Source organism: Amphibalanus amphitrite, unplaced genomic scaffold (genome assembly GCF_019059575.1).
Source record: "Amphibalanus amphitrite isolate SeventyFive unplaced genomic scaffold, NRLGWU_Aamphi_draft 000004F_arrow, whole genome shotgun sequence".
NCBI lineage: Eukaryota > Metazoa > Arthropoda > Thecostraca > Balanomorpha > Balanidae > Amphibalanus > Amphibalanus amphitrite.
Genome location: NW_024881501.1, coordinates 1,596,745 through 1,667,482, shown reverse-complemented (window position 1 = coordinate 1,667,482; position 70,738 = coordinate 1,596,745). Strand labels below are relative to the sequence as shown.

The 70,738-nt window shown below is 53.2% G+C and overlaps 2 protein-coding genes across 3 annotated transcripts; one reads left to right on the top strand and one right to left on the bottom strand.

Annotated features, from left to right (window-relative positions):
• The first annotated feature begins 13,367 nt into the window (after nt 1-13,367).
• On the top strand, nt 13,368-41,429 carry LOC122377237 (WW domain-containing oxidoreductase-like). Of its 2 annotated transcripts, none has more exons than XM_043357269.1 (9): nt 13,368-13,556; nt 26,705-26,826; nt 27,569-27,677; nt 30,535-30,730; nt 31,802-31,997; nt 32,202-32,387; nt 37,477-37,622; nt 38,177-38,289; nt 38,707-41,429. In XM_043357269.1, the coding sequence occupies exons 2-9, from the start codon at nt 26,732-26,734 to the stop codon at nt 38,959-38,961; spliced, it is 1,296 nt and encodes a 431-aa protein (XP_043213204.1). In that variant the 5' UTR covers nt 13,368-13,556; nt 26,705-26,731; the 3' UTR covers nt 38,962-41,429. The 2 variants fall into 2 exon arrangements, with proteins under 2 accessions (XP_043213204.1, XP_043213157.1); XM_043357222.1 differs by having other exon boundaries at nt 13,431-13,556; nt 38,675-41,429.
• A 4,306-nt stretch (nt 41,430-45,735) lies between these two features.
• LOC122377141 (cysteine-rich secretory protein 3-like) lies at nt 45,736-62,023 on the bottom strand. The gene is made up of 5 exons (XM_043357128.1): nt 61,537-62,023; nt 52,862-52,998; nt 50,280-50,425; nt 49,900-50,094; nt 45,736-49,410 (listed from the first exon to the last, which is right to left on the bottom strand). The coding sequence occupies exons 1-5, from the start codon at nt 61,685-61,687 to the stop codon at nt 49,176-49,178; spliced, it is 864 nt and encodes a 287-aa protein (XP_043213063.1). The 5' UTR covers nt 61,688-62,023; the 3' UTR covers nt 45,736-49,175.
• Nucleotides 62,024-70,738: the final 8,715 nt, after the last annotated feature.

The following is a 70,738-nucleotide window of genomic DNA, read 5'->3' as shown; positions in this document are numbered from 1 at the left end:
GCGTCCACATTGACCGCTGAGGACCCACATTGACCTCTGAGGGCCCTCCACTGGCCTTTGAGGGCCCCTAAACCGGCCTCAGGGGCCCAACCGGCCTCTGGTGGCCTCATTTCTGTCTCTCGAGTCCCAAGACTAACCTTTAAGTGTCTCTGAGGGCCCCGCACTGGATTCTGAAGACCCGATGTCGGCCTCTGAGAGCCCGCATCGGCCTCTGGGGCCCATCTTGGCCGTTGAGGGCCCTCCGCTGGTCTCTGGGGTCCAACGCCGGCCCATGCCGGCCTTTTAGGGCCCCACACAGACCTATAAGGGCCCCATGTTGGTCTGTAAGGACCCACATTAGCCTCTAAGGGCCCCCCGCACTGGATTCTGAAGACCCAATGCCGGCCGCTCAGGGCCCGCATCGGCGTCTGAGGGCCCATCTTGGCCTTTGAGGGCCCTCCCCTGGCCTCTGGGGTCCAACGCCGGCCCGTACCGGTCTTTTAGGCCCCACATTGACCTGAGGGCCCCATGCTGGCCTGTAAGGACACACATTAGCCTCTATGGGCCCCACACTGGATTCTGAAGACCCGATGCGGGCCTCTAAGGGTTCGCATCGGACTCTGAGGGCCCATCTTGGCCTTTGAGGGCCCTCTGCTGGCCTCTGGGGTCCAACGCCGGCCAATGCCAGTCTTTTAGGGTCCCATTCTAACCTTTGAGGGCCCCATGCTGGCTGTAAAGGCCCACATTAGCCTCTGAGGGCCCCCCGTACTGGAATCTGAAGACCCGATGCCGGCCTCTAAGGGTCAGCATCGGCTTCTGAGGGCCCATATTGGCCTTTGAGGGCCTTCTGTTGGCCTCTGGAGTCCAACGCCGGCCCATGCCGATCTTTTTGGGCCCCACACTGACTTCTGAGGGCCCGTGCTGTCCTGTAAGGACCCACCTTAGCCTCTGAGGGCCCCGCACGGGCTTCTGAAGACCTGATGCCGGCCTCTAAGGGCCCGCATCGGCCTCTGAGGGCCCATCTTGGCCTTTGAGGGCCCTCTACTGGCCTCTGGGGTCCAACGCCGGCCCATGTCGGTCTTTTATGGCCCCACGCTAACCTCTGAGGGCTCCATGCTGGCCTGTAAGGACCCACATTAGATTAGCCTCTGAGTGCCCAATTCGGTCTCTGATGGTCTCAAACTGCCCTTTGGAGGCCCTGTACTGGTCTCTGAGGGCCCTAAACTGGCCCCTAAGGGCCCAAACCAACCAGCCTCTAAAGGTCCCACACCGGCCTCTGTTGGTCCTATTTCTGTCTCTGGGACCCAAACTGACCCTTATGTGCCTCTGAGGGCCCCGTACTGGCTTCTGAAGGATTGATGCCGGTTTCTGAGGACCCATAACGGTCTTTAAGTGCCTCATACCGACACCTGAGGCCCCACACTAGCCTCTGAGGGGGCCCAAAACTGGCCTATGAGGTCTCTACACCGGCCACTGATGGCCCTATTATGGTCTCTGGGGGCTCAAGCCTTACCTTTGGACGTCACGCACTTGCCTCTGAAGGCCCACATCAGCCTCTGGGGCCCTACCTGGGCCCTTTGAGGCCCTTCGCTGACCCTTGGATCCAACGCCGGCCTCTGGGGGTCTGACACCGTACTATAAGGGCCCCATTGCAGCATCTAGGCGATAGGTATCGCCGAAGCGCTATCGATGGGCCCATAAGTGTAGGAACCATGGGTGCAGTGGGCGTAGTTGCACCAACAATAATTCTGCATAGGGTGCAGACAATGTATTCTGCATCCACAATAATCTGGAACAAACCCCCTTTTCTCAGCAACACTACTTTCCATGCAGCACGACAAATTTAGGATATTTTGCCCACTATCCATCTTTCGAAGCATTTGCTACTGTAATGGTCTTCAAAACTTACATTTGTGCTCAAGTAGGTTAAGGTACCTAAAAAACAAAAATGAAACGGAACACGTGTGATTGAACAGTGAACAGATCCCGATGACCCACTGTCAAAAGTTTTAGCACGATGATCTCAGAAAATGGCAAAGTTAGCCGTCTTTACTTTTGCGGTAGTCCATTCACATTTGCGTGAGTTATTGGCATTATCAATGCTTTAAAATGCACTTATCGGTACCTTTTCGACATGGAACATCCTCAAAGCTCGCAATGAGCCTTCGCTCGGGTGCCGCTCCCTACCCCCCCCCCCCCCGCTTCACCGGCCATGGCCTGGATTTCTGCACCCGTGCACTACGCCCGTGGGCCCCTTTAAGCTAGCACCGGGCCCCCCGGGTCAGCGCAGGGGCCCCTTTGCCAAGTTGGCCCCCCCCCAAACTCCAAGTCTGCGACCGCCCCTGTAAGCTACATTCAAAGTTTCATTGTAGTCTGGCTAATCGTTCCTAAGCTTCATAAGCAGAACGTGCCCATGACTGAAACCCCACATTACTTCTGCTGTGGACTGTACACCCACCAAAGGCTGAAGTTCGGTCCTCTGGGTGGGGTGACAGCTGCATAAGCCTTACATTCGAATATTCACAATACTCGAGCAAGGCCCCCACTTCTAAACGGCCATCCTCCCGTGCTAGGCAAAACGACAGCCGAAGGGGCTCACCAGTTCACCATGACCTTAGAGTACCTGATGCTGGTATGCGAGGTCAGAGGACTTCGCCACGGTCTGGGATTTTTTTTTATTGGGTTAGGACTTTTCGGTCTGACGAGACCATTTCAGAGCCGGAAGGAGATGGGAATTAGGGGGAGGGCGAGGGGGGACATTTGGTCTGGGCGAGCACCCTGATGAGTCGACGAGGCTGAGCCCGTCCAGAGGGCAGGCCGACCAGCACCCCAAGCACACACCAGTCACCGCACCCAGTTACGGTCGTGCTCTTATCGGGGGTTCCCGCATGGGATAAAGTTGCCCGTCCAGCCTGGAACAAGGAGTTGAGGCGTGGAGGAGAGGGATTTGACTGTCCTGAGGATAGAAATATATAGGGCTCGTGTTAAAATGCCAAAATCAAAAGGGGACACGGTGCCCCGGTGCCCTCCCCGTTCCGCCGCCTATGGCTCAAGCGGCCACAATAAGCGGCTGGATTTATTATGCGAGGATTTATTAAGCAGATTCCACTGTACAGCATTAAAAAATAAGTCCACTGCAGGCCTGCGTTGCTAATGGGTAGGTACATCGAATAGTGACTATTTGCTTAGTTTTGATATGGCCCGAGTTTTGATATGGCCGTGAGGAAAACAGTGGGTTCTCATACCGCCCGGTCGGTATTAGAACTGCCCTACCGGCCGATTACCTACTGACCGGCCCGAATTTATACGGGCCGGCCTTAACGGTCATTATTGATACGGGCCGGGCAGTATTAATACGGGCCGAGTTTTCAAACGGACCGTAACGTTAAACATACCAAGTGTTTAGTGTTCTACAAAAAGCAAGACTGTAGAGCTTTTGCGTGTAGATGTAGCCTGTCCCGTAGCTCAGTTGGTAGAGCATCGGACTCCCGGTAGTGAGAGCCCGGGTTCGAGACGCTCCGGCGCTCGATATATGAGACTCCTGACGGGGATGGTCTGCGGTTGGTGGGAGCAGCCGCAGCCAGTTGAAGTCAGTTGAGTGGGACAGGCCGTGTCCGGCTTTGAAGGGCACGTTAAACTTTGGATCTAAATTCTCCCGTTACCCGGAATTGCGCGATCGGACGGTAGGGGTCGGGGTCTACGCAACAAGCTCTGCTTAGCGTGGACTCCGGCTCTGTCAATCCGTCCATTCAAACATTCGAGCTAAATTTATAAAAAAAAGATCTTTTGCGCTGATGTTGATATTTTATCATACAGAATAATTATATTTTTTAAAACACTTTGGATTATGGGGCTGCGGATTCCGGCGAGGGGGGGGGGAGGCAGGGCATGTGCAATTGCAGACGTTGAAAGTCCCAAGGTGTGCAAACTGCAAACACTAATTTTTGCACATCCACATTTCATTGCGGGCTCATGCGGGCTAATAAGGGCTCTCGCAGGCGCTTGCTTGTCTCAGCCCGATGCTCGAGGGCCCCAGCCCGAGCCTGATGGCCCCGCACCGGAACTTTAAGTCCTAAACAGGTACAGTCCACAGCAGAAGTAATGTGTGGTTTCAGTCATGGGTATGTTCTGCTTCTGAAGCCTAGGAACGATTAGCCAGACTGCAACGAGACTTTAAATGTAGCTTACATGTATCTTCACCCTTGCAGCTACAACTTTGTCTATTGACGTTTTCTTTTCAATCAGTCCGCATTTAAAAATCGTCGGTCAAAGCCATCCGTTGAGATTGGTAAAACCACACATTACTTTAGCGGTGGGCTGTACGTGCGGGTGTTATCTTGCAGGTTATCTCAGGGCCCCATGGGCCAGTATCGAAAGGCTCTCGCCGGCTCTAGTTAAGGGCCCCAGCCCCCTTAGGTCTCTTGGGGCCGAAGTCTGAGGGCCCCGCACCGGTACCTAAAAGCCATTTATCCCAGCTGGCCCCGCCAATTTCTAAGGGCCTACTGAAATGGATAGGTCATCTGAGGTCAAATATGGTAAAAAGTAGTTTTTCCACGATATAATGGTGCTTAAAACTAGTAAATAGTGTGGTACCAAACTGTCATGACATGTCGATCGCTAGGTGCAAAAAGACCTGCTTGGGTCAAGACAAGACCTGACCTTGACGTGGGTCAAATAGTGAAAGTGACCTACCGACTACCGAGGTCTATCAAATACATATTTCGAACCATCTCGACGGAAAAAGGATGGTACAAATTTTATGTCTAACGAGTTCAAAACGATTAAGCTAAAACGGTTGGAGCTTGGGCGGGGAAGCTACCCCGCCTGCCCCCCCCCCCCCATCCCCGTGGCGACGATAATGATTGAAGCCCAGAGGCTTTGCCTGTAACCGTACTAAGTTGAATTATCGGGCTGCAAATGTAGGTACAGGTAATCGGTCGGCTGCCATTAACCCGCGCTGGGGTTGGGGGGGGGGGGACTCTACAGAGAACTCCCCTCGCTTTTCTGCAACATCTTCTAAACGACTGGGCGTATCCATGCACACGAAATTTGCAGTACCTACTACCTTGAACCTTCGGCTCCATCACTTTGACACCTCGTGTTCCAATGAAAATTTATTCGCTTCTCATAGGTCAACCGGAAATAACGTCAGGGTGACGTCATGTTCGGCCAATTTCGATGCAAAACATTCAGCTGCGGTAATCGCTCCCAAGAGCTTAGTTTCTTAACTAAATCATTTTTCTTAGATGAGAGAACTCAGAATACATACGGATCTGTAGGGTAAGGTGCCTAATTAGCGACCCCCTTAATTTGAACCGTCATTGCTCACGCTCTATGGGTGCCACTGTATTACTGGCTTGATCTTCGAAGAGATCGTACATTTTGCTATTAAAATCCATTCATTTTCTGCACCAATATCCACTAATTTATTTGCACTAAGCATTTTGGCAAACCATTGCAAAAACGTTAATAGGGAACTCGTCCCGATTAGCGACCACGGTGAGGGTCGCTATTAAGTCTATGGGTTTTCCCATAATAAAAATGGCAAAAAAATGCGACGCCTGCAAATTTGCAATATGGTTCCAAACAGGCAACTTATACGCAAAGCACTCAATCATTGGAACAGGAGCGTTTGTCCAACACCTTTATGAAGGTGAAAACTGATCACGTGATGCACCAAAGGCAAAAATAAGGCGAAAACCCATATATCGCGGGCTATCTCGCATGATATTCGAGGCCCGCCCTGGATTCGGCATCGGCACCCCTGCAGTCGGTGACGACAGTTGGTATCACCCGCCACACATCGCAAACTTCAGCAACACCTCATTTTAATTTCTGTCTGTTTCCTTTCTTTCCCTTCTTGAGCTATTTGCGACCGTGTTGGGCGCAAATAGGAAATATGGGTTGCGACACATTTTTGACTACCATGCAGTGCACAGTAGATTAGATTAGATTAGATTAGATTAGGGATAGTGGGCTGATTTAGGCAGGCTATTCAGTGCCCACATCGTAAGTACTTGGAGACTAGGTAATGATCAGGAATCAGACAGATAGGATAGCGTCACTGGTACCCATATTTCAACTTATCGAGCCGGTTCTTGAAAGCGTTTGTTGTTTCTGCCTCTACCACTTCTGATGGGAGGCTGTTCCAGAGAGGGACCACTCTGTTTGAGAAGAATTTTGCCCTTACTTTGGTCTTTACTCGGTTCACTTTGAGCTTCAAACAGTGCCCTCTAGTCATGTGACCTTGCTCCTTGACAAAGAATTGATTCGGATCCACATTGGTTTTTCCTGTCAACATCTTGTAGGTTTCTATCATATCTCCACGCCTGTACCTTTCCTCAATACTGATGAGCTGCAAAATTTTCAACCTTTCTTCATATGTTTTGTCCCGTAGTCCTTGCACAAGCTTTGTAGCCCTTCTTTGCGTCTTTTCCAGCATCTTTAGGTCTCTCTTCATGTATGGCCCTGTTGCTTGTAAACAATGTTCCAAGTGAGGTCTGATATACCTAAGTTGTGAATAATGGCTTGAAATTTTCAACTGTTAATCTGTCAAATGATATCCGCAGCAGCCTCAAGGCTCCCATAGCCTTGTTAGCCACCCTTGCGCAGTTGACAGAGGCCGTTAAAGTATTGGACACGAAAACTCCCAGGTCCTTCTCCAATTCAGTTGCTTCAATCTCCATGTTACCACCATTTGTTTGCTTCATGTAATACTTTACCATTGGATTTTGCCGGCCGCAGTGCATAACTTTGCACTTACTTACATTAAATTTGAGCAACCATTTCTCCGACCATTTTGACAAAACATCCAAGTCTTCTTGTATTTGCAATGCGTCTGCTTCAGTTGATGCCTTTCCAAACAGCTTCGAGTCATCCGCATACATTTTCATTGTGCTTTTCACCAGGTCGGGGAGCTCATTTACATACAGGGCAAACAAAACAGGCCCCAGCACCGAACCTTGGGGAACGCCACTTGTAATTTCAGCCCATTCGGAATAACAATTCTGGACAAAAACCCTTTGCGTTCTGTTATGAAGGAACTCACTTATCCACTTCAAGACATTTCCGGATATGTTGTAACCAGCCAGCTTCTTGATAAGCCGTTTGTGTGGTACAGTATCGAAGGCTTTACTGTAATCCAAATAAATCACATCCATTCCTTCGCCCTCATCTTGCATCTTAGTCCACTCCTCAAAAGTTTCGAGTAGATTGGTCTGGCAGGATCGCCTGGGTACAAAACCATGCTGGTGTACTGATAGCGATCCAGCTTCCACTATATGCTGCATGATGCGTTTCTTGATTATCCTCTCCATAACCTTTCCTGTTTGGCTCGTCAAACTAATAGGCCTGTAGTTAGGGGAGAGTGGGGTGGGTTGTATCAGTTTTTACTCCGAGACCCATAACCTCGTAACTATCCGTGATAAACTCATTATTTCCATACTATCCCCTTCCTTGATTCTTCTGCTTTTTTGTGCAAAGTAACTTTTCCGCTACCTCTACCAGTTTTTCTTCTACGGTCTCCCGAATAGAACAATGTTTTTGATACAACTTGCCCCATGGCTTGGGTGAGTTGTATCACATGGTGGGGTAATTTGTATCACTATTTCACGTTTCAGGGAGTGTGCTTGCTACTGGTTTTGAACATAACAACAACATTAAATGGGGTTAATGCAATGTATAGGTATGCTCAAAGGCTTCACTTTATCAGACCAAACTTAGGTCAATGCAATCCGAACGAAACATCAACAGACTAGACGCAAAAGTGGCCCGTTAAGAGCAAAGAAGCTAACACATTGTGCCGAAATGGAACGAGTATTGACTAGCTACCTACAAACGCGAGCCAGGGCTTAGCTTTCGCGATCAAAAGCAACATACCCATACATACATACATACATACATGTTACAACATACCCCACCCGGCTCTGATACAACATGTACCTAGCCGCCATCTTGGAAAAAACATCCTCGTGCTAAAAAAACAGCGGACAGCTGGAGAAATCCGTTTTCACTCACGCAGCCTTAGAACCTACCCTCACCACCGCTACGGAGATCTTTCAAATTCGTGCACATCTAAATGCCCAGAACACACATTTTCTTGCAACTTATTTTTTTAGAATGACATTAAAAAAACATAAAATCGGCTCTCACCTAGAGACGCGTCCACTCAGCCACAAGACAGAACAGGGAAAGATGGCGCCCGGAAAACCTCGTCGGCTGGTCGTGTCGCGAGCGCCATCCATTGGATAAGTTTGGCACAATTCGCCCTGATACAACTTGGACATGATACAACTCTCCCCGCTCTCCCCTACTGGGAGATGACTTTTTACCCTTCTTGAAAAGTGGTATCACTGTAGCACTCTTCCAGTCATGCGGTATCTCCCCTGCACTGAGGGACTTCTTAAACAGAATTGTTAACGGCCATGCCAGAGCATCTGAACAACATTTAAGAATGTTTGTTGGGATTCCATCAGGGCCTTGTGCTTTGTCCATTTGAAGTATATCAAGTTCCTTCTTCACATCCATGACATCAATATCAATATCCTGCAGTACTGGCATATTATCTGTTTCCCTGGTAAAGTCGGGCACATTACTTGCATCCTCTGAGACGAACACTGACTTGAAAAAACTGTTAAGCTCTTCAGCAACTTCACTGTCATTGGAGGTCAGCTTACCTGAGCTAGTCATCAGCGGACCCACTCTAGCTTTCACTCTCTGCTGCGATCTAATGTACCTGTACAGCTTCCGTGGATCGGATTTCAGGTTTCTCGCCAGATTGTTCTCATAGGCATGTCGTGCATCACGGATAGCCTTAGTTGTCCTATTTCTTTGTTGAGCATACTTTGCATGGTCTTCTGCTGATCTAGTCTGTACATATTTCTTCCACAATCTATGTTTATTCCTTACTTCTTTAGTAAGTGTTCTATTCCACCATCTTGTTTTTGTACGCCTCTCTTTAGTTTTGATGCATGGCACATACATCAAAATGCTCTCATTGATTTTCTCCTTTATGCAGCTCCAGGTCTCTTCAACGCTCATTATTTCCAGCGCGTTCCAGTCGACATTTCTGAGGCTACCCAGCATTCCAGCATAGTCGGCTCTCCTGTAGTCGCGCCTTTCAGCTGCCTTTGTTTGCTTGAGCTTTTCTTTTTTATCTTCATTGTACATACAATTCCATGTCAGGACCACATGATCGCTTTTCCCGAGAGGCTGACCAGCCTCCAACTCATCAACCAGATGCTCTCTGTTGGTGAATATCAGGTCAAGTCTCGATGCCACACATCCTTCTCTAAATCTGGTCTCAACATCAACATGCTGGCTCAAAAAGGCATTTTGTGTGGCTTCGAAGAAGTGTGTTGCCTCTGACTCCTCTGCACCTTCAACATACCCATTCTGCCACTGGATCTGCGGGAAGTTAAAATCTCCCATGATAAGCACGTTCCTAGCTCCAGTTCCAATGGATTTCTCAATAAGCATATTGAGTTTTGCATTGTTCTCCATAGAGCTAGAAGGAGACCTGTAACATACACCTACCAGCAGTTCCTCAGTTCTGCCCAGGTGAATTTTGCACCAAATTGCCTCCTCGAATCCTTCATTCAGTAACAAGATTCAGTAACAAGATTCACTACGGGAAAACGGCAATCAATTGGAAAAGGATTGTCGATTTAGAATAAAAAAGGTGCATTATCTTAGTGTGCATCGCTTTTCATCAGATAGGGTCCAAATGCACACGTTTTGGATAAGAAACTGGCCATTTTTATCGCAACTCCCCTAAAACGTTCCACCAGAAGCACCAACAACCGGAAAATAATTTAGTTTGATAACCAAAGTATGGCAGACCTTTTGACATTGTTTTTACCCCGATTTATCTTCCCAGCTTTTCTGTAGGGAGGTAGGTCGCAACTCGCAAATAGGAAAGGGTCGCTAATTAGGCACCTTACCCTACAGTGGGGAAGCCGGGGGAAGCCCGGCATAATAAGCTCTTTTTTATTTTTATGACATACCTTGCGTGATGTATAAAATGTTGATACCCTGTTAGCTTGATAAGTTAACTGGCCGTCTTGTCCCAAACACGGTTGCCTGGCCGTGTTGTTTATGTTTTTTAAGATTTCACCTCTGTCGATCGTCCCCCCCCCCCCCCAGTCAAAAATCCGTGGCGACGCCCCTGCCTGCAGCCTCAACGAATAACTTCTAGTAAAGTTATCCATCAAACCAAATTCCATCGACCTCCTAACCTTTCGGTAATGCCACCAGGCGCCAACAGCTAACAGCTCTGTCCGCAATTCATTGCTTTGTTAAGTGCATCTGTACCGGCCGAGCAACGAGTTGCCATGCGGCGCGCAGCCGGCGCCAAGTGCAGCTGCACCTAGCGAGCGAAGAGCTAGCACGCGGCGCGCCGATTTGGCGCGCTTTTGGTTCCCGCGCTTTCCTGCTATTTGGCGGGAGACAGAGTGGCGGCGGCGGCGGCGGCGGCGGGAGCACAGAGCAGCCACCGGCAGTCGGCTCTGGTTGTTAATAAATATAAGCGGGATCCACTGTATAATATCTAGTGGCGTCATATTACCTAGTGACGTCACATCGTGAAGATGTGCCGCTAAACACGACGCATTCGCCACCTGTCAAGCGAGCCTAAAACTAATAGTTTATAACAAATATGCCAGGTGGCGCTACTGAGTCTCTTGAGTGGATCCATCTTTTCTGTATTGTTTTGGATGATACGATTCTGGATGTTGCATGCTTGGATGTTTCGCTCTTGGATGAACCGTCTTTGGATGATACGATTCTCAGATATTCTCGTGCTGGCATTTTGGATGATACGGTTTTGGATTCTGCATCCTTGGATGTTTCGCTCTTGGATGCTCTGAATGCTCCCAAAACACGGACGTATAAATAAACTGGACTGACAATCCCAATGGACCTCCTATGGAAGATACTGAAGCCGACAAGGCGCCATTTTACGTTGCCAAAAAACCGTGCCGTGAAAGGTAATCGAGCCAATACAAGTGGAATTGTGTCCAAACGGATGATCGGATCGAGATGCTGGTGGTACCGTTCGACGGGTAATGCCTTGAGGCAGGTGATGATGCATGTCACAGGTCACCCGGTGTCACATGGCGCGTGCCACGTGCCGACAAACTTACAAAGGGCAAAAACCTTTAAGCGACGCTTCAAATCAAACGAAGGGCGGCACAGGTGCCAAACTCACAGGTCACATGTCCCAGTGTTCGACCACTAACATTTGGTATGCTCGGCATCAGGGGGTGCGGAATGCACGCGCTAGTGGCGAAAAACATGTTTTGAGGAGGCATCCTCCGATTCCGGAAAACCTTGACCTAGGCACACCAAATTTGGCTCACTGACACTACTGGACATGCGCTTTAAGGTGCTGTACAAATAGGCGTGCTGGGGTACACGGTGCACGTGCTGTGCACGTGCAAACCTTTTGATGTTGCACTCTGTGTCACATATGCGGGTAGGGCGGGTAGCGCTGGCAAGCTCAAAGTGCCAAATTTACACAGGCCACCCAGAATGCATCCCAGCATAGTTATTGAGCATATCCATCTCCTTGGTGGCCCCCAAAGGTGCGCTCTGCACGTGCAAAAAATTATCCGCGCCGGGCGGTGGGTATGCTTGGACACTATGTGGATTTATGTAAATATCTCGAGAACGGCGTTGTGTAGCGCCGCCGTTTTTGGCACACCTTTTCATGCATCTTTTCCACACATGCTGCGTAATTTTCAGACTTAGGTCACTCAAGGTTAGGTCATCAGGTTACGTCCAAGTGACCTTACCTTAGGAAAAGTTATAGTGCCCGTCATAGCTACACAGACTGAACAATCGGTTTAAAACGTGCAGCGATTGATAAGAGCAACAGTATATGCGTAGAGTACCTCTACCTCGTAATTTCAATATCACTTGCTTGCTCAATGCTCAGCTCGTATGGTAAGAGACTGCGGCACAGCATAGATGCAGGCGCTTTGCTACTGCCATCTATGGGTGAAAGATGAAGATAATGGTTATTGCGGTACAGTATTACTGCAGGCGCAAACAACGTAGATAACAAAGATGCCTATGCTATGCTGCGCTGGCCAGCGATTGAGGCGCAAATTTGCGTTGCTGGGTAGCAAAAAGTTTAGAAGCCCAAATTTGACAAAATAAATGATTTGCCGTGCTGGTGGTCTGAGGTCGCAAAATCAACAGAACCCTAGGTCAGTGATATTGAAATTTCGAGGTAGAGGTAGGTACTCTAAGTATATACTGTTGATCTTATCAATCGCTGCACGTTTTAAACCGATTGTTTAGTCTATGTAGCTATGACGGGTATTATAACTTTTCCTAAGGTAAGGCCACTTGGACGTAACCTGGTGACCTAACCTTGAGTGACCTGTCTGAAAGTTACGCAGCATGTGTGAAAAAGATGTATGAAAAGGTGTGCCAAAAACGGCGGCGCTACACAACGCCGTTTTCGAGATATTTACGTAAATCCACATGGGATGTCCAAGCATCCCCACCGCCCGGCGCGGACAATTTTTTGCACGTGCAGAGCGCACCTTTGGGGTCCACCAGGAGATGGATATGCTCAATAATTATGCTGGAATGCATTCTGGGATGGCCTGTGTAAATTTGGCACTTTGAGCTTGCCAGCGCTACCCGCCCTACCCGCATATGTGACACAGAGTGCAACATCAAAAGGTTTGCACGTGCACAGCACGTGCACCGTGTACCCCAGCACGCCTATTTGTACAGCACCTTAAAGCGCATGTCCAGTAGTGTCAGTGTGCCAAATTTGGTGTGCCTAGGTCAAGGTTTTCCGGAATCGGAGGATGCCTCCTCAAAACATGTTTTTCGCCACTAGCGCGTGCATTCCGCACCCCCTGATGCCGAGCATACCATATGTTAGTGGTCGAACACTGGGACATGTGACCTGTGAGTTTGGCACCTGTGCCACGCTTCGTTTGATTTGAAGCGTCGCTTAAAGATTTTTGCCCTTTGTAAGTTTGTCGGCACGTGGCACGCGCCATGTGACACCGGGTGACCTGTGACATGCATCATCACCTGCCTCAAGGTATTACCTGTCGAACGGTACCACCAGCATCTCGATCCGATCATCCGTTTAGACACAATTCCAATTGTATTGGCTCGATGACCTTCCAGAGCACGGTTTTTTGGCAACGTAAAATGGCGCCTTGTCGCTTCACCTGAATGGAGGTGGTTGCGGGTCCAGTTTATTTATACGTCCGTGTCCCAAAAGGGCCGATTTTGGATGTTATTTGGAGGTTTTGATCACTGGATGCTGCGGTTTTGGTTGTTGCGTATTTTGGATGCTGCGCTCTTGGATGCTTTAATAGTCCCCCGGCCGAATAGTGTTGTCCTTCGATGTCTGCGTTGCTTGGTCTGCGTCTGCGTTTTAGCTTCAATTTGCAGCCAGATATGACGCATCTGTTTCAAAATATCCGCAAGTTCTTTCCGGCCAAAAAAACCTCAAACTCCAGGGTGAACTCTGGGTCCACTGAAAGTTTTTACATTTCAATTTAGGGCTTTGGTTTTCGCTATCAGGGAGTAATCTGGTTTTAAGGGTAAGTACTTTCACAAGGGACTGATTTCGGAACTAAAATTGATATATCTTTGGATAGTGTCAACTGTCAAGTGTGATCGTTGCCCGTCGCGTTGGGGTGTTAAAACTTCAGAATTGTGCTGGTCTCGGCTCCAAACTGGTGTTTGATTCACCCGTGATTAAATCAATTGGATTAAATCAAACACAATTTGTTGAATCAAAAAGCTTTGATTCAGCGTCAGGATGGTTCGATGCACAAGCCATGATTGAATCAAAGGCATTGGAAATAAGGGTTGATTGAATAAAAAAAGATTTATGAACTTTAAAAAATGAGGTTACTCAACAAATGCTAACACTACTGTCACTACTGACCATACAAGCTCTGCTTAGCGTGAGTTCCAGCTCTGTCAATCCGTCCATTCAAACATTCGAGCTCAAGTTATAAAAAAATGTGATGATAATTGCATGACAACAGAACAGTCGGGGAAACTATGGTAAAATCTGCTATCTTAAGCAGTCTGCTAATTTTAACAGAAATCTGCTAAAAATGGGTACGCATGTGACGTCAACGTACCCAAATATAGCAGATTTGGGTACGGCCCCATACAAAAGCAGTTCTGCACCCTAATTGAAGCAAATGCGCATCAAATGCCTGGCAGATTCATGATAAGAATAGTGCTGAGAATATCCTCTGATATTTTTGTTCAGATCCGACTATTTTCAAATAATGAATTTGAAAATAGTTGGATCTGAACAAAAATAGCAGAGATCACTCTCAGCTCAGCACTATTCTCATCATGAATCTGCCAGGCAGTTGATGCGCATTTGCTTCAATTAGGGTGTAGATCTGCTTTTGTATGGGGCCGTACCTAAATCTGCTATATTTGGGTATGATGACGTCACATGCGTACCCATTTTTGGCAGATTTCTGTCAAAAATAGCAGACTGCTAAAAATAGCAGATTTTGCCATAGTTTCCCCGACTGAGAAAGAGCACAACAAATTCAATAGGTGCTGTCCCTGAATCAGGGAATTTAAAAAAGAAAAATTGTTCAATAACTTTTTGGCTGAATCAAACATGATTTATTCCTTTTTTGGATTTTGATTGTCTTTTTGATTCTTTGATTCTTGATTTCGATTCTCTGAATCAAAAGGAATCGATTCACCAATTTTTTGAAGGACTCAAACTGTGATTGAATCAAAAGAAAATCAAATGAATCAATGATTGAATCAATCCAAAAAGGTGAATCAATCAATCACCAGTCTGCTCAGCTAAGGTGACAAAACCTCTATTACAGTTCGAAACCTCATGCTTGAAGTGGTATTTTGCTTTAACATACAAAATTCCATCAATAATAACATTTCAACTCGCATTGTATTGTTGCTGCTGTTCAGTTCATCCTTCTACCAAGTATTGGACAGTGGACTACCGTAAAACAGGGTGTTAACTGTTAAGGGACAGCGGGGTGCTAAGGGACAGTTGCGTGAGAAAAACTTTGAGTCATATTAAGTTCCTTCGGGCGGGCTTCCTAATTTGATAAGCTTGAATAAAAACTTGAGTGTGGTAGACTAGCTGACACTGTTTTGTTCTTGACTGTAGGACAAAATGACATGTTTTTTTCAGGCAAATAAGTTGGTTCAAAAATGGTTTTGAAAATCATGTACATTTTCACAAAATTTAAACATCTCCGAAACCCTGTGTGTACCACAGAAACTAGTGGGTGTACAGGGAAAATGAATGCATTGGTGTATTGTCACATGTATTGCACATGTTTCCTGAAAAATTTATACAAATCCAACCATTCATTCATCACCCTCTTCCTCTTATGTCCATAAAGTTAGCGTCATATTCATATTCAGATTCAAAATCGAGTAATGATTTCGCTCAGAAATGGTATACAGATAGCCCGGAGTTAGAAAATGGTGACCTTTTTTTCCTAGGTCAAACCGTTTGACCTTGACAGGTCAAAGCACTGTAGACTCTTTGTTTATGGTCCGATTGGAAAAATTCGCCCCCAGTGTGTTCGTCTCATCAAGAAGAAGAAGCACATTAAAAAACCCGAGGTCAAGGTCATAGGTCAAGGTCAAGGTCACTTTAAAAGACGCCGTACCCTATAAAATCTTCATTTTTTTTAGATATTGGAAAATTTCGGCCACCACTGTGTTCGTCTCATCGAGGAGCAGTAGCACATTCAAAAACTCTGAGGTCGAGGTCAAAGGTCAAGGTCACTTTAAACGTAAATATTTGGATTCCAATTGGAGTAATGATTTCGCTCAAAATTGGTATACAGATAGCCATGGCACGCTGAGTTCGAAAATGGTGACTTTTTCCCTGGGTCAAACCGTATTGACCTTGAGAGGTCAAAACAGTGCGTACCCTGTAGAATCTTTGTTTATGGTCCGATTTGAGAAAACAATTCGCCCACCAGTGTGTTCGTTTCATCGAGAGGAAGTATAGCACATTAAAAAACCCGATGTCAAGGTCATAGGTGAAGGTCAAGGTCACTTGAAAAGTCGCCGTACCCTATAAGATGTTCATTTTTGGAGATATGTGAAAATTTCGGTCACCACTGTATTCGTCTCATCGAGAAGCAATAGCACGTAAAAAATGAGGTCAATGGGGCAATAGGGTACGGCGACTTTTAAAAAGACCTTGTTTGGTGTTTGAACAACCCCCCCCCCCTGCGGTTTTTGTGCCGTTTTTGGCGCACCTGTTCATGCATCTTTTCCACACATGTTGTGAAAATTTCAGACCCAGGGCTCTCAAGGTCAGGTCACCAGGTCAGGTCAAGGGACCTCACCTCAGAAAAAAAGTTTCAATCCTCGTCATAGCTACACCGACTTAACGATCGCCTTGAAACTTTCAGCGATTGATAAGAGTAACAGTATGTGCCTACAAAATGTATATCTCAGAATTTCGATATCGGTGACCTAAGGTCAGGTCAATTTTGCGACCTCTCCTTTATAAGTCAATGGGAGAAAATTGAAATGCGCCTATTTTGGACGAATGGTGTTCAAAACCCTCTCAAACATTGGTTCATAGGTAAACATGACACACTGAATCGGAAAAATGCACCTGTGACCCCTCTGTGTGCCCCTGAGGTCATCTCAGGTCATGAACGGTCACCAGCAGTTTGTTGGCTATAACTTTTGATAAAGACGTGCTAGAGCGATGAAAAAACGTCAGATGTATTCAGCTCGACGATACGGATCGACTGATATGGAACATGACGCTTTCCGGTCAGGTCATGACCTTGAACTGAGCTGAGGTCAAATTTTCAAAATGACCTTTCAAGGTCTACAAATACGTCATTCGACGCGTCTCGACGATATGAACAAGATGCTGCCAAAAGTAATGGCCACGGCAATGTTGGAATTGTCGTTTTCGGTCCTGGTCCCGGATAATAAAATCGATTCAGAGAACCGGCCAGCGTTTACAATAGCCAACAGGAAAATCAAATGTTTGACCTGCTAAATGTAATAGCCGTTAAAATGTGTTCCTCTCGATGCTATTTCTGCATATTTAGGTGTAATAATAGCAGTTTTTATCACAAAGGCTGAGAAATTTAGAAGATTTCAGGTGCCGGGGATTATACATTTGTAGAGGAGAACAAAATCTTTTGAACCCGACGGGGACCAGCAAAGGGTCTTATTTCCAACATTGGTCGTGGCTCTCTTGAGTGAAAAGTTATTGACGAAAAACCATTTTCGTGAAAACTGCTTTTTTACAGTTTTTGCCCTCTGGAGGCTAAACCGTTGACCTGAGGTCAAATCTGAGAACAATACTCAGAAAGGTCTGTAAAAGGGCTAGGTATCGAATGCGCTTTTCCGCGGCGCTGTAGCGCTATCGGTTCCCGAGATAGCCGTTGGCAGTTTCCAAAATGTTGAAATAGTCATTATTTTACCTTTGATGACCTCTGGAGACCTGACCTTTGACCTGACCAAAAAAATGACCGAAGTGTTTCCGTCATTATTTTTGACGCTCTTTCGAATGCCGCTCACTGCGTGTCGCTACGTGGCCCAGGAGCTGAGTTAGACGAGGGGGTGTTCAGACACCCCCCCCCCCCCGGCCCGGCGCGGATGTCGCGGAGCACCGACCCGGCGCGTGACCTTGACCTTGACCTATTACCTTGACCTCGGATTTTTTTTTAAATATGCTATTGCTTCTCGATTAGACGAACACAGTGGTGGCCGAAATTTTCCAATATCTCCAATAAATGGAGATTTTGTAGGGTACGGCGTTTTAAAGTGACCTTGGCCTTAACCTATGTTGCGAACGAATTGATTCCGGTCCGATCGACCGGTAAAGTTACGAATAAGCAAAATCCGAATAATACGGAAGTCGAATTAAACTTGTTCCGAATCGATCAATCTACATATATTGTCCGCCATTTTCTCATTCTAATTTCAACCAATTCATTCACACGACAACAATAGCACCGACGAAATTCCGACTGCGTGAAAATATGCAAAATGGCGCGTGCCATAACACACTGGAGCCGCTACGGCGGCGACATCCTCCCCCCCCCCAAGAGTGACCCGCCGTCACCCTTGGCACCATGCCCATCGATACACACACTGGGCAGAGCGCAGTTGCACCACTAATCACCATCATCATCACTCCCCTCGAGGAGACACACTTTGCTAGCAGGACGGCGGAGACGTCCTCTAGCGGTCACTATATCCACAGAACGGACACGACCATCGGGTCCAGGGTACACCTGAGCGACTCGAGCCAGCGGCCACAATCCCTTTGGCGTGTCGTCGCCGGCTAGCAGCACCAAGTCTCCGGCGCGCAGGTTCCGAACGTCTGACGTCCATTTGGTGCGCTGAACGAGGTTGGGGACGTATTCCCTGAGCCATCTTCGCCAGAACTGTGTGGCTATGGCTTGTGCTTGCCACCAGTGACTCCTGACATTCATTCGTGATGAGTCACTGAGCTGAGACGGCAGGAGACACGCCGGTCTGCCGAGAAGGATGCGACTGGGAGTGAGCGCTTCAAAGTCACTGGCCTCTGAGCTGACGTGCGTCAAAGGTCGACTGTTGATGACTGCCTCTACTTCTGCGGTAGCGGTCAGTAGAGCTTCTTCATGAACGATGAAGTTTCCAAGGACTACTCGGAGTGCTCGTTTCACGGTTGCTACCATTCGCTCCCAAATACCTCCCATATGGCATGCGGTGGGAGGATTGAAAAACCAGCGGATGTTGTCTTGGGCGAGCCGATCACTGATGCAGCCTTGATTTAGGTCGGTTAGAAGACGTCGGAGTTCAGCTTCCCCTCGGCGGAAGTTGGTTCCGTTATCCGAGTACACCGATGCTGGCCTACCGCGACGAGCGACGAAACGCTGGAAGGCCATGAGGAACGATTCGGTGCTTAAAGATGTCGATATTTCGAGGTGGACTGCTCTGGTAGACATACATGTCACCAGCAGACAGTATCGCTTCTCCGTCTTCCTGCCTACTTTGGTGAGTATCGGGCCGAAGTAATCGATCCCGACGTTGCAGAATGGGTGTGTCACAGCTAAGCGCGCTTTCGGAAGCGCAGCCATTCTTGTCGTTTGAGGCTGGGCTCGTCTTCGTCGACAGAGCGGGCAGGCTGACAGGATCTTCCGCACTGTCGCCCGTGCCCTGGGGATCCAGTACAGCTGTCTGGCTTCATTGATGACGTGTTCGGCGCCAGCGTGCAGAAGCTGGCTGTGGAAGTGCATGACTACTAATCGAGTCACCTCACTGCTGCGAGACAGGATCACTGGATGGCGAGCCGTGGCTGGGAGTGGTGCGTTGAGGAGCCGACCACCGACCCGAATGACACCGTCTTCATCCAGCCAGGGTGAGAGTCCCAGCAGACTACTCTTGCTAGAGACCGATCTGCCGTTCTTCAGGTCGATCAGTTCCTGATGATACTGATCATTTTGCATCTTGCGCAGAATAAGGTTTTCTGCATCGTTCAACTCTGTCACCGAGAGCGTGCCAGCACGGCGCCATTCTTGCTCTTCTTGAGAGCCGTGTCTGGCCACGAAGTTGCAGAGAAACCGCATCAGCCAGGCGACGGAGCGTTTGTAGCGAGTCCAGCTTGAGAATCTGCTGGGGTCAGGGAGAACAATCCCTGTGCTGAGATCAGTGGAGGTGAGATTCACGACCCTGACCTCGGGATCACCATCGTTTATGGCCTTTTGGCGAACCTCTGAAGGCCATTGATCCGGCGGCTGGCGAAGGAAGGCAGGTCCTTGAATCCAGCGGCTATCCGGTGTCAACTGAGAAGCCGGCAGACCCCGCGAGCAGTCGTCCGCCGGGTTTAGGTATCCTGGGACATGCCGCCACCGCGATGGTTCTGAGCCTTGGCGAATCTCCGCTATTCGGTTGGCGATGAACGTGTGGAAGCGTCTGCTTTCGTTGTTGATGTATTGGAGAACCACCATACTGTCGCTCCAAAAGTTGACTCCATCAATTGCGAGCTTCAGTTCTCTTCTGATGGCGTCTGCCAGTCGAACGGCTAGCACAGCCGCTTGAGTTTCAAGCCGAACGATAGTCATCTTCTTTAATGGAGCGACTCGAGTCTTGCTCATGACGAAAGAGACAGACACAGTGCCGTCAGCCGATGTCTCTCTGAGGTAGGCCACGGCCCCGAAGGCGAGCTCGGAAGCATCACAAAATATGTGAAGCTGCCGATCACGTGCAGGTGAGTCGCATGCTTTGAAGCTCCGAGGAACTGTGAGTGCTTCTAGGCACGCCAGTTCTCCCGTCCAACGAGTCCATTCCTCCGCCGTCGTTCCTGTGAGCTCACAGTCCCAGTCGAGTTTCAGTGCCCACAGCTTCTGCATCACGATTCTTGCGAGAAGAGTGAATGGAGAGGCGAATCCGAGTGGATCGTAGATGGAGGCAGCCATCTGAAGGATACCCCGTTTTGTAGGAGGCACAGTTCGGTGATGAACATGCAGCCTTAGCAGGTCAGTCTCTGCGTCCCACAGCAAACCGAGGATGCGTTCTGTCGGCAGCTGCACGGTCAGATCTGCCGCTGATGGCGTACGCTCGGACTCTGGCACAGCGGCGAGGACGTCACGAGCATTGCTGAGCCATTTGGTGAGTCTGAAGCCTCCTCGAGATACGAGTGCTGTCACTGCTGTGAGGCTAGAAATAGCCGAGTCGCTGTTTGGCTCCGAGCTGAGGAAGTCGTCCATATAGAAGTTGCAGAGGACCGCTTCTGTCGCCGCTCTGTCCGAGTCAGTGTCAGCCGCCATGTCATTGGCGGTCTTGCGAAGAGCATACGATGCCGAAGCCGGTGAGCACCGGGCTCCAAAGATAATACGGTCCATTTGGTACACATCAGGAGGCCGGGTGGTGTCCAAATCTCGCCAAAGAAAGCTGAGTGCCGGTTGATCGTCCTTCACTGCCGCCACCTGATGGTACATCTGTTCGATGTCGGCCGAAACGCCGACTTGCTGCTCCCTGAATCTCAGAAGAACGCCGGGAATCGTCTGAAGGAAGTCAGGGCCAGTGAGAAGCTGACTGTTCAGAGAGGTTCCTCTGTAGCTGGCTGCAGCATCGAATACCACACGGATCTTTCCTGGCTTGTTTTGGTTGACCACTGCATGGTGCGGCAGGAACCATCGTTTCTTGTCTGCTCTCTCGAGTTCTTCTGGGCAGAGCATTCGAGCGTATCCCTTGTCCAGATACTGTCGAAAGGTATCTTTGTATGCAGCTGCCGTCCCTGGTTGGCGGAGAAGTCTTTTTTCCGTGCTCTCAAGCCGATTCAGTGCTGCTGTGTAGTTGTCTGGCATGGAGACGTCGTCCGATCTCCACAGTAGACCGGTCTCGTACCTATCTCCGCGCCATTTCGTCGTCTCAGCGAGCAGCTTCTCCGCGCGCCTATCTTCAGCTGATGAGGCGGCGTTCTCGCTGAATTTGGTGCCGAAGGACTCGGTGGACCACCATTCCTTCACCAGAGAGCTCAGCTCTTCTTCTCGAGAGTCAACTCGTGCCATGTGCATGACGTGACGAGCACCAGGCGAGACCAGCTGTGTGATGTTGCCGCTTAGACACCAACCAAAGGCTGTACGAACGGCCACTGGCTGGCCTGGCCTACCAACGCGTGCCTCGTGCTGCACTATTGCTTCAGTGACGTTAGCGCCTAACAGTAGTTCGATCGGCTTGTCACTAGTGTCTGGAATGTCGAGATCGGAGAGATGGAGCCACTCGTGTCGCCGACTCCAGTCGATTGTTTGCGGCTGCACGTTCAGCTTAGGAACGGAGTATACCTCTTGTACGGTAATATCCGTTCTTCCGTTTCCATCCGACATTGGCGATACCTGCAGTTCAAATCGGTGCACAGTTCTCTTCTCGCCGGCCCCTTCGACGTTGTTGAGTTGCAGCTCCTGGCGTTCTCCGATGATACCCAGGCGCTGCCTCAGCCGATCGGTGCAGAGAGAGGTTTGTGCTCCGGCGTCCAGTAGTGCGTGCGTGTCACTGCACTCGCCGTCTGGCCCGAACACACGCACTGGTACGACTTGAAGAAGTGTAGACGTTCTGGTCGCATTCAGCGCGGCTCCGATCGTGCGATTAGTTGAGTGCTGCTCTGCTGGATCCATATGTTGTTGGGTTTGCTCGAGCGCGGCAGCCTGCTCCGTTCCACGACGCTCGAAAACACGCTGGCTGCCATGTAGTAGCTGGTGGTGTCTGCCTCCACAGCCGGCAGAACTGCACTGTTGGACAGATGTGGACGGGCACCTTCTCGAGATGTGTCCCGTCTCCAAGCAGCGAAAACATCTGTCATTGTCAGCGATGTATCGAGCTCGTTCCGACACCGACTTTTGGGCAAATGCATTGCAGCGAGCCAAGTCGTGTCGGCGATTGCAGAGGGGGCACGCCGGCTGGGAGCCATGCTGAGTGGCCACCGTGGCGAGAGCCGAACGCGCACTCGATCCATGCCTCTGACGCGACGCCGGCGGTCGGCGCTGACTGTCTGCCGCTGAGCTGATGCCGCTGTTTCCTTCACGCTCAGTTATTGAGCTGCTGAGCAATATCCGGACTTGTAGAGCTAGCCAGTCATCCAGATCCGACAGTGTGACTTGCCTTGGCTCCAGCTCTACTGCTCGTTTTCCCCACTCGTGACGGAGTTGAATCGGCAGTTTCACGACTGCTCGTCGCAAGTTCTCGCGGCTCGTGACGTCACCATGATAGCCGAGCGATTGGAGAGTCGTAACCGCGGAATGGAGACGAGCTTGAAACATTTCTAGGGCTGCTGCGTCGAGGTGCTTCAGAGGCTGGTTCTCGAAAACAGCCCTCAGGTGTGCAAAAACGATATCGTCACTCCTGCCGAATCGACTTTGAAGAGCTTGTAGCGCCTGCGGGTAGAGCTCGCCATCGTATAGCATCCCTTCGATTGTTTTCTGCGCCAGACCAGTGACTGCCGACTGTAGATGAACGATTTTTTCTGCGTTTGACAGCCCTGGTTGCTTGTGAATCAGCGCCTCGAAAAGTCCAATCCACTTTGGCCACTCCAGAGGCTCACCCGAGAACTTCGGCAGTGCTATGCGCGGCACGCTGTGGAGCTCGGTGTGACGCGCTGTCGTCTCTCTCTGTTGAGATGGTGAGGCCTCAGGACTGTTCAGCCTCCTGATCCAGTCTGCTGTTCTCAGGTTGCTTTCACCAACGTTCGCGCGTTCATGCTCAACTTCACAATCGGCAACAGCAGCTTCGTCTCTGATGTCATCAGTCCTATCCAGGTTGACTGTCCCTGACTCAATGGCTTCTTGCCGCAGTCGAGCTTCAAGTTCGGCTGTTTCAGCCGCTTCTCTAGCCGCCTGAATCTTCAGGTTAAATTCCTTTTCGCACTGAAGACGTTTTTCTTCCTGGCGACTCCTCAAGGCGGTCAGACGGGCCTGAATCACAGCCTCATGTGAATGAGCCACAGCTGCCGTCGAACGATGGGACGACGCTGCACCAGCTTCAGAAGCGGCCTCGTCAGATCTCGATTGAAGGTAAGTCATTATCTTTTGAACGATACTGTTCCGCTGTGCTTCGATTTCAATCATGTATTCGTTTGCCTTCGATTTCTCTTCCTCGTCCGTCAATAACAGCAAGTATGACTCATTGGAGTCCGTCACTGTGTCCATTGCACGGTCAATATCACCGAGCAGCTCTTGGAGAATGGTACGACTGCCTCGAACTGCGATCAGATTCTCGGCTCGATTGCAGATGCGTGTCAAACACGACTTCTTGTTTGCTCGGATCCGCTTCAATCTTGCTGCTTCGGGTGATTGATCCATGTCGATTATTTGCTGATGCTGAGCAGCACAATCATTCAGAGCATACGTTGTTAAGCTTAGAAGCCATCCAATGCGCGGAACGTTACGTTATCTGTGGCCATTACGCTAAGTGCGAACGATGCGAAACTCAAAAAACGTAATCTAATTCACGATAATGACGTTAGAGCGAACGACGATATAACGCTCAAAGGCTACGTTATTCGTGAACATTACGTTAGAGCGAACGAGACGACACACAAATTACGTTATCCGGCCCGGAGGACCAAAAAATGTTGCGAACGAATTGATTCCGGTCCGATCGACCGGTAAAGTTACGAATAAGCAAAATCCGAATAATACGGAAGTCGAATTAAACTTGTTCCGAATCGATCAATCTACATATATTGTCCGCCATTTTCTCATTCTAATTTCAACCAATTCATTCACACGACAACAATAGCACCGACGAAATTCCGACTGCGTGAAAATATGCAAAATGGCGCGTGCCATAACACACTGGAGCCGCTACGGCGGCGACAACCTATGACCTTGACCTCGGGTTTTTAATGTGCTACTTCCTCTTGATGAGACGAACACATTGGTTGGCGAATTTTTCAAATCGGACCATAAACAAAGATTATACAGGGTACGCAGTGTTTTGACCTCTCAAGATCAAACGGTTTGACCTAGGAAAAAAAGGTCACCATTTTCGACCTCAGCGTGCCTTGGGCTATCTGTATACCAATTTTGAGCGAAATCATTACTCGAATTTGAATCCGAATACGAATACGACGCTAACTTTATGGACATCTTCCTCTTTTCCAGATACATGCATATTTTGAGGTGGAAGTGGGATGCTAAGGGACAGGGAAGAAAAAATAAAAAATAACATCTAAATATAATTTCTTGAAGTTTTCTTTCAGTAGGCATGGAAAACACCAAGTTCCCTATAAAATGCTGGCAAGTTAATGCTTTTATCTCTAACACATCTCAAGTTATATAACAAAACACCTCAAAACTCCCTTAACACTCTGTTTTACAATGATGGGTCAATGAAGACTGATGAAGGTAGGTAAATGTGATCTGTCATCATAAAAAGGCTAAAACAAAGACGGCAACATAGTGACAAGTGACTAGCTTCAAAACGGTTTTTTTGTTGATGACAAAAGGGTACTTTTTGGTTCTGTTCACCTTATAATTAGCATATTTTCCAGAAGCGTAAACTGCATTACATGTAATTGGCTGAAAAGGCCATTAGTGGTGAATGAACCTGACTTGTTTTGTGACCGAATATGCAAAACATTTCAATAAATAAATGGTGTGCCCTTTCACATCCCAATGGTGGGCATTTGATGACCATTTCTTGAAATAATATAGGTGTTCCTTAACACCCCACATTGGGTTGCTGAGGGACAGTGAAGAAAAATGATGAAAAATAAGATGCAGGTAATATATTTTAAAAGTTAAATGTATCGGCATGTAAAACACCAAATTCCACATCAAATGCTAATAATTTGATGCTTCTATCTCCAACCCTTCTTGAGTTAATATCGGTAACTACTGGGCCTATTGTGCTGAAGCTTGGCATGTAGGTACTAGGTACTAGGTAGGCACCCACTAGGCAATGCATATCCATGTGCCACAGTTGGGGTGCTGCTGCACGTGCGCACGTGTACGGGGCGATTCCAGATCTCGAGAACGGCTGGGCCGATTGCACTCAAATTTGGTACGGGGTTAGGGACCGGTTAGAAGGGTGCCGTGCAAAAGTCAGTTGGGACCCATTTTGCACGTGCGCACGTGCAGGGTGCCGCTTTCAGATCTCGGGAACGGCTGGGCCGATTGTGCTCACATTTGGCACATCGCTAGAGACCGGTTAGTAGGGTGCCGTGCACAAGTCAGTTGGAGGTACCCCTTGCAATTTCGCACGTGCAAGGCCCACCCCCTCGCTCGCTCCGGTCATGGATTAGGTATTCCTGGATGGGACACTCCACCGATTTTCCTTTGACCACGCACGACGGCGAGGGCGCAGGCGCCGTTTAGCATTGCCTGCTATGGGCGGATCGTGTCTAATAGTTCCGTATGTGATAGTGACTAAATGGAGCCATAATAATTATTAGAAAGGACTAAAGAATATGTTTAAAGTGTCTGAAATCGTGTTTTACGAGCTAAAGTTCGCTAATTTCGCTCTCCATTACCGCGTTTTCAGCACGCGCGCCGGTGCGGCGGCCGACGGTGCAATCGCCACCGATGTTTCGGCGCTCCGCCACCAGGGCGGCCGCTTGGTCGCCGGCGCTAGTGTTGGGGAATAGGGAGTGTCCAGCTATCCAGGAATACTTCATCCATGCTCCGGTAGTCGCCCTAGAAGGCGCTATACTGGTAGTTTAACACTTAGCAATTCCATAAAAAATATCGAAGCTCATACATTTTGTTACACACCTTGGTGGAAAGCAATATAAATATGGTAACAAATTCATGGTTTTCTTTTTAAATTGTTAAAATATTTGCTCGGACAGATTGGCGGAGCTGTATCCCACGCTAAGCAGAGCGTGCTGTGCCGGTCCCGAATCATGCCGTCTGAACGCGGCATTCCGGGTAACCGGAGAATTGAGGTGCAAAGTTCAGCATGCGGTTCAAAGTTGGACACAGTGTGTGGCACTCAATGGACGTGACCAGCTGGAGCTGCCCCCACCAACGGCAGTCCATCCCTGTCAGCAGTCTCGCACCTATATCGAGCGCTAGGGCAGCTCAGACCCACGCTGTTACCACAGCGGGAATTCTGATACCTTTTCTGAGCTACAGGGTGGAATGACGAGGCTCCTGCTGTTCGCCTACAGTTTCCTGTGGTCATTTCTGTAGCGTGCGCCCGTGCCAGCTACCAACTGGAGCTCTCTCGGGGCGGCACTGACTCCCGCCTGTTGTCCTTTCAGCGCGGCGGCGGTGCAGCTCGGGGCGCGATGCAGCCGCCCGGCTACGACTCGGACAGCGAGGACGACCTGCCGCCGGCCTGGGAGGAGCGCGTCAGCCTCGACGGCCGCGTCTACTACGTGCAGTGAGTCGCCGAGTCGGCGGTCGGCTCTGCTCCGTGCAGTGAGTCGCTGAGTCGGCGGCCGGCTCTGCTCCGTGCAGTGAGTCGCTGACTGAGTCGGCGGTCGGCTCTGCTCCGTGCAGTGAGTAGCCGAGTCGGCGGCCGGCTCTGCTCCGTGCAGTGAGTCGCTGAGTCGGCGGCCGGCTCTGCTCCGTGCAGTGAGTCGCTGACTGAGTCGGCGGCCGGCTCCGTGCAGTGAGTCGCTGAGTCGGCGGCCGGCTCTGCTCCGTGCAGTGAGTCGGCGGCCGGCTCTGCTCCGTGCAGTGAGTCGCTGAGTCGGCGGTCGGCTCTGCTCCGTGCAGTGAGTCGCTGAGTCGGCGGCCGGCTCTGCTCCGTGCAGTGAGTCGCTGAGTCGGCGGCCGGCTCTGCTACGAGTCGCTGCTCGCCACGGCAGCCCGGGAGACTGGGCAGCACTCGGGCCAGCACAGTAGTCCATTACTGCGCTGCTAAACAGACTGCATTGTTCTGCTCCTCTGCAGAGTCAGCTCTTTACGCTACGGCTTTGGTTTGTCCAGAGAGGTAGAAATACATAGAATATGCTGACTTCTCTTACCTCACACTCGACTTCATTGCAATCTGTCGATTATTTGCTAAAAGCCGAGTGGCCTTGTCCTGTACATATAGTGTATTGTACCGGTGAGGTCGTGAATGTGATATGAACTGCTCTCAGTCCGCTCTGAGTGACCGCCGTCCGCGTGTGCCGCAGCCATGTCGAGAAGGTCACCCAGTGGCGACACCCGCGCACCGGCAAAAAGAAAATTGTGCCCAGTGAGCTGCCCTTCGGCTGGGAGCGCGTCATCGACGACAGCGGCAAGGTGGGAGCGCGCCCGGCGCCGAGACTGCGCGGCGGGGGGGGGGGGGACTCTGGGCACGGCGCCGTGGGGCGTGCTGGGGAGGACAGGGAGGCTGCTGGGAGGACACAGAGGCTGCTGGGAGGACAGGGAGGCTGCTGGGAGGACAGGGAGGCTGCTGGGACAGGGAAGCTGCTGAGAGGACAGGGAGGCTGCTGGGAGGACAGGGAGGCTGATGGGAGGACAGGGAGGCTGATGGGAAGTGGGAGGACAGGGAGGCTGCTGGGAGGACAGGGAGGCTACTGGGAGGACAGGGAGGCTGCTGGGAGGACAGGGAGGCTGCTGGGAGGACATGGAGGCTGCTGGGAGGACAGGGAGGCTGCTGGGAGGACATGGAGGCTGCTGGGAGGACAGGGAGGCTGCTGGGAGGACTGGGAGGCTGCTGGGAGGACAGGGAGGCTGCTGGGAGGCTGCTGGGAGGACATGGAGGCTGCTGGGAGGACAGGGAGGCTGCTGGGAAGACAGGGAGGCTGCTTGGAGGACTGGGAGGACAGGGAAGCTGCTGGGAGGACAGGGAGGCTGCTGGGAGGACAGGGAGGCTGATGGGAGGACAGGGAGGCTGCTGGGAGGACAGGGAGGACAGGGAGGCTGCTGGGAGGCTGCTGGGAGGACATGGAGGCTGCTGAGAGGACAGGGAGGCTGCTGGGAGGACAGAGAGGCTGCTGGGAGGAAAGGGAGGCTGCTGGGAGGACAGGGAGGCTGATGGGAAGTGGGAGGACAGGGAGGCTACTGGGAGGACAGGGAGGCTACTGGGAGGACAGGGAGGCTGCTGAGAGGACAGGGAGGCTGCTGGAGAGGACGGGGAGGCTGCTGAGAGGACAGGGAGTCTGCTGGGAAGACGGGGAGGCAGCTGAGAGGACAGGGAGGCTGCTGGGAGGACAGGGAGACTGCTGTTGGGACAGGGAGGCCGCTGGGAGGACAGGGAGGCCGCTGGGAGGACAGGGAGGCCGCTAGGAGGACTGGGAGGGCAGGGAGGCTGCTAGGAGGACTGGGAGGACAGGGAGGCTGCTGGGGAGGACGGGGAGGCTGCTGGGGAGGACGGGGAGGCTGCTGGGGAGGACGACGAGGCTGCTGGGGAGGACGGGGAGGCTGCTGAGAGGACAGGGAGGCCGCTGGGAGGACAGAGAGGCTGCTGGGAGGACAGGGAGGTTGCTGGGAGGACAGGGAGGCTGCTGGGAGGACAGGGAGGCTACTGGGAGGACAGGGAGGCTGCTGGGAGGACTGGGAGGACAGGGAAGCTGCTGGGAGGACAGGGAGGCTGCTGGGAGGACTGGGAGGCTGCTGGGAGGACAGGGAGGCTGCTGTGAGGACGGGGAGGCTACTGAGAGGACGGGGAGGCTGCTGGGAGGACTGGGAGGACGGGGAGGACAGGAAGGCTGCTGGGAGGACAGGGAGGCTGCTGGGAGGACAGAGAGGCTGCTGGGAGGACGGGGAGGACAGGGAGGCTGCTGGGAGGACTGAGAGGATGGAGGCTGCTGGGACAGGGAAGCTGCTGAGAGGACAGGGAGGCTGCTGGGAGGACAGGGAGGCTGCTGGGAGGACAGGGAGGCTGCTGGGAGGACATGGAGGCTGCTGGGAGGACAGGGAGGCTGATGGGAGGACAGGGAGGCTGCTGGGAGGACAGGGAGGCTGCTGGGAGGACAGGGAGGACAGGGAGGCTGCTGGGAGGACATGGAGGCTGCTGAGAGGACAGGGAGGCTGCTGGGAGGACAGAGAGGCTGCTGGGAGGACAGGGAGGCTGCTGGGAGGACAGGGAGGCTGATGGGAAGTGGGAGAACAGGGAGGCTGCTGGGAGGACAGGGAGGCTACTGGGAGGACAGGGAGGCTGCTGGGAGGACTGGGAGGCTGCTGGGAGGACAGGGAGGCTGCTGGGAGGACAGGGAGGCTGCTGGGAGGACAGGGAGGCTGCTGGGGAGGACGGGGAGGCTGCTGAGAGGACAGGGAGTCTGCTGGGAGGACGGGGAGGCTGCTGAGAGGACAGGGAGGCTGCTGGGAACACAGGGAGACTGCTGTGGGGACAGGGAGGCCGCTGGGAGGACAGGGAGGCCGCTAGGAGGACTGGGAGGACTGGGAGGACAGGGAGGCTGCTGGGAGGACTGGGAGGACAGGGAGGCTGCTGGGAGGACTGGGAGGACAGGGAGGCTGCTGGGGAGGACGGGGAGGCTGCTGGGGAGGACGAGGAGGCTGCTGGGGAGAACGGGGAGGCTGCTGAGAGGACAGGGAGGCTGCTGGGAGAACAGAGAGGCTGCTGGGAGGACAGGGAGGCTGCTGGGAGGACGGGGAGGACAGGGAGGCTGTTGGGAGGACAGGGAGGCTGCTGGGAGGACAAGGAGGCTGCTGGGAGGACGGGGAGGACAGGGAGGCTGCTGGGAGGACAGGGAGGCTGCTGAGAGGACAGGGAGGCTGCTGGGAGGACGGGGAGGCTGCTGAGAGGACGGGGAGGCTGCTGGGAGGACTGGGAGGACGGGGAGGACAGGAAGGCTGCTGGGAGGACAGAGAGGCTGCTGGGAGGACGGGGAGGACAGGGAGGCTGCTGGGAGGACTGAGAGGACGGAGGCTGCTGGGAGGACTGGGGGACAGGGAGGCTGCTGGGAGGACAGGGAGGCTGCTGGGAGGGCAGCAGGGTGAGGAGCGGTGGGCAAGATATACTGCACCGCTGACAGAGTCACCATCAGCTGCCTCCCCTCTCTCACTGTGAAGAAGAACTGAGCGTGCTACCGCCCCGTCAACTGTCCCCCCCCCCCGTCAGGGGACCCCCTGTCCCTCCGTCAACTGACCCCATGTCCCTCCATCAGCTGACCTCTCCTCGCCTCCCCGTCAGGTGATCTACGTGGACCACGAGAACAAGAAGACGACGTTCACCGACCCGCGGCTGGCGTTCGCCGTCGAGGACCAGGAGGGAGGCGAGCGCGGCCTGCGGCAGCGCTTTGACGCCAGCAGCTCGGCGCTGCACGTGCTGCACGGCCGCGACCTGAGCGGCCGCGTGGCGCTCGTCACCGGCGCCAACTCCGGCATCGGTAGGTGCACAGGGGCGAATCTGTGGGTGCCCAGAGGGGAATCTGTGGGTGCACACTGCACAATGCTCACGCGGGAATCTGTGATTGCACAGACGGCGGTGGCCGGCAGGGACGGGACGGGTCGGGACCGTACGGACGGCAGAGACGGCGGGGGGACGCGGCTGTCAGCCGCCCGCCGGCGGCGAGGGCGCTGGTGTACGCCGTACGGTGTGTGCTGCAGAGAGGCCCAACAGGTGGCGGTGAGGTCAGCGAGGGCGCTGGTGTACGGTGTGTGCTGCAGAGAGACCCAACAGGAGGCGGTGAGGTCAGCAAGGGCGCTGTGCTGCAGAGAGGCCCAACAGGTGGCGGTGAGGTCAGCGAGGGCGCTGGTGTACGGTGTGTGCTGCAGAGAGACCCAACAGGAGGCGGTGAGGTCAGCGAGGGCGCTGGTGTACGGTGTGTGGTGCAGAGAGACCCAACAGGAGGCGGTGAGGTCGGGCACCGGCCGTCTGACGCTCTGTCGTGGGTTGTCGGGCCGACTGGTCTGCTTATACCTGGGTCCAGTCGTCTCTCAGCCGCTTTGAAGGGCTCTGTGCTGTGGCTATTCGGTGACGTCTGGTACCGCCACACAGGACTGATCACTGCCGTGTCTGCTGCTGGCGGGCTGGCCGTCACAGCTGAGGACTGAGATCACAGATCAGACAGCTGCCTGGGTGGCCAGTGCCTGTCTGCTCTGCTTTGGTTTTGGTTTGGTCTCGTCAGACCGAAAGAGCCTAACACAACAAAACAAAACAAAGCAAATGTTGTTTGAAAGTAACTTTACCGTTAGCGGGGTATAGTATGGTTAATTGGGCCCTGTTGGATACCTACTGTTAACTATTAACCCTGCCCGTCCCGTGTTTCACTTTCAGAGTACGGCACGGCGCTGTCTGGGCGCTGTTATTAAGTCCTGCCCCCTGTCCCGTGTTCCAGGGTACGAGACGGCGCCGCGTGGGTGCTGTTCACACCGCCCCCCCGTCCCGTGTTTCAGGGCACGAGACGGCGCCGTGTGGGCGCTGTTGTTCACCCTCTGCCCCCCGTCCCGTGTTTCAGGGTACGAGACGGCCCGCTCGCTGGCCTACCACGGCTGTCGCGTGGTGTTCGCCTGTCGAAACCTGGAGAGCGCGCGCGCCGCCATCGAGCAGATCAAGTCTGAGCGGGCCAACAGCGTCTGCGAGCCGCTGCACTGCGACCTGGCCAGCCTGGCCGGCGTGCGGCGGGCGGCCGGCGAGTTCCTCTCCAGACACAGGTCAGTGATAACTCGTCAGGCATCGACTCCGTTCCAGACTCCGCGGCCAGCGCTGTACGGTGTCGGTGTCACAGGGCGGTCCGGTCCCCGTGAGGCGGCGGGGCAGAGTTTTCTCATGGACACGGTATAGACGATTGGTTGTTCTGTTCACTGTGTCGGCTGCCGCGCGAGGAGCTGGGTCTGACCCGTCTGTGCGTGCGGCAGGCACCTGCACATGCTGGTGCTGAACGCCGGCCTGTTCGCGCCGCCGTACGCGCTGACCGAGGACGGCCTGGAGGCGCAGTTTGGCGTCAACCACCTGGGCCACTACTGTCTGACGCGGCTGCTGGAGCCGGCGCTGGCGCGCACTCGCGGCGCGCGCGTCGTCGTCGTCTCGTCCGAGTCACACCGGTGGGTGACGGGGGGGGGGGACCGGGGAGACCGGGGAGAGTCTGTGCCCCGGGACCGGCCTGGGCAGACGGCGGGCGGCGCCCCGGGCTGGAGGTTCCGCGCCCGCGTGGCCCCGACGTGTGTCCAGCACATGGATACTTGAACCTGCATTGTCACATGATTGGACGCTCACGGCGCTCGAAGCGTCATGGTCCGAGCCGACGATATCCCGTATCCCGTATTCTTGCTGAAAAATTTCTTGGTCAGTTGGATACCCTCAGGATGATCTGAGGCTTCTGGCTCTATCTTCAATTTTCATGGAGCTTTCGACATGTACAAATTGTACGTGCATATCATTGATGAATGCATGTACGTGTGAACTGCCGACACTGCCCGCATTTGGACTCGGTAACTGGGTAACCTGAGGGCATACTCGTAGGCGGCGGGACGGGGAGGGCACCGGGGCACCGTGCCCCCTTTGATTTTGGCATTTTAACATAGCCCTATGGGCGTTGCATGGAAAGAGTGGGACCAAAAGTCGGCAGTGTCCCCCCCCCCCTTAATTGAAGGTGTTCCGCCGCTACTGCCTGAGGGAAGATTTGGGTAGCTGGGTAGTGTAGTCTGGTGGTAGACCTGTAAAATTTATAACCTGGGGACATTCTGCACCGTTCACTGATCTGTCTGTGCTGTGATCGTTCGATGCTTTGCTCTATCCAACATAGTGATTGTCGGTTGCAATATCCCTGCATTTTCTGTACGGTGCTATTGAATGGCCACTGTCCGGCTCGTATCCGTTCTCCATCACTACTGCGCGCAGTGGGCCGGCCTGGTCAGATAGGATTCCTGCAGTTCAGGGCCGACCTGGTCAGAACGGGTACCTGCAGTGGCAGGTCCGATCGGATACCTGGCAGGCAGCGCCACCTGGCAGCGGCAGGGCGGCCGCTCCTCCGGCCGTCAGGGGCCGCCGTCCGCTGTCCCCTGTAACAGGGCCGCTGTCTGTTCTGTCCGCTGTCATTGTGACCGCTGTCCCCTGTAACAGGGCCGCTGTCTGTTATGTCCGCTGTCATTGTGACCGCTGTCCTCTCTGTCCATTGTCCTCTGTGACTGCTGTCTGCTGTATTCGCCGTCCTCTGCGACCGCTGTCCTATGTGTCCAGCACGGCTAGTGAGCTGGGTGCTGGGACCGGCTCATACGGACGGGGACCGGCGCGGCGGCGGCGTGCCCCAGTCGCCCCGTATCACCGGTCCCACACTCCGGTGTACCCCAGTGGCCCCGTATCACCGACCCCACACTCCGGCGTCCCCCAGTGACCCCGTATCACCGCCGGCCCACACTCCGGTGTACCCCCAGTCGCCCCGTATCACCGGCCCCACACTCCGGCGTGCCCCGGTGGCCCGCACCGCCGGCCCACACTCCGGTGTACCCCGGTGGCCCGCACCGCCGGCCCCACACTCCGGCGTGCCCCAGTGGCCCGCACCGCCGTCCCACACCCCGCCCGCGCCCACTGCAGCGCCGCACACCTCAGCATACCGGGCGTGATCCATCAGAATCAGCGCTGACACGGCACCGGATGACACGCGGGTGGTCAACCAGCTACATACTTCCCTGTTTGCTGTAAACGCTGCCGCTCATTTTCCAGCACCGCTCGTCGAGATGTCTGTCTTTATAGTTAGTTTGTATTAAAGGGACTATCCCACCTTCTAAAATGTTGTTAAAACCAGTTAAATTGTGCCCGACTTTATAGATTGGATGACCAGGAACACGGTTCTGGCATTTATTTTTCATTAAACATCTTAGGCTTCCCATATTCCAAACACAAACTTTCAAATATGTGACGTCACAGCCCAAAATTACCTCCTTCCCCAGGCCACATTACTGTCATAAAGCTGATTCTTTTTACTCTGTAGGCACCACAACAAAGTTCAGACCAAGTTTTAAGCGATTTTTCAACGAACAAACCCATTTAAATCAGAATGACTAAACGAGGTGACGTCACACTAACGGTCGCTCCATGTTGTAGATAGGGCCTTGTACAAGGCCCATTTTCAAATGAAGGGAACGAATTTCTTCAACACCAAGAGGCCGCGGGGGTTGCAACCTAAATAGATAGTGGTTTCTGAACGTCGCCGCAAACTTGGCTATCTCAACTCAAACCCCATGTTAAAGGTGGGATAGTCCCTTTAAGTGCTGTGCGTTAGTTCCAGCGCCCGCCGCGGGCGCTGGTGGCCGTGTCTCAGTGGGTCGGTCGTGCCGGGGCATTAGCGTCCCGTTGCCAGGGGCGGATCCAGGAAAACTCCAAGGGGAGGGTCATGAATGGAAGTGGTGCCCCTACCTATACCCAAAATTAAAAACTCAACGAACGGATTTCGTCCACTTCATTTTGGTGGTGCCCCCATTTTCAGTTTTTTTTTATTTTTTATTTTTAGTCAGTATCTTAACTCTTAGCCACAACCACATTTACCAATTGTAAGCAAGTATATATGAATGTGCTATGTGTATATATGTTGTGGACGCTGAGTAGTGAGTACTTACCAGGAACGTTATCAGGTAAGCGAATCGTTGTCAGTCCGACGAACTTGACCCTGGCGTCTAAAGGGTCTGTCCTTGACACTTCAGGCTTGTCAGGGGCACCAAAGTCCTTCCAGGGACACCACAAACCTGTCAGGGGCATTTACGGCCTTGTAGGAGCGCCACAGGCCCGCCAGGGGCACCACAAGCCTGCCAGGAAGCAGGGGCACCACAGGTCTAGCACGTATACACGACAGGCCTGTCAGGGGCACAACGGGCCTGTTGGGCCCATGAGCACCCCTAGGGGCAGGGGCACCACAGTCCTTCCAGGGGCACCGCAGGCCTGTGAGGGGCACCAGCGGCCTAGCAGGGGCACCAGTCAACACAGGCCTGCCAGGGGCACCACAGACCTGCCAGGGGTACCAGAGGCCTGCCAGGAGCACCACCGACCTCGCAGGGGTAACTTGGGCCTGTCAGGGGCACCACGGGCCTGTCGAGAGGCACTTCAGGCTTTTCAGGGGCACCATAGTCCTCTCCGGGCGCAGGGGTAGCAGGGGCACCAGAGACCTGCCAGGGGCACCACAGGCCTAGCAAGGGCACCACGGGCCTGTCATGGGCACCTCAGGCCTGTCAGGGCCCAGGGACACCACAGTCCTTCCAGGGGCACCACAAGCCTGTCAGGGGCACCAGAGGCTTAGCAAGGGCACCACAGGCCTGCCAGGGGCACTACAGGCCTAGCAAGGGCACCACTGGTCTATCAGGGGCATCACGAGCCTGTCATAGCCAGGCATCTCAGGCTTGTCAAGGCCCAGGGGCACCACAGGTCTGTGAGGGGCACCAGCGACCTAGCAGGGGCACCAGTCAACACAGGTCTGCCAGGGGCGCCACAGACCTGCCAGGGGCACCGAAGGCCTGCCAGGGACACCAGAGGTCTGCCAGGGGCACCACCGGCCTCGCAGGGGCACCTTGGGCCTGTCAGGGGCACCACAGGCCTGCCAGGGGCACCACAGGCCTAGCAAGGCACCACTGGCCTGTCAGGGGCACCACGAGCCTGTCATGACCGGGCACCTCAGGCCTGTCAGGGCCCAGGGGCACCACAGTCCTTCCAGGGGCATTACAAGCCTGTCAGGGGCACCAGAGGCCTAGCAAGGGCACCACAGGCCTGCCATGGACACCACAGGCCTGCCAGGGGCACCACCGGCATTGCAGGGGCGCCTCAGGCCTGTCAGGGGCACCACGTGCCTGCCGGGGACATTTCAGGCTTGTCAGGGGCGTTACAGTCCTGTCAGGGCCCAGGGACACCAGGCCCGTGGTGTCCCTGCTAGGCCTGTGGTGCCCCTGGCGGTCCTGTGGTGCCCCTGTCAGGACTGTGATACCCCTGATAGGCCGGTGGTGCCCCTGGCAGGTCTTTGGGCCCCCGGGCCTCAAGGGGGGGGGGGCCATGACCCATGTGACCCCCCCCCCCTTGTATCCGCCACTGCCCGGTGCCGAGGCCGTCTGATCGCGGCGCCTGTCCCGGACGGACGGTGTTGCGGCGCGGTGCGGCAGGTGTGCGCAATGCACCATATACCACCGCGTGCTGCGAAACGTTTTAGTAAAATATTCAAAAATCGTTAGATCTGCGCTGACGTCACACATTCAGAGAGGGCATTCTAATGCATTAGCCCATCTGAATCCAAGTGCTGCAACTTTGGATCAAATATTTTCGATTTAAAGCATTTATCGATGGTGTGACTACCCAAACCGGTTATTGCAGGCCAGGTACCCCAATTTGGCTATCTCAACTCAAAATTAATGTTAAGGCTGGATGGCCACTTTAATGCTGGACGATGCTGTGCTTCCGGTACAGTTTTTCTTTCGGAGCCTTTCCTAGCCTAACTGTCAACTGACATGCCTCCTGAGTCCTGACTGACGCCAGAATTTCCGTTCCCGCCTGCCGGGCCCGAGACGCGCCAGAGGCGCGCTAGTTTCCCGGCTGCAGTCCCGGAGGATAGGTACTGCACGGGCCGCGAATGTTCCTGCAATGTAGTCTGTTGTTTGCTTTCACTAGTCATTTGGAGTAGTCTGCTTTCCACTGGGCTCGCTACGATTATATAATAGGTTAATGCAACAGCTGCCCAACCTAGCGTTACATAATACCTCGTCAGGCGCCCCATGATTTGGTCGGTTCAGTAGGTACATTTTCATTAATTGTTTTTGTTGTTGTTATAATGGCCGCCCTGTGTTTGATGTAAGTTGTTACGGCCTCGCTTGCCATACCTCTTGGACACCAACGGATGGTGATCGGATACCGACTTTTTGGTACCTATACCGATATTAAACCGTTTTCAATTTGGTACAAGTGGTGTTTGTGGTATTTGAAATTTGAAAAACTCGTATGTGGTATTTGAAATTCAATGCATTTGGTATTTTGCTGGTAATGTGAAGCCTCGTCATTGCATAAGATGCTATGAATTTGGTAAATTATGGGTGTTTCTATCAACCTTACAGGCTTGGTTTTCGGTATTTAGTTATTGTTTTGCCGGTTTTTAATTAGGTATCGGTTTCAAAATTTTTCTGTCATTGACGCCTCGCTGAGACCTCGTCTCGTGCCGCGTTCCAGGCTGTCTCGCCTCTCGGCCGAGGACTTTACTCTGGAGAAGCTCTCCCGTCCCGCCGACAAATACACGGGCATCGTGGCCTACAACGACTCGAAGCTGTGCAACAACCTGTTTGCCGCCGAGCTGCACAGACGCTGGCGGCCCAAAGGTGCGTGCTGGGGGTGTGCGTCCACCGCCCCCCAGACGGGGTGGGGGCGGCCCAAAGGTGCGTGCTGGGGGCGTGCGTCCACCAACAGCCGCCGACGGGAGCTGGGTGGAGGGAACACAGAGCCGTGCGTACCGCGTCCGCTAGCAGCTGCTGACTGGACCGATACTGCGCCGACACGGCTGTCACCGAGCTCGCCTATCGCGGCCCCCGAGAGCCATCAGCGGCGCTGTGTTTTGACAATAAATACGCCAGCGCGGTGATGTGATCGATGCCAATCTGTATGAGTTATGTGGCTGTGAAGCCGTTCCCACCGGGCGGGATCAGTCCGGTCACGGCGGAGGTCCGTCAGCTGGCTGCAGACGGGCCATATGTGGCCGGCCAGTGTCTGACTGGTTTGTTTTATAGCCGTCTGTGCTGGGACGGGATGGCGTGGCGTCGCACCCTGTGACCTGCCCACGGCCGCCTCCACAACACCCCCCACCCCGCCCCCACCCCAGGTGTGACGGTGAGCTGCCTCCACCCCAGGTGTGACGGTGAGCCGCCCCCGCCCCCAGGTGTGACGGTGAGCTGCGTCCACCCGGGGAACATGGTGAGCAGCTCACTCAGCCGCCACTGGTGGCTCTGGCGGCTGCTCTTCGCCGCCGTGCGGCCCTTCACCAAGTCGCTGGTGAGTTGCCATGGCAACCGGGGTGTGGGCTGGGGAGGGGGGCCCATTCGGTAGGTGCGATGTGCTTCCGTCGAGCAATTTGCCTATTATCGAGCGGCTCTCAAATGTTGAAACACGCGGATTTGCCATTTGATCTAACCAGACATCGAGGCTGGAGCCTGCTGTCCCCCTACTTTTTTATTGCAAGATGACATTTCTTGATAAAACGACTTGTGCGCCACCTGCACCTGGAGCGACGTGCGTCCCTCTCACGACACGCGGGTGTTGCCCCTCTCTGTGAGCTATGACCCGACCGGTGATCTACCCTGTTTTCCGTCCAGTGCCTCTGACCTGTGCCGCGGTCGGTGTGCTGACCTGTGACCTGTGACCTGTGCCCTGGCGGCAGTGCCCTGACCTGCGCCCGGCGCCCTCCGACAGCAGCAGGCGGCCAGCACCAGTGTGTACGCGGCCACGGCGCCCGAGCTGGACGGCCTGGGCGGCCTCTACTTCAACAACTGCTGCGCGTGCCCGGTGTCGGCGGCCGCCGCCGACCCGGAGCGGGCGCGCCGTCTCTGGACGCTCAGCGAGGCGCTCATCGCCGAGCGGCTGGGCGCCGAGGCGCTCCGGCCGCCAGAGCCCGGCGGCGCACAGACTCCGGCGCCGACGGCCCAGGGCGAGCCGCAGCCGCTCTGAGGGAGCCCAGCGAGCCCCAGCCGCTCTGAGGGAGCCCAGCGAGCCCCAGCCGCCGGCTCTGAGGGAGCCCAGCGAGCCGCAGCGGCTCTGAGGGAGCCCCCAGCCGCTCTGAGGGAGCCCAGCGGGCCCCAGCCGCTCTGAGGGAGCCCAGCGAGTCCCAGCCGCTCTGAGGCGAGTGCTGCCGCCGGCGCGGCCACAGCTTACCTGCGCATACAGACACGCCGACACACACGCATACATACCGTCCACACGTCCAACCGGACCCCTTCACTGACGAGTACACTGCAGACGCCACCGCACAGGGGCTGGTGTAGATGCCATACCTCCCTGCCGCACATACATACGGCAGAATTTAAATCAAAACAGTCTCTAACAGAGACTGCATATTTCGCACACTTGGGTGTGAGCTTTTCGTAAACCAGAGTTCGTGCTTACACTTTACACTTCGCCCTAAAGTCAGCTTCTTGAATTCCTCACCGAATGACTTAGCGGTGGGTGAGTTCATTTAACAAATAAGCCGGCGGCTCAAACAAGTTGTGGAGCTGCATTTGACAGGAACATATTGATTTTGCAATCATGCCCACACACCGGCATTTCTCTGAACAGCGGTACACAAAACTAGGAAAAGCATACATTGGCGCAGGCCCAGCGCCTCACGGACCCTCGGGCACACACAGACACACAGACATCCAGATCACGCTCGTCCTGGTAAGCTGAGGGACACTGGTATTCTGAGGGACAGGGGACACACTGGTAGGCTGAGGGACAGCGGACACTGGTATTCTGAGGGACAGGGGACACACTGGTAGACTGAGGGACAGGGGACACAATGGTATTCTGAGGGACAGGGGACACACTGGTATTCTGAGTGGCAGGGAACACACTGGTATTCTGAGGGACAGGGGTCACACTGGTAGGCTGAGGGACAGCGGACACTGGTATTCTGTGGGACAGGGGACACACTGGTAGGCTGAGGGACAGCGGACACTGGTATTCTGTGGGACAGGGGACACACTGGTAGGCTGAGGGACAGCGGACACTGGTATTCTGTGGGACAGGGGACACACTGGTAGGCTGAGGGACAGCGGACACTGGTATTCTGAGGGACAGGGGACTCACAGACACACTCCCGACCGGACCAAGTGCCCCCGTGCGCTGTTTGTACAACTGCTACCGCGGCTTCTAAGTAGTGTCGACGTAGTGCCTCGGTAGAACCTAGCTAGCGTGCAGTGCCAGTGCTGTGTTGGAGCGGCCGCGGGACCGCCGGCTGTGAGCCGTGTGGTTGGTGCTGGCTTAAGCTGTCTGAGACCGCAGTCCGGGACGGCCGTCTTCTGCGGCCGGTCCTATGAACTCCCAGCCTACTGTGGGGGCTGGGACCTCGGCCCTGTGGGGGCTGGGACCTCGGCCCTGTGGGGGCTGGGACCCCGGCCCTGTGAATGTGCGAGCCCTGACCATAGTCACAGAGCTCGAGGTGACCCTGTCTGGTGGGGCTGGACCTGCCGCCGGCCAGACCGCGCGTAAGATACCCGCCCACACAGTGTAACTGTAGCCAGTATTCATTGTCAGCTTTACGGGTGGCTCGGTGTGCATACCAGCTTATCAGTTAAAGTGCAATACAGTATCAGTTCGTCAATGGAACCAGTAGCTCCGACCGCGCTGAAGCATCTGTGGGCCTGCGGCCAAAATGCTGACCAGAAGCCGCTGCATATTGTTTATCCTAAATAAGCTGCATATCAATTTATCACTGAGCTGCAGGTGGTTGTTTTCAGTCCGAAGTAAGTGGTCATCCATGCTGCCCGGTAGTATTCCGTGTTCCACATTAGCCATGTGTACCTGACCGGCAGCCGCGAGCTGGTTACTGGGGTGACTCAGAGAGGCGCGGAATTTCTCCGACCCGAGGAACAACATCGGGCTCCCAGACTGTCTCATCTCCCGGGGGGGGGGGGGGGGGCTGTCAGAGTGAACCCGTCTGTCTGCCCCCGGCGGGGGCGGGGGAGGGGGTTCTGAGTCAGCCCTCACTGTCCGCGCAGTCAGCGGCAGAAACAAACCGCCAGCAGCCCGGCCGGTCCGCTCCGCGGCTCAGTTCTCAGAGCGGGAGCGGGGTCCAGGGCGGGCCCTCGGCACACCGCCGCGTTGGGACCGCGGCCTTTGGCTGCGGGGCTGCCTGAACGGGCGCCACGCGGTAAAGCTGGGCCACTTATACGTTTGTGTGTTTTTGCACCACACAACTGAAGCCATAGCGAGCTGGAGCGCGCATGACACGGGTCTGGAAGTCATAGGTGGCGACTGAATGGTTCAACGCCACCACTCACTTTTGGAGGATGATGTGTACTGCGCAACTTTGTGGCATTGTGGTGTGCTAGCCATAAGACTAATAACTACTGCGCCGATTATATACCTATTAATGTTTTTTATTGTGCTTATGTACTGGGATGTCCGTCCAATGTGAAATACACGAGGCGACCGAATATCTTCCGTGTTATCTGCTCCCGTCATGTTTGACATTGTTTCTTGTGCGCATTGAACCCCTACAGCACTCAGGCATCACTTAGCTACCTGTGCTGAGAATGTCTGCAGAATTACTTGGCTATCTGTGGCCACTTTGCTCACTGGTGCCTCGTTTGGGCGTAACGAAAATACTGAGAAACTATTGCACCTATTCAACCCCTGCGGTGGCCGCATGGCGGGCGGTCACTGGTCTGTCCGCTGTGACCAGTCACTGGTCTACGTTCGGTACCGCTGCGCTGACGGGAGGCCGGGGTCCCGGGTCCAGTACTCTGGGTCCGGTCGGGAGGGTCTGTCGCGGTTTGGTGGCAAGTACTGACAGTACGGCCGGCTGTGAAGGGGCTCTGTGTGTCTGTCCCCGGCAAGGGGCCGGCAGTACGCGCCGGCTGTGGGAGACCAGTCCAGTCTGGTCTGGTCTGGTCTGGTCTGTGCTCGGCTGTGGGGACTCCACTCCAGTCTGGTCTGGTCTGTGGCAGAACCCAGTCTGAACTGGTCTGGTCTCGGCTGTGGGAGACCAGTCCAGTCTGATCTGGTCTGTGTTGCGGGTGGGACTCGGTATGCACTGAAAACAATTTAATCCAAGGCCGGCGAGTAAACCGGTGTTTCAAGGGTACCCCCATCCGCAACCATTTTTAACCACCCTCCCAGGAGTAGTGCTAGCCGCTAGGTCCCATTGCGGTGTAGTCGTACTTGCTCAGAGCGGATATAACCGCTGTCAGCGAACATGTCCGCTGAGAGCAGGGACGACTACACTGCAATGGGACCTTACTGTACTCCTGGGAGGGTGGTTAGAAATGGTTGCGGATGGGGGTACCCGCGAAACACCGGTTTACTCGCCGGCCTTGGGTTGAATTGTTTTCAGTGTGTGTTTGACCTGGCGCTGCGCTCACTGGCCAGACTCCCAGCGGGCCCCGGCCGGCGGCTGGTGTGGGGCGCTTGGCCCGGCTCTGCGCAGAGATGCCCGCTCCACCAGTCGCACAGTTCAGGTATTTTGTATCGGTGTGTTGTCGATCAGACCCCGTCCCGCTGCGCTGTTAACCCGGCGTACCCGCCTGTGGGGCTCCGTCTGGCACGGCTGAGGGGCCGTGAATCACCCTCCGACTGCGGTAACTCGGGTGTATGTACAGGTACGGCAGGTGCGGACAGTTTGGGCCCCCTCCCCATCCTTCTGGCAGGAGGGGGTCGGCGCGACCGGCGACAACCGTCCGTCTGGGGATATATAATGCCCGGAGTGGGCCATTGTGGGCGAACACGGGTATAAACGTATTCAGAGTGGGCTGCATGGTCGGCAATTGCGTGGAGGATTACACGATGATCTATAAGGAAGGATCTTGATCTCGGATCCGACGAGATCGTAGATTCAACTCTTATTTGTCGAGAAATCCATTGGGATCATAAGAATGACTTTTTTTTTGCCTAGAGATCCAAGAAGATCGTATATCCTTACCTAATTTTGTCGATATAGAAACCCTCGAGGAACACATTTTGTAGTTCGCAAAAGTGCTGTTTTAGGGATCTTATGCGACCACACGTCTCACTTTATATTTTTATGGCACTTATTGACATGGAGCGACTTGGAAACATGGTTTCACTAGTTACGTGTGGCAGTACCTATCCACTCGGATCATGATGCTTGTAATGTTTATGGTTTATCGTGAGATCTTACCGTGCTCTGTGAGAGGGGTGCACCGTCCTCTGCAGTGCCGGAGGGGCCGCCCTGTGAGAGGGCTATACCGTCCTCTGCGGGGATGGCCGCCCTGTGAGAGGGCTATACCGTCCTCTGCGGGGATGACCGCGCTATGAGAGAGTATATCGTCCCTCCCCGGGGGTTATCGGACCGCGCTGCGCCAAACCCTGGACCATGTCACGGCTCTCTCGGCCGTCAACAGCGCGTCAGCCGTATCGGCGAGTGTATCGGCATTGGTCGGGCTTCACACCTGTAATTGCCGGTCCCAGATAACGGATGACGGGGGTGACCGCTGCTGTTGGATAGGATCAGCGATATAGTGCGGCTCTGCAGCGCCCCGTATCCCCCTCCCGCTGCAGACATCGCGGGCGGGGACTATATACAGGGTGTCTCAAAAGTTCGTTCACACATTTCCCATGCCAATAAAGCATATAAGAACCGGCCAAAAGTATAAGGTTTTGGTGTCTGTGTGTACACCAGACAAATATGCATGCTTTGACAACTGATTAAGAAGGTTGGAAACCAACCCCTTTGCTGTATCTCCAAAAATATTTGCTCACACCGATTTTTGTTGCTCCGTCAGCTGCCGGAGGCTGATAAAAGGTTACCAGCTTTCAAGCTCTTGCAGGGGAATCCCCTGCAGTTTCTGCGTCGGATTTAGTTTTGACTAGCTCCCCGGCAACATCTGATTTTCCCTGAAAGCCGACAGCTTGCATCGACACCATTCTTGAGTATTTTGTAGGCATTCTCTGGCGCTAACTCCTTCATGAATGACTGGCGCCGACATCCCAAGCGCCATTTTCCTTTTCAAAACGACCCCAGTCCTGAACAAACGGGAAGTGCCAGGAGTAAATTTTTCGCATCATATGGTAGCAGAATGTGTCGGACGTCTGTTTCTCAGACACATTGTGCAAATTTTGCAAATTCCAAGCGCTCGTCATTCCCCATGCCAAGACCTTCGCTCGGTTGCGGAGTGTTTTCCTCGGGAGATGTTCTGCTTTGTAAACGGCCCAAACCAGTCCATCGTGTGGTTTTATCGGGATTTTGTGTTTAAAAGAAAATTATTCGCTGCAGATCTGCCTCTTAAAACTTCGTTAGATAAAATTTTACAATAACTGACACTTTTGGAGGGTCAGGTGTCCTTGGCATTGACAATTTTTGTGTTATTGTCCCCAAAAATTAGCGTTACAGATATTATAAACAATTTTAAATTATAATTTGTCTTTATTTTACGATGACCTGCACTTTTTGAAAATGGGTAACCTCTGTCTGTGACCTTCTTGCCAGTTTTCAATAGTTATGACCGCATTTTCAGCTGCTTTCCGGAACACGAGTCTGCTGTCGTGCGAGGGTCGTTCAAAATGCCGTTAGTCTCGCATGGTTTCGTCCTTCAAAAATTTTAGCCACCGTTTTTATGAGATGATCATCATGTTGCACTCATCCTCGCCGACACTTAGCCATGTGTCATTTCCGACTTAACCATTCCCATTACTCCTGAAACAGAGAGTTTCACAACATACCCGACTTTGCAACCTACATTTTCGTGCCTGACCCATGGTCAGAGGTGAACCCTTTTTGTGAGCTCATGAAGGGTCGAATGCACTTGAAAACAATGAGACTGCTTGAGGAAGGTTGTCACCAATGCCCATGCAAAATTTCGACTGTTAATTTCTTGTTGATTCAGAATTATTGACAAAAAAGCATGGCTGGTACCTGTGAACGAACTTTTGAGACACCCTGTACTCGTGTGTGCAGTGGTAACCGCTCGCAGGCTTAGATTGGTTTCAGTCACCTAGTTTATAGCCTCACTGCCAATGTACCAGTGTGACACTGGTACATTCTTGAGCATATGTTTGTGAACTCCCTTAAACCAAATCATTAGTTCTCCTTCGCCTTGGTTCGGTCGCCACAGACGTCTCTTTCGTCTGTGGTTACCATTGATTGGCTGCATCACTGCCGAGCTCCCAGTCAGATGGCCGGGTAAAGTTCATCGATAGTTCGGTAGTAAATATACGAAGACAATGCATGTACAAACATTCCAATAGCTGTCGTGTTTCAAATGTTCTTCGTCCGCCACACCTGGGCCGCCCGGCCAGCTGCAGACATTCACAGGGTGACGCTGTCAGCGGCAGTGTGTGTGTAGGTAGGTCGGACGGGTCGAGTTTCTGTGTATTTTTCCGGCGCCGGCCGCAGACTGAGTGGCGACAGGGCGGTGACTGCGCAGTTCCTGAAGGCCACTCTGCAGAGGTCAGCCCCCCTCCCCCCCACTCCCACTCCACCGCGGGGGTGTCGGGAGGGAGGATACGGTCACGGTGTTCTCGTAGGCGTCACCGAGCCGAGAGTATGACGAGGTGGTGCATGAACTTTTATTAATCCGGGCCGAACGTTTGTGGGTACTATGCTCGGTAAGTTGCGCCGTTCGGCCCAGGACGTTTCTGGCCGTTGAAGACACACAGGTCAGCCGTGGCTGCCAATGTGCGCGCCTATTGAACTACTGTATGTACGGGCCGAGGACGCGGCCGCGCTGGAACAGCCGGTGACTCGCTGTTGCCGTCAGACTCGACCCGCCCAAAACAGCGAGACACGGTTCCAGGCGTGTATTTCCGGATCTTTTAAATTAGACACGGTCTGAGAACATCGTCGCATTGGGATGCACTCGCCAAATTAAGCAGCGACGGCGGCTGGTCGAAACAGTGAGTTTCCCATTTATCACACTTTGTGTGTGACACACGGACATATCCCTACAATCTGGGAGTAGCAGGACTATTGGGTAGTGTCCCAGCACAGGTGACCGCGCGCGCCGACCTGCCAGCAGGAGATGTCTCGGCACGGCCCCACCGCCAGCGGCGTCACACACATAACCGGCACGTCACCTGGTACCACCAGCGCCGGCTCATTTGCAGCTACCGGTGCAGTTGGCTCGATCACAGAACAGACCCCGGCGCCTCGGTCACTGACAGGCACCAGCGGCAGCGCCCCAGTCACAGAACAGTCACCGGCGCCTCAGTCATTGAATAGACGCCGGCTCCTCACCCACAAAACAGACGCCGGTGCCCCAGTCACAGAAACGCACCAGCGCCTCAGTCACTGACAGACACCAGCGCCTCAGTCACAGAACAGCCGCCGGCGCATCAATCACAGAACAGACACCAGCACCTTAGTCACAGACAGGCACCAGTGCATCAATCACAGAACAGTCACCGGCGCCTCAGTCACAGAATAGACGCCGGCGCATCATTCACAGAACAGACGCCTCAGTCACAGAACAGACGCCTCGCTGGAGACTCGCCGGTCACAGCCGGCGGGTCGTCGGATTCAGAACTGATTCACGCCTGCCTCCGGTTCACAGTTCTGTCACACGCACACCAGCGCCGTACCAAGGAGTCGGTCACAGCATCCCAGACACATTCGTCCGTCTACACTTGTCAGTACGTGCATACGCTCGGCAGCTTATGCATCAGGTGCTTCAACGGAGGTCGGAGAAGCGAGCGGAGCACGTGTTCGAGGCCCGGGACCCAGCGGCCGTCAGGATCGCAAGCCCCAGCGGCACCCGAGCCAAAGCATATCCACCGCTCGTCAGAGCAGACCCGTGTCTGCAGGCTCAGCGGGGCCAGCCTCAGTGCCTGCAGACTGCACTGGACCAGCGCCGGCTCCTGTCGGGTTCTGGACCCGGTGTTGTGCCTGCCACCCACACGTTCGGCAGTCCCGAGCTGTCTGTAGGGGCGGACCACCCAACACCCTCCGCTCAAGTTTGACTGCTCCGACAGCTGCTGTTTGTTTGTGCGCCGTTTGTTCGGTTACTGCTGTGAATTTCTGTGGTAAAATAGCAATCAACAAGTGATGCATTTTCCGTGAACGGTGCGACGCTCCTTTTGTTCTCATCAGCCGGCCACATGTCTGTGTCAGCCGAACGGGCGCGGGAGGGCAGCCCCAGGCCAGGTCTGGGGAAGGGCAGCTCCGTAAGCCAGGTCTGGGGAAGGGCAGCTCCGTAAGCCAGGTCTGGGGAAGGCTGGCCGCCGCGGGCTCACGGAAGGACCGGTTCGTGTGGATCGAGCACGCCCACGGCCCAGTGGCGTCGCGTGTCGAGCGGAGCCACTGGCTGTCAAAACACGGCGCCTCGCCGGTCGGCTTTGAACTGGCCGGCTCCTGGCCACAGTGTGCCGGCCTCTGACACAGTGTGCCGGCTCCTGGCCACAGTGTGCCGGCCTCTGGCCACAGTGTGCCGGCCTCTGACACAGTGTGCCGGCCTCTGACACAGTGAGCCGGCTCTGACACTGTGAGCCGGCTCTGACACTGTGTGCCGGCCTCTGACACAGTGTGCGACCTCTGACACTGTGTGCCGGCCTCTGACACAGTGTGCCGGCCTCTGACACCGTGTGCCGGCCTCTGACACCGTGTGCCGGCCTCTGACACAGTGTGCCGGCCTCTGACACAGTCTGCGGCCTCTGACACTGTGAGCCGGTCTCTGACACAGTGTGCTGGCCCCTGACACAGTCTGCGGCCTCTGACACAGTGTGCCGGCCTCTGTCACTGTGTGCCGGCCTCTGACACAGTGTGCCGGCCTCTGACACAGTGTGCCGGCCTCTGACACAGTCTGCGGCCTCTGACCACAGTGAGCCGGCCTCTGGCCACTGCACGGTGACAGGGTTGCCGGTTGTGTCCCTCCCTGTCCGGCGGCGCTCGCTCAGCTCCCAGTCGCTCGCTCAGCTCCCATTCGCTCGCTCAGCTCCCAGCTCAGTGCTCACTACTAACAGCTCAGTCTGCTGCTCAGCTGCACCCGGATGGCTGGCGCTGACCGGACCAGGCACAGTCAGCGCAGAAGGCACTGCAGCCAGCCCAGAAGTCACCGCAGTCAGTGCAGAAGGCACTGCAGTCAGCGCAGACGGCCGGACCGGGTGTCGGGCATGTCAGGCAGAAGGCCACCGGCCGGCCCAGACGGGCGGCTCCCAGCAACAGCCGGCCGGCGACCGGCGAGCTGCAAAGCCCCGTGCACAGCTCGGCTGAGGGCCGGACGACCCTTGTGCACGGAGCCGGGGGGCCCCGTGTGTGGAACTCGGTGCATTTGTCTGTTGCCAGGCTGACAACAATTGGGTAAAATTGAACGAGTTTCGCTATAAATAACCAGAAGGAGGATCGTTATTGGTGTAAAAGAAAGGCGGTGCAGATATTACCGTGGCCGGATTAATTTCATACGCCAGTCGTATTGATGTGAGCTGAGGGCCGGTGGATGTTCGAATGATATCCTGTGCACACAGCACATTGCACGATCATTGTTAAACACTTGTATTGGTTTCTTGGTAATGAGCTAATGAATGAACAGCTAATTTAGATGTAACATACATAAATAAATGCGAAGTAAACGCCCCTATCGCAGATTGAAGGTCAAGACGGAAGTGTCAGCCGCGCCCCTCCCGGCCGGCGCCGCCTCTTCCGGGTCCGCGCCGCGCTCAGTGTCGTCCACGGCACGCCCACCCACTCAACTGTCCCCGTCACTGTCCATGGGCGGCGGCCGGACCGGTGCACCGCGTGCATTTTAATGAGCCGGTCACTGTAGTCGGGTGGGGGGGGGGGGGGTCCGGGGGACGGGCGACCGAGGGACGGGGCCGCCCACTGCAGGCCGTAGACGTCTGCTCTGCGGAGCACTGTCTGCTCACTGCAGCTGAGACTGGGACAGGGGCTGAGACTGGGACTGGGACTGAGACTGAGGCTGAGACTGAGACTGGGACTGGGCTGTGTCGGGTGGGACGCGGAGCTGGAAATCGAGACATGGAGCCGCCCGGTGCGGCCGGATGTGCTGAGAGCAGCCCTGCACGCTGCAGGCGGCAGGCCCCAGCCACCGTGGGACCGGGCTGGGCGGACCCGTCTCCCGTACCCCGGCCTGTGATCCTGACGGCTACACTCGGCCCGCTGCGGCCCGGCCCGCCGGCTCTCCCCTCTCTCTCTCTCTCTCTCTCTCTCTCTCTCTCTCTCTCTCTCTCTCTCTCTCTCTCTCTCTCTCTCTCTCTCTCTCTCTCCCCCCCCGCTAGTGGATGCGTCCCGAACAGCGGCAGGTGGCGCGGCAGGAGCGCGCCGGCTCGCCGCCGGAGCCGCACGTCCAGTGCCGGTGCCGGCGCTCCAGGTCGGCGCAGTTGCTCCACCGGTCCGACCAGGGACACGCGTTGGTGCACAGCCGCTTCTTGTTGTTGCAGGAGCGGCGGCACCGGCCGCACGGCCGGCCGGCGTCGTACGGACGGCCCAGACGGTGGCCGTAGTTGCCGCTGCCGGGCAGCCAGGCGGGGAGCGAAAATCAGCACCGCAGGAAGGGCTGTCTGTGGAGGTATCCTGAGCGATGTCATGTAATGACTGCATTGCCGTGATGTCACGGTCTCCATTTTCTGTGATTTACCACGGCAGTCACTGTCAGAGCGGACCGCTGCGGTGCCTTATATGCCTAACGAGCGACAATGGGCAGCGGGAGACAGCTGCGAGCGGCCGCTGGCGTCCCGGCGACTCGCACACGGAGCGACTCACAGGAGGCAGTAGAGGGGCACTGGGCGACCGGGGCAGTGGTGGGCACTGGGTAATTCACAGGAGGCAGTAGAGGGGTACTGGGCGACTCACATGGGGCGTTGGTGGGGCACTGGGCGACTCCCACAGGGCAGTGGTGGGGTACCAGGCGTTGGGCCAGTGTTGGGCACTCGGCGACTCTCACGGGGCGTTGGTGGGGTACCAGGCGACGGGCCAGTGTTGGGCACTGGGCGACTCACATGGGACAGTAGTGGCAGACGTAGTTGTAGTAGGGCACTGGCTGGGCGTGCTTGCAGTGCGCCCAGCCGCAGCCGACCTTGTGCGAGGCGTACCACACCATCTGCGTGTAGTGGCCCACCTCGAACAGGCTGTTGTTGGCGGCGCCGTACCGGAACACGTCCCTCTCCAGGAACCAGCTCTTCATGGCGAAGTACCTGCCGCGCGAGGGGCCGTCAGTGGGGGCGGCGCCGGCCGTCAGCGGCTGCTTCCCCAGCCGGAGACGACATTTGACCATGGTGTGGTAGAAGCTACTGGTGAGCAAGGAACGGTGCACGCCGGCATACAGTTTTTGAACATTGTGTAGCGCGCCCACTTACCGGGGACTTTGTGTTCCACTCACCAGGGCACCTTGTGCGTGGAGACGAAGATGTTCTCTCCGCAGACACCCAGGTTGCGCTGCGAGCGCTGCGTCTCGTTGGAGTGGATCAGCATTTGACATTTGTTGGCCCAGCGCTGCGCGTCCCTAGCGGCGCCGGCGTGCCAGTGCTGGGGACCACCGGGTCACAGGTCAGCTCAGGGGGACCCGTACGGTGAAATGGTAGTTCATGATGACACCACTGACAATTATAACTGCTGTGGGATCATGATGGCGAGATGGGATTTTCCCGTTTTCTTGGAACAGGCGTCTGAAATGCGTTTGATGTGTGGGCGGCGCCACCGTGGGGCAGTGCAGGTATGTAGTCTGCCCCCGCAGGGCCTCGGATAACGTGGTGTGACTAAATACCCTCACCATGACGAAGTTGGCTGAGACCCCACCGGGACGTGGGTTCAATTTTACCCTCTAAGTCCCGTGATAAATTATAAATACCAGCCTAGACAAGGCCTCCGCTGTGCCACCAATGTCGTCATCATGCCACCTCCACACGGCGTGCGCTACAAAAGCCGCCACTGCACCCGATGTGCCAACGTCCGCCAAAGAGTTGTCCGGTAACCGTTTGCGGCGTTTTGCGCTCTCAGCAGGTTCGGACGCCTTGCCGCCGGGGCTGTCCAGCTACTATGGCGTAACGGCGGCGCGGCGGGACATTCACGGATGAGTCTCAGCGGCACAATGTGGCCGCGGCCCGATCGGCCTAGTGCAGAATACTGCCACATTCAGCTGCGTCACGATTGCCGCCGGTGCGCTGCGCTCGTCGCCGGCTCGCCGCCGTCCACTCGGCTTCCCTCCTAGGCCCGCTCAGCAGGCGGAGTCCATTCAGCGCCCGGAGAGCCGGTGTAGCGGGCTGGAAAGGCCCGCCCGTGATCCGCCGGTCAGGCGTCAGAGAGGCTCGCCGGCCGGCACGGCGCGCTATAACTCGAAGAGTTGGTGGGGTTGAGCGATTCCAGATGGAGTGCTCCGTTAGAAAAAAATGTGATTCGACCGATTCGCGATGGTATTACACTGAAGCACTCGACTGCTTCAATATATGTATGAGACAAATATTTCAAATCGATTTGGTCAGGATTGTTTCTATTTATATCGGCCGTCCGCCGGCGACTGCTGGGGCGCCGCTCGTCACCTCTGTAGTCTGTGCCGGGGGGGGGGGGGGGGGCGCTGCTCGTCACCTCTGTAGTCTGTGTCGGGGGGGGGGACGCCGCTCGTCACCCCTGTACTCTGTAGTCTGTGCCGGGGGGGGGGGTGCCGCTCGTCACCTCTGTAGTCTGTGCCGGGGGGAGGCGCTCGTCACCTCTGTAGTCTGTGCGGGGGGCGCCGCTCGTCACCTCTGTAGTCTGTGCCGGGGGGGGGGGGGGGCGCCGCTCGTCACCCCTGAAGTCTGTGCCGCTGGAACTCGGCACAAGACGCCGCCCAGCGGGCCTCACGCAGCTCAGAGGCGGTTCGCCAGGTCCCGGGGAGGCCCTCTGCTCGCCAGGCTGTGTCAGCCGCTTTGCCGCTGTGTCAGTGTGCGGTGTACTCGGTCCGTCCGTTGTGTGCGGTCTACCCGGTCCGCTGTGTGCGGTCTACCCGGTCCGCTGTGTGCGATCTGTCGTCTGCCCAGCCCCCTGTGTGCGGTGTACTCGGTCCGCTGTGTGCGGTCTGCCGTCTGCCCGGCCCCCTGTGTGCGGTCTGCCGTCTGTCCGGCCCCCTGTGTCAGTGTGCGCCGTGCGGTCTACCCGGTCCGCTGTGTGCGATCTACCCGGTCCCCTGCTGTCGGTCCCCCCCCCCCCGTGTGCGGTCTGCCCGGGGTCCGCTGTGTCGGCCGCTTTGCCGTCGTGTCGGTGTGCAGTTGATGTCGCATTAGCATGCAGTAGCCGCTCGGGGCGGTGCTGGGTAAACATAGCGGTGGTCAGGTGGCTGTAAGCGATACATCAACACAGTCCGCTCGCTGGCGGTGACAGGTGGGCATGCAGAACACTCGGCGGCGGCCTGTTTAGTCTGCCGCGACCACCGGTCTGGATCGAGCTCCGGGGGAGGGGGGGGGGATCAGAGGGCGGTGCGGACCCAGCTCGGGTGTGGGGAATGGGGAGCTAGCTCGGAGGGGGCAGTGCGGATTCTAACTCGGAGGGGGCAGTGCGGATTTTTACTCTGAGGGGTAGTGCGGAGTGTGGATTCTACCTTGGAGGATACTGTGGATTCTTACTCGGAGGGTAGTGCGGACCAAGTGGACTGTGGACTGAGATTCTAAGTTGTAGAGAGCGCGGCGGTCTGGATCTAGCTCGGAGTGGTAGGTAGTGCGGATGTGGATTATAACTCGGACAGGGCGGTGCGGATTGTAACTCGGAGGGGGCGGCCTGGATCTAGCTCGGAGGGGTAGTGTGGATTATAACTCGGACAGGGCGGTGCGGATTGTAACTCGGAGGGGGCGGCCTGGATCTAGCTCGGAGGGGTAGTGTGGATTATAACTCGGACAGGGCGGTGCGGATTGTAACTCGGAGGGAGTGGCCTGGATCTAGCTCGGTGACGGCGGCGGACGTCCCGCAGACGATGGCCGCGGTATGGAGACTCACCATGCGCAGCATGTTGGCCGCCCGCGGCTTCACGCGGCTGCGGAACCGGTTGTGGTAGTGGGTGATCTTGCGCCGCACCTTGGGGAAGCTGACGTCGAGCAGGTGCTCGCCCACGTCGTTACCGTAAAACCGCGGACCTGAAAGACACCGGCCAGCGGCAGGGGGCTCATGTAGCTGCGGGCCGAATAGGCAGCAGGGCACAGCCCACAGGGCCCTCCCCGATGTAACATCGTGACATTAACGATGCATTCCTACACAGAACATGGAATTGGAGCGGAGACATTTGGCATATGGTCGTTCGGTTTGCTTATTTGGCACCTTTGGTTTCCATTAAAATGATCAAAATAAGTATTAAACTTGTTTTAATTCTGCTGCTGCAGTATTTTGTTGTTGATGGACAAGGGAGAGATGTCCAACAAACTCCACAGTTCTGCCCCATTTTGTACCGTTCTACTTTATCCCATTTCTTGCCGTTCCAGCCTCCTGGTTCCCTCCCTCCTCCTGACGAGGCTAGACGAAATGCCACCAACTCCATGTCGCCACCAACTCCGCACGGCGCCCACTGAGGTCGCGCCGCGGCCGTCAATGGGCCCGCACCGTGCTGGCCCGCCGCTGTTCACTCGCACCGTGCAGGCCCGCGTCTCTGCCCCCCTCACACCGGGATGGCCCGTCCCTGTCCAGTGTCCCCTCACACCGTGCTGGCCCGTCCCCGTCCAGTGCCCCCTCACACCGGGATGGCCCGCCGCTAACGACGCGCTGAAGGTCGGCCCGCGGCCTGACTGAACAGCGCTGTGCTGCACTGTGACTGTCCTTGCAGTGAGCGCGTGGCTATGTGCTCCTTTGATAGGCATGTAGGCTAAGTGCCCGTGGGCGCGGTATCGTTTTCGGCATCGTCGCCGCCCGCGAGGTCTGTTTGATCACGCTGAACCTGCACAGTGCAGTGGCGTGCACGGACTCCCAGGGCTGAGGCGTGGGCAATCTGACGTGACGTGCCCGCCGAATAACTAAATTGCCCCACATTCTTGTTTGGCCAAAAAATGCAATGCAGTGAGCGGATTTCTTTGCCTCTTTTCTATATGTTTACGTGCTTGCACCGCCCATGCTCAAAACGGTGGCTCGGCTGAGCTTTGCTCAGCCGAGCCACCGTTTTGAGCATGCACTGTAAAAAAAGATTAGCACCCTTTGGGTCATAAGTCAGAGTTCAATTTTCAGTACCCTGTTGGTGCTTAATGTATGCCCCAAATGGTGCTTACTCAAGAGCCCTAGATGCTAGCATTAGCACCATTTTGGTGCTTAACTTACACTCCAAGGAGTGCTTCGTTCAGAGCCATAGGTGCTAAATAGGTGCTAGCATTAGCACCATTTCGGTGCTTTGGTGCTAAATTCACGCACCCAAAGAGTGCTTCATTAAGAGCTCGTGTGCTAACATTAGCACCGAAGCACCCTAGCATGCGTCTAGCACCCAAAAATGTGTCGAGTTCAATTTTCAGCTCCTAGTGGGTGCTTACTGTGGTATGGTGCTAGCGTAAGCACGTATTTAGCAGATAGATGCTTATGTTAGCACCATAACGTGTTTCCACCGCTTTTCCATTCCAGTGGAGGCCGGGACTTTTATTCGTAGCGGAGAAAACTTAGACGCATTTTGAAGAGTGGCGGCAATGGACGTAGCCGCACTCCGCAGGCCGGGAGCCGAGCTAAATCGAAAGAAATATTGCGATTCTTAATGCTTACCTCATGCTGCAAACACGTTTAATTGTTTGTTTGTCGTTTATTTATGGTAATGGACATCACGTATGATGATTATTAGAGTTAAATTTAAGCGCAAGCGTAAACTTATTAGTCACAAAGCACCTTAAAAAATACAAAAAAACAACAACACAATATTAGCACGTCCTTACGAACAGTGCCACAGGGCCGCTCCCCTGGCATTATAACATAAGCTGATAAATCACAACATATGGGCGCCGCTATACAGATAGCCACCTCCGATAACAGCCACGTCTGCCGTCAACTGCACCCGTAATAAATAAATGAAAAAATATGCCATCTGCACTCTCTCTTTCACTGCAAAGATTATAGTTCATTTCATTAGCCACCAGTTATCTGTCGCCTATCTTGATCTGGTTAAATATCGATAAAACTTTGCCTTAGCAACCCTAAAAAGGTGTGGAATTACATCCATTATTATCCATAGCACGACAGCAGGTCAATGCAAGCCCACCTTAGCACTCCGACAAGGCTGGAAAGTTCCCACGCATCTCCTCCATTGATGCTCCGTTTCAGACTTCAGACTCGGTCTTGATTGCAGTTAGGACGACACCCACTTCAGTATTGTCACTCACGAATGCCCTTATTAGCCTACAAACGACCAACACCATCACCATGTTTCTATCACTGACCGCACGCACGTGGACCAACCAACCCGGCCGGGCGCTCCCACACAACTGACTTGACAAATGCAAATGGCGTCGCGAATCCCGCGCGCTTTATGAATTCGCTGCTTTTTTCGTACGACGTAAGCACCCAGATGCTGAAAAAGCAAACCAATAAGCACCGAACGGATGCGATCTTCCCGCCAAAATCGACGAAGTATATTTTGGGTGCTTTCATCAGCTCTTAAGTTTGATCATGGACCATGGTGCTTAAAACTGATGCTTAGATTAGCACCATCTGTACGTTGGTGGCTGGTGCTATTCCAAGCACCCTTGAAGCAGGGAAATGCTTGAAGTGCGGGCATACGGAGCTTAGACTAAGAGTCTTGCTGGGGGGATCCAGAGCGTCGTAAGCCTCGTCGTAGCTGCGACGTGTCGCAAGTTGTGTAGTAAGTCGTTTTTGTAGGGATCAATCGATGAGTAGCGTTACTTAAGTAGTAAAGTCTATCGCAAATAGCCTGATTTGCGACACAACTTACGAATTTGAAATAGCAGTCGTAAGTTGTGTCGCAAGTTGACCTTGCCTTGAGAAAGAGGTAACAGGTCACAGGTCATTCGGGTCATGGTCACGAAATTTACATGGTAGGTGTAAAATTGTTTAAACTTTAGATCCTGAATATTTGGTTGCAATCCGTTGACGCTAATACGAGTTATAGAGCTTGAACTGACGGGTCGTCTATGAGGCCTCAATCCGTGCCAGCGAGTGTTGAAATTGGTGCATAATATGTTATATTCACATTTATTGGGGTATTCGGGGATATGAAGTAGCCTAACACCATTCCAGCAACTACTGGCGAATCCAGAAAGGCGGTCTTGGACGTTGCAAGGGGCATCCCCCAAAATATTCTCCCAATTCCAAAAACGACGTGTCCCAGCTGACTCCGATGACCTCCAATGAGCTCTGTGATGACCCCAAGTTGACCTTTTTAACCTGACCTGTCCCAGATGACCTCCGTGACATCCTATTGAGCTCTCTGATGACTCCAAGCTGACCTCTGTGACCTGACGTGTCCCAGATGACCCCCATGACCTCCAATAGAGCTATGTGATGACCCCAACATGACCTTTGTGACCTGACGTGTCCCAGATGACCTCTGTAACCTCCAATTGTGACCTCCATCTACAAATTTCTTACCTCTCTGTGACCTCAAACTCTCGGAACTCATTTCTTCTAAAGCATCGATTCTAGATGCCCTATAGCCACGAATCTCCTGTGATCGATCCCAAATTTTATGGCAAATCACGTGAGCGTTAGCAACCACAAGTCACCCAGTTAATACAAAGCTTCAGAATCAGAGAACATGCTTGACCTTGCTGTCTCATAAGCTCGCAAACCAGAAAGGGGAATGTTCCTTTATGCGTGATAGAGTTTTCGACCTTACTGACGTTTACTACGGGATCAGCTGATCGTGTAGCCTTTTAAATTCTCGAGTAAAGCGGGTATTTAAGCCTCGTCGCAGCTACGTTCTGTCGTATCCTCCGACAAACCCCTCTTTCCTCAACATCCCTCCTTTTCCGCTACGACACAACTTGCGACGGCATATGTGTCTATTATGGCTGGGGGGATCCAGAGCGTCGTAAGCCTCGTCGCAGCTGCGACGTGTCGCAAGTTGTGTAGTAAGTCGTTTTTGGAGGGATCAATTGATGAGTAGCGTTACTTAAGAAGTAAAGTCTATCGCAAAGTGCCTGATTCACGACACAACTTACGAATTTGAAATAGCAGTCGTAAGTTGTGTCGCAAGTTGATATGGCCTTGAGGGAGAGGTCACAGGTCACAGGTCATTGGGGTCATGGTCACGAAATTTGCATGGTACGTGGAAAATTGTTGAAACTTGAGATCCTGAAAATTTCGTTGCAATCCGTTGCCGCTAACGCGAGTTATAAAGCAAGAACCAACGGTTCGTCTAGGAGGCCTCAATCCGCGCCAGCGAGAGTGTTGAACATGGTGCATAATATGTTGTATTCACATTTATCGGGGTATTCATGGATATGAAGTAGCCTAACACCATTCCAGCAACTACTGGCGAATCCAGAAAGGCGGTCTTGGACATTGCGAGGGGCATCCCCCAAAAGATTCTCCAAAATCTAAAAACGATGTGTCCCAGATGACCCCCATGACCTCGAATTGATCTCTGTGATGACCCCAAGTTGACCTCTGTGACCTGACGTGTCCCAGATGACCTCCAATTGAGCTTTGTGATGACCCCAAGTTGACCTCTGTAACCTGACGTGTCCCAGATGACCTCCGTGACCTCCAATAGAGCTCTGTGATGACCCCAAGTTGACCTCTGTGACCTGACGTGTCCCTTGATGACCCCCATGACCTCCGATAGAGCTCTGTGATGACCCCAAGTTGACCTCTGTTACCTGAAGTGTCCCAGATGACCTCCGTGACCTCCAATTGAGCTCTCTGATGACTCCAAGCTGACCTCTGTGACCTGATGTGTCCCAGATGACCTCCAATTGAGCTCTGTGATGACCCCAAGTTGACCTCTGTAGCCTGACGTGTCACAGATGACCTGCGTGATCTCCATTAGAGCTCTGTGGTGACCCCAAGTTGACCTCTGTGACCTGACGTGTCCCAGATGACCTCCAATTGAGCTCTGTGATGACCCCAAGTTGACCTCTGTAACCCGACGTGTCCCAGATGACCTCCGTGACCTCCAATTGAGCTCTGTGATGATCTCAAGTTGACCTCTGTGACCTGACGTGTCCCATATGACCTCTGTAACCTCTAAGTGACCCCTCTGATGACTCCAAGCTGACCTATCTGACCTGATGTGCCCCAGATAACCGCCATGACCTTCAATTGAGCTCTGTGATGACCCCAAGTTGACCTCTGTGACTTGACGTGTCCCAGATGACCTCCGTGACCTCCAATTGAGCTCTTTGATGACCTCAAGCTGACCTCTGTGACCTGGCGTGTCCCAGATGACCCCCAATTGAGCTCTGTGATGACCCCGAGTTGACCTCTGTAACCTGACGTGCCCCCAAGTTGCCTTCTGTGACCTGACGTGTCTCAGATTACTTCCGTGGTCTCCAATTGAGCTCTGTGATGACCCCAAGTTGACCTCCGTGACCTGAAGTGTCCCAGATGACCTCTGTAACTTCCAATTGTGGCCTCAATCTCCAACTCTACTAACTCTCTGTGACCTCATACTCACTTAACTCATTTCTTCTAAAGCATCGCTTCTAGATGCCCTATAGCGCCACGAATCTCCTGTGATCGATCCCAAAATTCATGGCAACTCACGTGAGCGTAAGCAACCACAAGTCACCCAGTTGAGACAAAGCTTCAGAATCAGAGAACATGCTTGAACTGGCTGTCTCATAAGCTCGCAAACCAGAAGGGCGAATGTTCCTTTATGCTTGATAGAGTTTTCGACCTTACTGACGCTTACTACGGGATCAGCTGATCGTGTAGCCTTTTAAATTCTCGAGTAAAGCGGGTATTTAAACCTTGTCGCAGCTACGTTCTGTCGTATCCTCCGACAAACCCCTCTTTCCTCAACATCCCTCCTTTTTCGCTACGACACAACTTGCGACGGGACATGTGTCGTAACTTGCGACGTGTCGTAGATGGACTTGCGACGCCCTGGATCCCCCCGGCGACTGCTAACTGTAGAACATTTTAAGTGCATGTTAAGCACCCAGGGCTCTTGTTCCAGAACCGTAGCATCCGACTAGCACACCGGTATGCTAATCTTTTTTTTACAGTGTACCGTGCAGGCCACCGCCGCTTCACTCGGTGCGGCACGGCTGGGGAGAGGGGGATTGCGGGCGCCGATTTATTCCGCCGCATAGTGTCTGGCGGCCGGGGGGGGGGGGGGGGATTGCGGGCGCCGATTTATTCTGCCGTAGTGTCTGGCGGCCGACCCTGAGACGCTGACCGCTACTCGGAGGACGCGCCCCTCCGCGGGCGTTCACTGGGCGGGCTGGTCCGTGCCCCTGCAGTCCGCACCTGAGCACGCCGGGCTCGTTACCGCCCGATGGAACAGGTACTACTCCATAACTGAGCTGGAACGGTGGGCAGCACGCACTTATCAGCCTAATGATGAGTGTCTGATAATGATTGATAGATCAGTGTCTCATCTTTCTATTAATGAAAAAAAAAGATTGTAGGTATAATCAATTTAATCATGTTTATTCATGCAAGGATCTGTATTTATTTTGCGTGTTTGCATCCACTATCTACTACAGGCGTGTACAACTGCAATGTACTGCAGTGCGTAGGTATATGTGCTGGCCGGCGACATAGGGCAAGTCACTTACGAACATATTTTCACAACTTATTTGTTTTAATATATGCATGAGTATGATACTTACCAGTAGAATTTAGGTATGCAGAACATATTTATTGTCCACATACCTATGAAATATTGTGATATATAAATGCGTGAATTTAGACATATGTGGATAATAAATCAGACGGGAAGCGATGTTTGATCTGTCAACAAGCTTGGTCTATTTTGCGGCCCACCCGTGAGTTTGGATCGAGTTCCAGGTGCTGCTATAGGTACGATTTGTTGTCCGTCATTAATTCGCCGCGATGGGCCGCCGCCGTAGCGGACATGACAGCTGCGATCGGCTAGCCCAAGGGCTGGCCGCTCTCCACCACGGGCCGTCGTCCCCGGCGTGCCCAAATACATTCAGAAGTGACAGCGACCGTACAGCTGGACATCGCATTATGAAGCATTCAAACTGCTCAAGTGTTCAGCGGTGATCTAACCCTTGTAAATTGCAAATTGTAGGTAGGGGAGACCGGGGTCAATTATAACTCTTTTTTTTGCATTTTATCATCTGGTGCAAACACGTTTGCAGTTAAAAACCTCTTTCTTATGCTTTCAGTAACTATGATGTTTTGTCTTTTAAATGCAGTTAAAACATTTCCGAAATAGCAGCTTTTTCGGGTCAAAATTGTGGTCCGCAAAAAGTCAGTTCAGCTGTTACAATTTACCCCAGATACGAGGCCAAAAGCAACACCACCCGGGGACAATTGTAACATGTTACTTAGAGGTTACAGAAATGCAATATTTTCAAAAACTTTGATTTGGTTAAGTGTAACTCATGTTCATCTCCTCAGACATGGCAGGTACGGTTCTTTTCAGGAAAAAAAAAACTTTTAACCTCGCTTTTATACGGGGTTGGATGAACCTCGTCTTCCTCGGTTTTCGCAAATAAATTTCGTAAAAAGCTGCCGATTGCGACAAAACTTACAGTTTTCTTAATTCTAGCAATGTTTCACCTGTCTTGGAAATCTGATGACCTTGACCTAGTGGCCTTTGACTTATACATTTGACTCCTGCAAGAATCTTACAATTGTCCCCGTCGTGCCGAAACATTTTTTTTGCGAAACTGGCGCAAAAAGATGTTGCATGGACAGCATCTAATGCTTTCAATTTACGGACAACAAGCCTGCCAACGCTTACACAAAGTCGAAGTCGATATCTTTTCAGTTGCGGGAATGAGCTTATCAAATATAACGGCATAAAACTACAAAATGCTCTAAAGACACATAACTGCGCACAGCCATCAATCGACATACCCGACACTTCCGCTTCAAACTCCTTTGGGAAAGGCAGTATAGAATTACGCATTTTCGGTCTTAACATCAGCTTATTCTATTGGTAAGTTTATGAATTATAAACACTGTTACAATTGCCCCGTGTTACATTTGATCCCGCTCTCCCCTAAAGTGAACCTACGTGCATCGGTTTTGGCCCTTCTGCAACGCAACTTGGGCGGCGGCATCGAGCACCACCGGGCAGGCTAGGACAGACGGGGCGGTCCCGCGACGTGGCACCGCCAGCTTTGTGAAAACGCTCTATCGTCTTACCATGGACCTCTCGGTCAGTTATTTGACCCTCGGTCACTGCACTTTGAGCTCCGGTCAATGGTGCATCACATTATGAGCAAGCGGGCTTGTGCAATGTGCGTATCACAACTGCGACTGCCGACGGATCATTTTACCGAGTTCCATTCAGTTCGCTCCTGACACGTTGTCATTACAGCTTCGATGCTAGAACAGTACCCTACCAACCCTCACCTGTGCCGTCCCAACCCCTCACCTGTGCCGTCCCACCCCCTCACCTGTGCCGTCCCACCCCCTCACCTGTGCTGGTCCGTCCCCTCACCTGTGCCGGTCCGTCCCCTCACCTGTGCCGTCCCACCCCTCACCTGTGCCGTCCCACCCCCTCACCTGTGCCGTCCCAACTCCTCACCTGTGCCGTCCCACCCCCTCACCTTTACTCCTGCCGTTGATGCGGGTCATCATGACCATCTGTCGGCGCCGGACGGCTCCGGCCGGCGGTGTCAGCACGGCCACCGTCAGCGCCGCTGTCAGCAGCGTCAGCGTCAGCAGCGCGCCGCAGCTCAGCGGCCGGCCCCCCGCCATGGCCAGTCGGGGCCGCTCAGCGGCTCCGTCAGCTCCTCAACCAGCGCTGCTCAGCGGGCTCGTTTCCCCAGTCAGCGCCGCTCGGCGGACTCAGCAACTCAGTCAGCGCCGCTCAGCGGCTGGGTCCGCTCCTCAGTCAGCGCTGCTCAGCGGACTCAGTCAGCCCCTCAGTCAGCGCCGCTCAGCGGGCTCAGCAGTCAGCGGACTCAGCAACTCAGTTAGCTCCGCTCAGCGGCTGGTTCAGCTCAGTCAGCACCGCTCAGCGGGCTAAGCGGACTCAGTCAGCTCCGCTCAGCGGGCTGGGTCAGCGCCGCCCTCCGCTGCCAGCGCCCGACTGGCAGACGGCCGGCCCGGGCGGCCCGGCTCCTGGCCCGGGGAGGTGGTCACTCGGCGAGACCAGTCACCGACGGCCAGGGGCGGGCGGCTGCGCCCCTTCCCCCGCACACACTGGACGAGCAGCACCCCTTCATCGACGGCCAGGGAACCCCCTCCCCCCACACACCGCTCTTTTACCTAACCTGGGTGTTAATATCTCGTTTCGGATGTAGCTGATTGGATGTATAACTCACACCTGTCCAAAGTGCGCGATCATGCCTCGATCATGTATCCGATGATTGCCAGGTCCTTACCAGCTGCGGTACGGCCGCACCTTGCACCTGCAGTAAATAAATAAAGAGCAATGCTCATGGAGTCTGTCGGTCACCGGTTATGTCAAGTGCCCGGCTGCCAATGGCCACGGCGAATGGCCACGGTATATTTCAACCCTCCCTTGTGTGCGGCGTTTTCCAGCTTCTAATCGTCGTTTAGACTGCCCCGTGCCTTTGGGCCCCTGATCGAGTTACGCGGGAAAAAAACAGCGTATGTATACCTATTGCCCTGTGCCCATGACGAGAGGAAGCCGATGATACCCAATTTTAAGGTCTGAGGCCACTGGTTCACCTTCCAGGTCAGGTCAATGACCCAAAAGTCGGGTAAATTGGGACATTCTAGATCTTCATTTAATGGAATAACCTTCTGTTCAAAATTCTAAAAATTGCCAAAAATTACAAACAACACTTAAATGTATTTCGGAGGCGTTCCTTCATCGGTTCAAGTGATAAACATTTATAGTGCCACATTTGCCGTTAACATATCTGATCCGTGTTTTTTTAAATATAATTTCCTCCCATTTACTCATACATTTTACTATACCTTAGATGGCGAAATGAAATTGGGCTGATGGATTTTGGGGGTGGTGGCGCTTAACCCGCGCCCCACTGCGGGGGGGGGGCTATTAATAGCCCCCCCCCGTTTTCCTGCAATAACTTCCAAACCGCTTGATGTATCGACGCCAAACTTTCAGTACCTTCGGCTGCATCAATTTGACACCTTGTGTCAAAATTTGAACTTCGTAGCTACCATAGGTCGGCCGGAAATCACGTCAGGGTGACGTAATGTTCGGCCGATTTCGACGCAAAACATTGAACCACGGCAATCGCTCCCAAGAGCTCAATTTTTAAGCTAGATCCAATTTCTTTGGATGAGAGGACTCAGAATTGACTGCGCTATCAAACTGCATCTCGGATTTTCAAAATTTTGAAAATTTTGAAAATTACATTTATGAAAATTCAAAATTTATATTTTCATTTTTTTTCTCAAAAACTTTTTGACTTCTGGAAAAAAAGACATATATGTGATAGAACACATGCTTATGGCTTACTCTAGCAAGTTTTAGCTAAATATCTTCAAAAGTGGCCAAGTTATAGGTACGCATTATTGCAAAAGTTCATAATTATAAATTTTTTCCAATCAATTTGTCAGTACGTTTTTGACGTCTTACACCAATATAAATAGCACCATCGTGTTCCTGAGCTCAAACTGCATCCAAAAACACCTTGTTTCTTGAAAAAGTTCAACTTCAAAATTTGACCTTTTTTGGCCTGAAAGTGACCTGACCTAGGCTAAATTCAACTCAAAATGACCTCGAATGACACAAACGACATCAAATTCGAAATCTATGGCTTAGATGGACCATAAAACATGTGTCACGTGACGTGACCGGCACATGATATCAGGGCGTATTTTAACATGTTAACTGGGTCGGCAATTGCCGACCCAGTCACGGAGAATGCCGACCCAGTGACAGCCGTTTGCCGACCCAGTTGCCGCCCCCTCTAGGATGCAGCACGCACATGCAGGCTAGGTGCCGTCATTCATAGTGAGGCTGCTGCCCTCCGAGATGATAATGCCGCCCCTTAAAGTGAAGCAGCCGTCTATACAAAGTGATGATCCCACAACTCAATGTGACAGTGCCGCCCCTAAATCTGTTAGTAGTCCCACTCAATGTAATGGTGCCGCCCTTCTAAGCATCTGTGGAGCCCCTCAATGTGATGATACCGCCCCTCAAGAAGATGATGCCGCCCCTTTCAGTATCGGTGGCGCCCCTCAATGTGATGGTGCCGCCCTCAAAGTGCCGGTGGCGCCCCTGAATGTGATGGTGCTGCCCGCCAACGAGTCGATGGCGCCCCTCAAAATGATGCTGCCGCCCCTTAAAGTGTTGGCGCCGCCCCTTATAGTGTCAGTGACGCCCTTCGAAGTGTCGGAGGAACCCACCAATATAATGGTGCCGCCCCTCTAGATATCCACATAGCCCCTCATTGTGATGGAGCCGCCCCTCAAGCAGATGATGCCGCCCCTGAATGTGATGGTGCTGCCCGCCAACGAGTTGGTGGCGCCCCTCAAAATGATGCTGCCGCCCCTTAAAGTGTTAGTGCCGCCCCTTATAGTGTCAGTGACGCCCTTCGAAGTGTCAGAGGAACCCACCAATATAATGGTGCCGCCCCTCTAGGTATCCACATAGCCCCTCATTGTGATGGAGCTGCCCCTCAAACAGATAATGCCGCCCCTCAAGAAGATGATGCCGCCCCTTTCAGTATCGGTGGCGCCCCTCAATGTGATGGTGCCTCCCTCAAAGTGCCAGTGGCGCCCCTAAATGTGATGGTGTCTCCTGTCAACGAGTCGGTGGCACCCCTCAAAATGATGCTGCCGCCCCTAAAAGTGCTGGTGCCGCCCCTTACAGTGTCAGTGGCGCCCTTCAAAGTTTTGGAGGAACTCATCAATACAATGTTGCCGCCCTCTAACTTTCTGTAGCGCCCCTCCATATACATAATGGTGCCGCTTCTCAAACCATCCGTGGCGCCCCTCAAAGTGATGGTGCCGCCCCTTACAGTGTCGGTGGTGTCTCCTCAAAAGTCAAGGTGCCGCCTCTCAAAGAAATGCTGGTGTCCCTCGAAGTGTCGGAGGCGCTCCTCAATGTCATGTTGCCGCCCCTCAAACCTTCCGTAACGCCCCTCCACGTCATGGTGCCGCCCCCCAATGTGCTCACGGCGCCCATATGTGATAGTAACGCCGGTCAAAGTGCTCCTGGCAGTGTCGGTGGCGCCCCATATAGTGTCGGTGGCGCCCCGAACAGTGTCGGTGGTGGCCCTCAAAGTGATGATGTCACCCTCAAACAAACGGTGGCGCCCTTCGAAGTATCGGAGTCCCTAAATATCATACCTATTGCCGCCCATTAACGATCTGTAGCACCCCTCCATATGATGGAGCCGCCCCTTAAAGTATCCATGGCGGTCCTTAAAGTTACAGTGCCGCCCCTTACAATGTGGGTGGCGTCCTCAAAATAAAAGTGATGTTGCCCCCCCCCCCCCCCCCGAGTAATGTTGGCGTCTCTTTCTTCTTTAAGTATCGGAGGCGCTCCTCATTGTCATTTTGCCCTACATCACTGCTCACATGGCGCCCTACAATGTAATGGTGCCACCCCGCAACGCTCAAGGACATAATTGCGCTCCTCACAGTGTCGGTGGCCCTAAAAAAAAATTGGTGGCGCGCCTCAAAAATCAAAATGATGCTGTCGTCCCTTAGCATATCTGCAGCGCCCCCAAAATGATAGTGCCTTCCCTTAACCGGCGCCGGGCTGAGTTTGTTTAAACCCCCCTCCCGACCCCTATAACTTGGCTACTTAGGCCACGTAGCGACACGCGGTAAGCGGTATTCGAAAGAGTGTCAAAAACTGCTTAGGTTAGTTGGTTAACCGTGCTTTGGTTAGGTCAAGTCAAATGTCAAATATCAGGTGACCAGAGGTCACCAAAGGTGAAATGTGGGTGAAATGTTGTCTGTTTCAACATTTATTGACAAACTGGCGCATAACTCGGGGAAGAATAGAACTACAGCACCGCGAAAAAGCGCATTCGATAGCTCTTCAACGTTCCTATGAAGTCCTCAGACTTGACGTAACATCAACGGCCTAACCTACAGAGCACAACTTGTTTAACCCGTGCCGGGCCGGGAGGGTTGGAGGGGACAGTGGACCCCCTGCGCCCCTCTACTGAGCTGTTTTAATGAAGAACCTTTTTACTGTAATAATTATTGACTCACGAAAGTTATGACATTGTTTTTTTTTTCAGTACTGTGCTCCTCTCGTCGAGATGCGTCGAATGAACTATAATTTGACATTCAAACGTCATTTGGGAAATTTGAGCTCAGGTCCAGGTCATGACCTGGCTGGTAAAGGTCATGTTGCATATCAGTCGATTTGTATCGTCAAACTGAAATCATCTATGTAAGGTGTTTTCATCGCTCAGGCATGTCGCATGTCTCTATCACAAGTTATTGGAAAAAAACTGCTGGAGGCCTACCATGACCTGACATGACCTCAAGGACATAACGAGGGGTCGTGGGTGGCAATTTTCCGATTAAGTGTGTCATTTTTAATTGTTTTCTGATGTTTAAATTCGTTAACTTTGACATTTGTCTACCTATAAAAAGAGGCACATGCCCTGATTTTCTCCCATTTCCTTTTACCTAATGGAAGGGTCGCAAAATTGTCCTTACATTTGGTCAGAGACATCGCAATTTCGAGACTTACATTTAACCCTCGCCGGTTGATGCAACCCCCTAAGGTTTATCGCGAATAACTCGCGTAAAAAGCGGCCGATCGCAACGAAACTTTCAGTACCCTCGAATTGATCAATTTTACACCTACCCTGCAAATTTTATGACCCTGACTACAATGACCTTTCACCTGTGACCTCTTTTCCGTGACCATGTTTGGCCGAAATCAAGATTCGGCGTATGTCGGCTCGCATTAACCGCGCGTTTGCAAGCTTTTCGTGGTTTCAAACGTTCAAACATGTGATTTAATGTTGCTCCCATGCATTAGGGTGGGTGTCAAGGTCACCTGAAGGTCAGGTCAGGTCATTGACCTTTGGTGACCTCGGTTCACTTTTTCGAGTTTTACATGTTTCTAGGCTAGTTTTTGGAGCTGAATTCGAATTTAGCAACCATTTAAATATTTCCGAAGTAGTTTTGGTGCCTTCGTAACATGTTACGAAGCTGTCAGAGGCGGATGACAGGTACTACGAATACCCGGTACGACCCCTACCGGTTGACCTGACCTGACCTGACCTGACCCGACCTGGTCTAAACGCTTAACGACATCATCTGTGATCAAAACTAACACGATATTTGTGATCAGCACCCCGGAAAACCCCTTAACAGCCACAATTTACGACTTTCAAACAGGTCCCGATATTCCCGATTTTTGGGTCATTGACCTGACCTGGAAGGTCAACCGATGACCTTGAAATTGGGTATCATTGGCTTCCTCTCGTGACGGGCAACACGCTCGTTTTTTTCTGCGAAGCTCTAGCTCCATCAGGGGCCAAACGCGAGGGGGGGGGGGTCGTACCAACCAACCTTGTGCCGTCGAAGGACTCAAAATGGCCTGTGCCGGCGAGGGTTATATATACAGTTACACACTGTTTGTCTTATCAATCGCTGAAGTTATAAAGGGATCGTTCAGTCGGTATATTTATGGTGAGCATTTGCCTGTTCCGTGGCTCAGTTGGTAGAGCACCGGACTCCCCGCATTGTCTTCGCTTGCGTTTTGTCCGCCGGCCAAGCCGGAGAGAAAGTTACCGAGTGAAGGTCATTCAAATTTCAAAAACTCAATGACAATGTCACTGGGGTCACGAAAATGTTTGAGTAGGTAGGTATAACATTCATTAACCTGGGGGGGGGGGGGGGGAGGGATGAACGTATCGTTGCAATACGCTGTTCATTACGCGAGTAACTAATAAATAAAAAAATGTATGAGTTAATCCTTAGTCCTTACTCCACACGCTCTCCCTCTCCATAAAAAAGAGAGTTAATTGTGTTGCATTTTATTTATACCTATGCAGAAAAATAGAGGCGTCAAAGGATATGGCCGAATATCAGCGACCCTTGCTGTGTAAGCAATGGGGTATGACAAGTGGGCGTAATGGCCCCGTCCAGCGCCCATAAAGTGGGCACACTCGTGCGACCTGCCGACCACTGTTCTAGATAGAGCCATAAAACGCCGTGAATATTTTAAGCTTGACAATACGAATCGACTGGTATGTAACATGTTTACCTCAGGTAAAATTTTAAAATTATTTTTTGTTAGGTCAAATTATAGTTCATTTATCGCATTATGATGAGAGAAATACTATATCCCGGAAAAATAAACGTAATACCGCTGAGCTTAGGTTGAATCTGAAATCATTACTTAGGAAGAGTTATAAAAGAACCGTTGAACGTGTCTTTTTTGGTCATTAAATATCAGTAGGTATGCCGCCCCCTCAGATGCCAAGTGCCGCCCCTATGAGTGCAAAATGCCGCCCCTAATTGTGATTGCCGACCCAGTGAAAATCCCTTAAAATACGCCCTGCATGATATAATATTTCCGTGACCTGTGATGACCTGACCCTGACCTGAAAATCAAATTACAAGTTTGGTACCCTCAGGGTATCTAAAGCATCTGTTCACGAGTGTGACTGTGTAAACCAAAAATGAGTCTGATCTGACTTGTAAGACGGCGGGCAGAGCCCAAAATGTGAACAAGCCAAAATGCTAATAATTTTTACTTTTACCTGACCTGTGACGTCATCCGTGACCTCGAGGTCAATGAAATTAGGTTTCGTTCGACAGTTTTTCCGGGGCTATCAGACGCCGTTTGAATTTTGACGATCGGCCCAGTAGTTTCGGAGTTAGAAGGGGGGGGGCTATGGAGAGCCCCCCCCCCGCAGTAGGGCGTATTATATGTTATACGCAGACCCCAGTGGGGCGCGGGTTAATTAAGTACAGGATAATTAAGTATGCAAACGAATGAATGAATTGAATGAATGCACGAATGAATGAAACATGAAAGAAAGGAGTCTAAGCATATAGGCTCCTTTTATAAGAGTTCTTGTAAACGCCGTGGGATGGATATGGCAGCACTGGCCGAAGTTCAACTGCAGAACACGGCTATCGAATGCAAAATGTATTTCACGCATTTGAGTCCATCGTATGTTGACGGTCCAAAGATTCATTTCCTTGACTCGGATAACCGTTTGTCGGCACTGGTATCTCTGTCAATGTTGCCTAATGCCGTGAATAGAATAGTACTATATATTAAACCGCGAGTAGGTAGAACACATCTTTTAAACGTCGAGCCGATAGGCGAGACGTTTAAAAGATTTTTTTTGCCTACGAGCGGTTTAATAGTTTTATCCCGTACCGCCGCTGTCTTTCGGGCGCTTAAAGGTAAAAATTCATCTTATATAAAAAATACGACACATTTCAGAAGAGCCAGAGACAAAGAGAAGCAGACACAGATTGTTAATCGTCACTAACGTTTAACAAATCGGTTAACCCGCGCACCGACGGGGGGGGGCGGATATCCGCCCCCCCCCCCTGAGGTTTTTCGCGGATAGCGGGAAAACCGCGGCGCGTAGCGCCGCGAAATTTTGTATGACTATTCTCACATCAATTTTACACATGGTGTGCAAGTTTGAACCTCCTAACTTTTAAGGTCAGGTCACCAGGTCACTTTGAATGACCCAACCTCAAGTCACTTTTTTGCAACTTTGTCACCGTGCCAGAGCTACAGTAGATGTCGGAGGCCTTTGAAAGTCGCAGGATGTTATTAGGTCATTAGTAGCTACAATTTGTATATCTCGGAATTTTGATGTCGGTGACCTAAGGTCAGGTCAATTTCGCGACCTCCCCATTATAAGTCAATGGGGGAAAAATCAACTCCCTGTTTTTACCACTAAAACGGGTCGGAATGGCCCCATATACCATACATGACTTCACATACGATCAACATTCACTACCTTGAGGTCTGTTTTGCTGTTGGGCAGCTGTAAGGTCATGTGACGTCATCAAAGGTCACCAAAGGTTTTTTGCCAATAACTCCTTACAGGAACAAGATACAGCCGCGCGGATGGTCTCATTGTGTTCAGCTCGTCAAGACGCATCGAATGATATGCATGATGACCTCGAGGTCACGTGACCTGAGGTCAACCTTTGACCTTGACCTTTCGAGGTCAACATATATATCATTCGATGCGGATTGACGAGAGGATCACGATGATGCCCTTAGTTTGTTCCTATCTTGACTACTTCGAAAGTTATTCGAGAAAAACCCTCTCCATATCTAGCGCCGCCATTTTGACTTTTTCGACCCCTGTGACGTCATCTTTGACCTGACCTGAAAATGACCTTAGTAAAAATTGTAGACCTTGTCCGTGCGTATCCGATGCCGTTTACCGCTTGTCGCTATCTTGCTTCGTTCTCGAGATCTCAGGGGGGGGGCGGTCATCCGCCCCCCCCCCCCGTCGGTACTAAGTTGGCGCAGACCCCCGTCGGTGCGCGGGTTAAAGGAAATAGTTCACTTTTAACATGGGGTTTTGAACTGGAATAGCAGTTCCGTAGCTTGAGCTGAGACGAGCACCAATCAGGAGCTATTACAGCCCAACGATCACCCTAGGCAAAGATATTATATTTCTCGTCCCGAAAAAGGTGCCTTGCTGAGGAATGTGTGCCTTGCGTATAGTTGCATCCAGCCTTACAGGAGTCATCCCCTTCTTTTTAAACTTGAGTTCTTCCTATATTAAAATATAGGAAGAATTATTCCTATATTAAAATATAGGGTGAATTTATATATTAGTGTTATATATATTATATATTTTATATAACGTCGAGCCGATAGGCGAGACGTTTAAAATA

What these genes read in the sequence shown, in the direction of transcription:
- LOC122377237 (XM_043357222.1), top strand. Translation starts at nt 26,732, where the DNA reads ATGCAGCCGCCCGGCTACGACTCGGACAGCGAGGACGACCTGCCGCCG. An exon ending in TCATCGACGACAGCGGCAAG is followed by an intron (nt 27,678 to 30,534) that starts GTGGGAGCGCGC and finishes CCTCCCCGTCAG; the next exon opens with GTGATCTACGTGGACCACGA. An exon ending in CAGACGCTGGCGGCCCAAAG is followed by an intron (nt 37,623 to 38,176) that starts GTGCGTGCTGGG and finishes CCCCGCCCCCAG; the next exon opens with GTGTGACGGTGAGCTGCGTC.
- LOC122377141 (XM_043357128.1), bottom strand. Translation starts at nt 61,687, where the DNA reads ATGGCGGGGGGCCGGCCGCTGAGCTGCGGCGCGCTGCTGACGCTGACG. An exon ending in CGGCCAACATGCTGCGCATG is followed by an intron (nt 50,426 to 52,861) that starts GTGAGTCTCCAT and finishes GGTGGTCCCCAG; the next exon opens with CACTGGCACGCCGGCGCCGC. An exon ending in GTCTGCCACTACTGTCCCAT is followed by an intron (nt 49,411 to 49,899) that starts GTGAGTCGCCCA and finishes GCTGCCCGGCAG; the next exon opens with CGGCAACTACGGCCACCGTC.